The sequence below is a fragment of the Apteryx mantelli genome, chromosome Z, assembly GCF_036417845.1.
Source record: "Apteryx mantelli isolate bAptMan1 chromosome Z, bAptMan1.hap1, whole genome shotgun sequence".
Lineage (NCBI taxonomy): Eukaryota > Metazoa > Chordata > Aves > Apterygiformes > Apterygidae > Apteryx > Apteryx mantelli.
The window spans coordinates 2,807,410-2,878,736 of NC_090020.1; positions in this window are offsets into that span (position 1 = coordinate 2,807,410).

The following is a 71,327-nucleotide window of genomic DNA, read 5'->3' on the forward strand; positions in this document are numbered from 1 at the left end:
AAGTTCAGGCTTGGGATCTATCACCAGGCCATCCCATGTTAGTGCTACATTGGTATAAGACAGCCCGTGCTAACTGTCCCGTTTGTATGAAGATAACAAAAGTGCCTTTCACCAGCACCTATGGTCGCATCAAGCGAGGCGAACAACCCTTTGCGACCTGGCAGGTAGATTATGTAGGCCCATTACCCCCCCTCACAGGGACTAAAGTATATATTGACTGCTGCAGACACTTACACAGGCCTTATGTATGCATATCCTACCTCCCATGCAAATCAATCCTCCACTGTACGGGGCTTAGAGCAGCTCATGTATCCTTATGGTATACCAAAAGAAATACAGAGTGACCAAGGTACCCACTTTGCAGGCCATATAGTACAAGAATGGGCAAAGGACTTGGGGATCACCCGGGTCTTGCATGTACCATACCACTCTCAAGCTAATGGATTAATAGAGAGAATGAATGGCCTGCTAAAAGAACAAATTCGAACACTTACCGCCATGCAAACCTTAAGGGGGTGCATGAGCATGCTCCCACAAGCGCTGTTTATGCTTAACAACAGGCGTGTAGGAATGCTTACTGCCTACGAGCCAAACTGACTCCAGCAACTCCTGCTCGGATATCCGTAGTGGGGGTGGCTGCCCCCCCCCCCGCATACTCGCCTCTGGTGAGGTAGAATTCTATACATCGGAGCAACTCACGATTACTGAACAAAGGGTTATTCACATTTAAGACTTGACTGCCCTTCACAGTGTGTATGGCTGTTTACACCTTTGATACCTGTCCAAATAGCCCCACTCTTATTGACCTCTTCTCAAGATTTATCTTTCCAGGTATCCGTATCCACGCCAGTGAATATTGCACAGGGAGCACCAATACTGTGAGGAATTCTGATCCACAGTGCCGGAGTGCCTCAAGTTCAGCAAACACCCTCAATACACTCTTTAGCCAGTGTGTGGATACTAACTCCTCAAAAGGGAAAGCGGCCTGGCACTCTTCTAGCAGATGGTCCAGGAGCCACTGCTCTAGTTCTTCCTGATGGTGATACTATGCCTTTCTATCTTCCCATCAACATGTTATCACGCCGGCATCTGTAAGCTACTGTTGTGATGTTGCCTGTTGTTGACCATGACAGATGCCTTTAATCTACAAGACCATCCAGCTTCCCATGTAAATACATGGGATTGGCTCACACAAAGCTCAGCTAACCTCTCTGCTTTCTGTATTGCAGGAGGACGATCAGTGGATGATGTCTTAACTACGTGTTACATAGGTGTACCAGCTCTAGTCGTGGTACTACAGAGTTATATATAAAAAAAAGTATTTCTGTCACTTCCATGAATTTATACAATTTGGGTGTTGTTTCCCGAAAGATGACACCTTGGACTTACTCTTTTTTATAGCTAACATATTTAAAGCATATATTTGCTTTTGCTTTGTAAATGCTACCTCTGTTCTGTGGTATGTAACCAATACACAGTTAATTTGTAATGACACTATAAATATTGCTTATGCCTCTGCTCACATTATACTACCCTTAGGTTGGTTCCTTCTGTATGGCACTGCAGCATATACATATGTGCTGGCCAGCGCCACAGGTGGCCCATGCACTGTAGATTGTGTTACTTTAAGCATCCTTCCCTTTATGATGGAGCGGCGAAGGACCCTGTGACATATCCTAGATGCCATTTGTAACCTCCATGTAAGTTTATTTTCTCATGCGGAAGCCCTAGGCCTATTGCTAAGCCTAGTTGGGATCCCGGGGGTGGTGGCGCATGATTATAAACAGTTAGAGCATGTTGTCTGTGCTTTAGCTCAAGGCTTAAATTGGACATCTAGAGCCATTGCCTCTTTTAATAAAGAGTTGGGAGCAGTACGGCAAGAAACACTGCAAAACCATCTAGTGATCGACTATCTCCTACTGTGATACAACCATGGATGTCCTGACTTTGCCGGGATGTGCTGCTTTACCGTCACTGAGGAATCAGCATCTACTGAGACTGATATCAGCCACTTACAGAACATTATCCAACATACCTGGCTGAATGGCGGAGATGCCTGGCTGGCTAATTGGTTTGGCTCCCTAAGGGGATGACCGGGCCACCTCATACAAAGAGAACTCTTGTTTATCTTTCGCATTATATTATGTTATGTTTTGATTTCATTACTTTGTAAATTCCCTTGCCCTCATACCCCATGCCCTTCTGAAGACTGGAATGGCCTGTAACTAGCTTTCCATCGCGGGGGTGGAGTGCATGGGAAAGTGCGGAAGAATGTCGAGGAGATAGGCGATGGAAGCTAGCCAGACTGTTCCGTGGGAAAAGGAGCATCAACAGGACATGTTGACCCATAGCCATGTAGCTGGGCCTGTGCCAGTGTGGTGCTGCACCTGGGCTTTGACTCGAGATTAACAATGAGCTCAATGTGCCCACTGCGCATGTGTATAGTACACAAAAACCACGTATAGTGCCCCCCGGCGTTCCTCGCCATGGACTGACGCTCAGTGGTGTCAGGGACTCTCTCGCTCCTTTATCGATAGGGAAATTGCCGGGGAAGCCCCGCTCAGACGCCAGCTTGGCTGGTGCAGAAGTCGTGACTTTGTGTCTCTAAGGGTGGGGAAGGTGCTGTAGCAAGCTAGCAGTCCCTGCAGTGTGGTGAGAGGAGGCATAGTGTAAGTGTTGTGAGGTCAGAAAGGCAAGTGTGACGTGCTGTGGGGCTGCCCTAGGCAGGTGGAGGCAAGGTCGGCTTGTGCAGAGGTCTTGACGGTGAGTCCGTCATGGTCGGGAAGCCCTTGAAGCAGGCTGGGACTGCGAGCAGTGAGGAGAGAGTAGAGCTGTTGTAGCTTTTGGGTAAGAGGCGGCCTGGAGAAAAGTGTCGGGCAGTAAGAAGGAGAGCAGGGCAGAAGTTGCAGAGGTGCCCTAGGCAGGTGGAGGCCAGCCTGGCTGGTGCAGAAGTCGTGACTTTGTGTCTCTAAGGGTGGGGAAGGTGCTGTAGCAAGCTAGCAGTCCCTGCAGTGTGGTGAGAGGAGGCATAGTGTAAGTGTTGTGAGGTCAGAAAGGCAAGTGTGACGTGCTGTGGGGCTGCCCTAGGCAGGTGGAGGCAAGGTCGGCTTGTGCAGAGGTCTTGACGGTGAGTCCGTCATGGTCGGGAAGCCCTTGAAGCAGGCTGGGACTGCGAGCAGTGAGGTGAGAGTAGGTGTGGTGTAAAGTGTTGTGAGGGCAGGAAGGTGAGCATGAGACATGTTGTGGGGCTGCCGCAGGCAGGTGGATGCCAGCTGTCTGTGTGAGCCTGTGTGAGTAGTCGTCTTTGCTTTGAGAGTGGCTTTGAGGAGGAGGCTTTTCCTCGAAGTGGCGCAGCTAGCAGGTAGCTGTGAGTAGGTGTGGTGGAAGTGTTGCGAGAGGAGGAAAGGCTTTTCACCTCTCCTTTGCCTGCACCTTCACAGGGAAGTGCTCCGTGGAAGAGAGTTTGAGCTCACAAGTACATCCGTGACTGCAGACTCTTCCTGCTGAATGGATGGTGGAAGTGTGTCCAGCATAGCAGTCTTTTGCACTGCAGCCCACCTGCTAACAATCTTCTCCCATCTTAGCAGGAAAAGCTGAATTCTGTCCTCTTCCACATGTCTATCCCACTTTTTTCCTGGGACACACGTTTTGCAATAGCAGTAGAGCTCTGATTGTGTGTCTGAGTTTGCAAAAGCCCTGACCTGTCCTCCCTCTGCTCTGCAGAGTGTCTTTAACCTCTACACACTGAGGAATTCCAGGCTGTACTTGAATAGACTACAAGCCAAGTGGCAGACAAGTTTATCGAGGTCCTTCATTTAAGATTCCCTTTGTCACCTTCAGCCCTAACAGAACCGTAATCTGAATTGTGTAATGTTGTTGGAAGAGATAATGCATGCTTGGACTATCGTTCCACAAGAGTCTCTGGGGGTGTTAGATTTTCCTTTTGGTGTAATGATTGGCGGTAGTCACGGAAATAAACCATCCTCTGCTATCAGATGTCGGAGTGGGGGGACGGACCCGGAGTAACGATGAGTCTCAATATGAGTATGGTCGTTCTCCCTTTATTAGAGCTTACACAGAGTATATATAGACAAGCAATAAGCATGCACCAACAATAGCTGTATGATTGGTTTACAGTCTCTTCACGCGTCTAAAGCGAATACACGATTGGTGCAAAATTGCTGTTCACGTGGAGGGGCTTGTCAGCCCCCTCCTTTACTTGTTTACCACTACTTGTCTTCCCCTTCTGTAATGGTCTAGGAATGCTCAAGGACAGTTCACATAGCCGTGGGATCCTCCCTTCATCATGAAGGCAGGATTGCTCACTTCTAAGAAAGCATGCCCTTTCTCACTTAACCATTCTTCCACAAATGATTTCTCTGGGTGTGGAGTTGGCCAGTATATGAGTTCTATGAGACTTCCAATTGGTCCCTTGTGGTAGCTCAGGAAGGCTATTCCTTGGGGTAACACAGTGTCCCAGAGTTGTTGAGGAGAGCTTGTTTTCCTAAGTGTGTTAAATTCGGCCTTCAGCAATCCATTTTTCTGCTCTGGTAGGCTGTTGGCCTGTGCGTTTTATGGGTGATGGCACACCCATCTTATGTCTTCAGCCTGAGCATCATGATTTTTTCAAGTCTGTAATTTGTTAATACTGAATCAACACTCACACTAGCTGACTTACTATTGATGGTGTATGGGAAAGTGAGGAAGAATGTCGAGGAGATAGGCGATGGAAGCTAGCCAGACGGTTCCGTGGGAAAAGGAGCATCAACAGGACGTGTTGACCCATAGCCATGTAGCTGGGCCTGTGCCAGTGTGGTGCTGCACCTGGGCTTTGACTCAAGATTATCGATGAGCTCAAGGTGCCCACTGTGCATGTGTATAGTACACAAAAACCACGTATAGTGCCCCCCGGCGATCGTTGCCAAGGACCGACGCTCAGTGGTGCCAGGGACTCTCCCGCTCCTTTATTGCCTCGATCGGGAATCGCTGGGGAAGCCCCGCTCAGACGCAGAGGTAATAAACGCTCAGCATTGACCTTAGTGTGCCTTGTGGTTGTGTATCTGTTCCTGCCGGGAGTCCAGGCGTCGCCCCCGCCAGACTCTTACAACTGGCGTAGTCGGCAGGATACACAAATGACAACGCCGTGGCCGAGGAGAGCGAAGGGGGAGGGCAAGAGCCACGGAGGGACTGCTCGCCTGCGGCTGCCATGGTGGCCCCAGACTGAGCAGTGGGGGCCAGTAGCTGCATTGCTTGCTGCTCTGGCAGTCCCCCAGCACTGGCCAGAGCTGGCACAGGGGGAAAATGTTACCCCGAAGGTGGCTGAATCCGCTTTACAGGCTATGCCCTTCCGTGCTGCTTCGGAAGCAGCTCGGAAGCTCGCCGGAGAATTAGGGTGGGCACTGTTGACGGGCATTCGAGCCTTAGATATCATCTTAGGTATCATCTTTGCAGCAACGAGTAAGAGATCTAGAGAAGGAGAATGGAGATTTGCGTGATGCGGCAGCACAGGATTTGATCACGAGCCAAGCTGAAAAGAATCAGGAATTAACCCATAGGGTAGAGCGATTAGCTTTACGAATGGCTAACAAATGCCATGTGAGCTACGGTAAAGCCCCAGCTACAATTGCACAGGTGAGAGCAATAATAACTAGACCCTCCTGGGACCCAGAGGAGTGGGATGGTAATATCTGGAGTACTTCATCTGACTCGGAGATTGAATTTGGGTTAGAAGGAGAATCGGCTACTCCCCAGGTCCGACCTCTTGTGCAACTGAAGGGAGGAGAGGCAAGTAGACAGGAATACAGTGGAGCAATCTAGAACATATACCCCGAAGGAATTGTATGAATTTTTAACTGCTTTCCAGCAGCCCCCGTGGGCAGTCTTTGTTAGCCTGGTTAGTGAGAGCATGGGGTGCAGGTGCCGGATCGCTTAGTCTCAGAAGATAGGAGCTGAATTTAATGAGCCCCTTATCAACAGATGCTCAAGTACAGTATTATCTTATCCAATTAACTGCTCCGTGGGACGGGGCAGGAAATATTATCGTAGCTCCAACATTATATCAGTGGTTACGCGCCACTGTGGTAGGTGCTTACCCATCCACAGGTGAGTTAGCTGCTACAGCGGGAGCGTGACGTACTTTGGAGGAAGGGATCAACGTGTTGCGGCAGCTAGGGGTAGCAATTGGATTAGCAGATGGAGAAGGACCGGATGGTGTGGAAATAACGTGGCAGATGAAAACCCAGTTATTAAGGGGGGCTCCAAGTGCCTTAAAGCCCTTACTATTTGGCATAGTAATGCCTGCAACTGGAACAGTGGGGGCTTTAATACACAATATAAGGGATTTGACACTTGTTGGTGAACCAGATACTAAGCAAGCGAGAGCAGTTCGGAATTCCAAAGGAAGAAAATTGGCAGGGACTACTAAACTGAGTGGAAAGGTAACGAGGCGACAGATGTGGACTGAATTGCTGCAGGCAGGGGTATTACATGATGAGATAAATGGTCTTTCTACTGCTGACTTATGCAAGCGGTGGCGGTGGTTGTCTGCCGATCAGCAATATCGAACACAGCCTACCGCCCCCCCCACTTCAGCCACAGCGTGGAAGCTGCCGGCCAAGAGACAACGAGGGGGAGGCGGGTGCCCTGCAATAGGAGCATCAGTTGCGGCTTACCATTGGGGGGCCAACGCCCTTATGTGCCCTTGCGAATTCGCTGGCGCTCTGGAGGAGAAATTGCTGTGCTTGCTTTAGTAGATACTGGGGCAGAAGCTACTGTACTGCCTAGTGCGGTAGCTCCGGGGAAGGCCACTACCCACATATGTGGGTTGGGAGGATCAGCCACCCCGGCGACACAGGCTGTAGTTACGTTAGCAATTGGCAAAACCCCCCCATTTTCTGCCACTGTTTTATTAGCACCGATTCACAAGTACATCTTGGGGATCGATGTGCTACTGGGCAGAGATATTCAGACCCTGCAAGGATTGTTCTCCTTTGGAAAAAGTTCTGCGTTACCGCAGTTGCGATCCATTACTTTGATTAGAGGGTATCCAAAATGGGACCCAGTGGATCTACCAGTTCCCCCCACTGTAGTGCAAGTGAAGCAATACAGAATTCCTGGTGGGGAACAGGAGATTCAGGAAACTGTAGATGCTTTATTGCATACCCAAATAATATGCCCTGCCCTGTCGGCTTTCAGTAGTCCTATTTGGCCTGTTTGGAAGCCTGATGGCTCATGGCATATGACTGTGGATTATAGGGAGCTAAATAAAGTCGCCCCACCATTAGCAGCTGTAGTACCTGACATGGTAACTCTGCTGGAAGGCATAGGGAAACATCTGCAAGAATGGAAAGCTGTCATTGATTTGGCAAATGCATTCTTCTCTATCGCTATATCCCCGCAATCGCAAGATCAATTTGCATTTACATGGAATAATAAGCAATATGCGTTTCAAGTCCTTCCTCAGGGCTATAAACATAGCCCCACTATTTGCCACCAGATGATCTCAGCTGATCTTCCCCCCCCCCCGCTTACAGAGTGTACCATCCATCACTATATCGATGATATTTTGATAATGGGAACTTCTGAAGAACAAGTCTGTGAGCAGTTATCATTGCTGGTACAGACCCTACAGAAGCGAGGGTGGGCTGTAAACCCTAAGAAGGTACAGGGGCCGGACATCAGTGCGCAATTCTTAGGGATAGTCTGGAGGGGGCAGACGAAAGCTATCCCTGAGAAAGTGCGCAATACCATTCAACAGTAACTTGTTCCCACTACTGCGAGAAAACTACAAGCTTTTGGGGGCCTTTTGGGGTTCTGGAGGACCTTTATACCTCACTTAGCATATTTAATGCGGCCGCTACAGCGTTTGACCAAAAAAAGTAGCCAGTGGCAGTGGACTAAAGAACAGCAGCAAGCCTTCGACCTGTGCAAGGAGGTGGTGGTCCAACATTGCGAACTATTCACTCCGTATGAGTGACGACCTTTTGAGCTGGAGGTAACGGTCATGGGGGATACGGTGTCTTGGGGGTTGTGGCAGCAATGTGCCCAGGCAAGGCGGGAACCTATAGGTTTCTGGTCCCGTTCCCTGCAAGGGGCCACAGCAAATTATACACCTTTGGAAAAACAGCTCTTGGCTGTGGTGTGGGCTTTGCAGGATACCAAAAGAGTTACAGGACGTGACCCAGTGACCGTACACACCCCCATACCCATTCAGGCATGGCTGACAGATGATACCATCAGGGCCCATGTGGGAAGGCCCAAGCTGCAACTCGGTGGAAATGGAAAACATGAGTACCCCGCACGCAACCTTGTTAGGGGAAGTACATTTTGAGCACATGCCTCTATTGTCAGAGCTAGAGGAGCTGCCACCTCTTGCTCCCCCAGTAGAGCCATCGCCTGTCCAAGAGGCACCTCCTTTTGAAACGTTATCTCCTGAGCAACGAGAGTGGGACTGGTTTTCTGATGGCAGTGCAGTGTATACCTGGGCAGGAGAGCGAGTGTGGTGCTCTGTAGCATATAATCCTTCAAAGGATACTATCTGTTTTGCCTCAGAAATGGGATACTCAAGTCAGTGGGCTGAATAAAAGGCTGCAGCTAGCTCTCGATGAGGGAGATGCACGCTACCTCTGTATGGATAGCTGGGTGGTATACAAGGGTCTGCGAACCTGGTTGCCAACATGGGCCGCTACACAGTGGAAGATACATGAAAAGGAACTCTGGGGGAGCCCCTTGTGGGAAAGGAGTGGGACATTGTGCAAACTAAAGCTGTGTCTGTGCGACGTGTTGAAGCCCATCAGAAGCAGGAGACCCACGAAACAGCATAATACAGCAGTCGACCAGATGGCAACTCCCTCAGAGTTAAAGCAAGCTTGGCAAGCGCATGAACGATCAGGACATCTTGGCCCCATCAAAGTTCAGGCTTGGGATCTATCACCAGGCCATCCCATGTTAGTGCTACATTGGTATAAGACAGCCCGTGCTAACTGTCCCGTTTGTATGAAGATAACAAAAGTGCCTTTCACCAGCACCTATGGTCGCATCAAGCGAGGCGAACAACCCTTTACGACCTGGCAGGTAGATTATGTAGGCCCATTACCCCCCCTCACAGGGACTAAAGTATATATTGACTGCTGCAGACACTTACACAGGCCTTATGTATGCATATCCTACCTCCCATGCAAATCAATCCTCCACTGTACGGGGCTTAGAGCAGCTCATGTATCCTTATGGTATACCAAAAGAAATACAGAGTGACCAAGGTACCCACTTTGCAGGCCATATAGTACAAGAATGGGCAAAGGACTTGGGGATCACCCGGGTCTTGCATGTACCATACCACTCTCAAGCTAATGGATTAATAGAGAGAATGAATGGCCTGCTAAAAGAACAAATTCGAACACTTACCGCCATGCAAACCTTAAGGGGGTGCATGAGCATGCTCCCACAAGCGCTGTTTATGCTTAACAACAGGCGTGTAGGAATGCTTACTGCCTACGAGCCAAACTGACTCCAGCAACTCCTGCTCGGATATCCGTAGTGGGGGTGGCTGCCCCCCCCCCGCATACTCGCCTCTGGTGAGGTAGAATTCTATACATCGGAGCAACTCACGATTACTGAACAAAGGGTTATTCACATTTAAGACTTGACTGCCCTTCACAGTGTGTATGGCTGTTTACACCTTTGATACCTGTCCAAATAGCCCCACTCTTATTGACCTCTTCTCAAGATTTATCTTTCCAGGTATCCGTATCCACGCCAGTGAATATTGCACAGGGAGCACCAATACTGTGAGGAATTCTGATCCACAGTGCCGGAGTGCCTCAAGTTCAGCAAACACCCTCAATACACTCTTTAGCCAGTGTGTGGATACTAACTCCTCAAAAGGGAAAGCGGCCTGGCACTCTTCTAGCAGATGGTCCAGGAGCCACTGCTCTAGTTCTTCCTGATGGTGATACTATGCCTTTCTATCTTCCCATCAACATGTTATCACGCCGGCATCTGTAAGCTACTGTTGTGATGTTGCCTGTTGTTGACCATGACAGATGCCTTTAATCTACAAGACCATCCAGCTTCCCATGTAAATACATGGGTTTGGCTCACACAAAGCTCAGCTAACCTCTCTGCTTTCTGTATTGCAGGAGGACGATCAGTGGATGATGTCTTAACTACGTGTTACATAGGTGTACCAGCTCTAGTCGTGGTACTACAGAGTTATATATAAAAAAAAGTATTTCTGTCACTTCCATGAATTTATACAATTTGGGTGTTGTTTCCCGAAAGATGACACCTTGGACTTACTCTTTTTTATAGCTAACATATTTAAAGCATATATTTGCTTTTGCTTTGTAAATGCTACCTCTGTTCTGTGGTATGTAACCAATACACAGTTAATTTGTAATGACACTATAAATATTGCTTATGCCTCTGCTCACATTATACTACCCTTAGGTTGGTTCCTTCTGTATGGCACTGCAGCATATACATATGTGCTGGCCAGCGCCACAGGTGGCCCATGCACTGTAGATTGTGTTACTTTAAGCATCCTTCCCTTTATGATGGAGCGGCGAAGGACCCTGTGACATATCCTAGATGCCATTTGTAACCTCCATGTAAGTTTATTTTCTCATGCGGAAGCCCTAGGCCTATTGCTAAGCCTAGTTGGGATCCCGGGGGTGGTGGCGCATGATTATAAACAGTTAGAGCATGTTGTCTGTGCTTTAGCTCAAGGCTTAAATTGGACATCTAGAGCCATTGCCTCTTTTAATAAAGAGTTGGGAGCAGTACGGCAAGAAACACTGCAAAACCATCTAGTGATCGACTATCTCCTACTGTGATACAACCATGGATGTCCTGACTTTGCCGGGATGTGCTGCTTTACCGTCACTGAGGAATCAGCATCTACTGAGACTGATATCAGCCACTTACAGAACATTATCCAACATACCTGGCTGAATGGCGGAGATGCCTGGCTGGCTAATTGGTTTGGCTCCCTAAGGGGATGACCGGGCCACCTCATACAAAGAGAACTCTTGTTTATCTTTCGCATTATATTATGTTATGTTTTGATTTCATTACTTTGTAAATTCCCTTGCCCTCATACCCCATGCCCTTCTGAAGACTGGAATGGCCTGTAACTAGCTTTCCATCGCGGGGGTGGAGTGCATGGGAAAGTGCGGAAGAATGTCGAGGAGATAGGCGATGGAAGCTAGCCAGACTGTTCCGTGGGAAAAGGAGCATCAACAGGACATGTTGACCCATAGCCATGTAGCTGGGCCTGTGCCAGTGTGGTGCTGCACCTGGGCTTTGACTCGAGATTAACAATGAGCTCAATGTGCCCACTGCGCATGTGTATAGTACACAAAAACCACGTATAGTGCCCCCCGGCGTTCCTCGCCATGGACTGACGCTCAGTGGTGTCAGGGACTCTCTCGCTCCTTTATCGATAGGGAAATTGCCGGGGAAGCCCCGCTCAGACGCCAGCTTGGCTGGTGCAGAAGTCGTGACTTTGTGTCTCTAAGGGTGGGGAAGGTGCTGTAGCAAGCTAGCAGTCCCTGCAGTGTGGTGAGAGGAGGCATAGTGTAAGTGTTGTGAGGTCAGAAAGGCAAGTGTGACGTGCTGTGGGGCTGCCCTAGGCAGGTGGAGGCAAGGTCGGCTTGTGCAGAGGTCTTGACGGTGAGTCCGTCATGGTCGGGAAGCCCTTGAAGCAGGCTGGGACTGCGAGCAGTGAGGAGAGAGTAGAGCTGTTGTAGCTTTTGGGTAAGAGGCGGCCTGGAGAAAAGTGTCGGGCAGTAAGAAGGAGAGCAGGGCAGAAGTTGCAGAGGTGCCCTAGGCAGGTGGAGGCCAGCCTGGCTGGTGCAGAAGTCGTGACTTTGTGTCTCTAAGGGTGGGGAAGGTGCTGTAGCAAGCTAGCAGTCCCTGCAGTGTGGTGAGAGGAGGCATAGTGTAAGTGTTGTGAGGTCAGAAAGGCAAGTGTGACGTGCTGTGGGGCTGCCCTAGGCAGGTGGAGGCAAGGTCGGCTTGTGCAGAGGTCTTGACGGTGAGTCCGTCATGGTCGGGAAGCCCTTGAAGCAGGCTGGGACTGCGAGCAGTGAGGTGAGAGTAGGTGTGGTGTAAAGTGTTGTGAGGGCAGGAAGGTGAGCATGAGACATGTTGTGGGGCTGCCGCAGGCAGGTGGATGCCAGCTGTCTGTGTGAGCCTGTGTGAGTAGTCGTCTTTGCTTTGAGAGTGGCTTTGAGGAGGAGGCTTTTCCTCGAAGTGGCGCAGCTAGCAGGTAGCTGTGAGTAGGTGTGGTGGAAGTGTTGCGAGAGGAGGAAAGGCTTTTCACCTCTCCTTTGCCTGCACCTTCACAGGGAAGTGCTCCGTGGAAGAGAGTTTGAGCTCACAAGTACATCCGTGACTGCAGACTCTTCCTGCTGAATGGATGGTGGAAGTGTGTCCAGCATAGCAGTCTTTTGCACTGCAGCCCACCTGCTAACAATCTTCTCCCATCTTAGCAGGAAAAGCTGAATTCTGTCCTCTTCCACATGTCTATCCCACTTTTTTCCTGGGACACACGTTTTGCAATAGCAGTAGAGCTCTGATTGTGTGTCTGAGTTTGCAAAAGCCCTGACCTGTCCTCCCTCTGCTCTGCAGAGTGTCTTTAACCTCTACACACTGAGGAATTCCAGGCTGTACTTGAATAGACTACAAGCCAAGTGGCAGACAAGTTTATCGAGGTCCTTCATTTAAGATTCCCTTTGTCACCTTCAGCCCTAACAGAACCGTAATCTGAATTGTGTAATGTTGTTGGAAGAGATAATGCATGCTTGGACTATCGTTCCACAAGAGTCTCTGGGGGTGTTAGATTTTCCTTTTGGTGTAATGATTGGCGGTAGTCACGGAAATAAACCATCCTCTGCTATCAGATGTCGGAGTGGGGGGACGGACCCGGAGTAACGATGAGTCTCAATATGAGTATGGTCGTTCTCCCTTTATTAGAGCTTACACAGAGTATATATAGACAAGCAATAAGCATGCACCAACAATAGCTGTATGATTGGTTTACAGTCTCTTCACGCGTCTAAAGCGAATACACGATTGGTGCAAAATTGCTGTTCACGTGGAGGGGCTTGTCAGCCCCCTCCTTTACTTGTTTACCACTACTTGTCTTCCCCTTCTGTAATGGTCTAGGAATGCTCAAGGACAGTTCACATAGCCGTGGGATCCTCCCTTCATCATGAAGGCAGGATTGCTCACTTCTAAGAAAGCATGCCCTTTCTCACTTAACCATTCTTCCACAAATGATTTCTCTGGGTGTGGAGTTGGCCAGTATATGAGTTCTATGAGACTTCCAATTGGTCCCTTGTGGTAGCTCAGGAAGGCTATTCCTTGGGGTAACACAGTGTCCCAGAGTTGTTGAGGAGAGCTTGTTTTCCTAAGTGTGTTAAATTCGGCCTTCAGCAATCCATTTTTCTGCTCTGGTAGGCTGTTGGCCTGTGCGTTTTATGGGTGATGGCACACCCATCTTATGTCTTCAGCCTGAGCATCATGATTTTTTCAAGTCTGTAATTTGTTAATACTGAATCAACACTCACACTAGCTGACTTACTATTGATGGTGTATGGGAAAGTGAGGAAGAATGTCGAGGAGATAGGCGATGGAAGCTAGCCAGACGGTTCCGTGGGAAAAGGAGCATCAACAGGACGTGTTGACCCATAGCCATGTAGCTGGGCCTGTGCCAGTGTGGTGCTGCACCTGGGCTTTGACTCAAGATTATCGATGAGCTCAAGGTGCCCACTGTGCATGTGTATAGTACACAAAAACCACGTATAGTGCCCCCCGGCGATCGTTGCCAAGGACCGACGCTCAGTGGTGCCAGGGACTCTCCCGCTCCTTTATTGCCTCGATCGGGAATCGCTGGGGAAGCCCCGCTCAGACGCAGAGGTAATAAACGCTCAGCATTGACCTTAGTGTGCCTTGTGGTTGTGTATCTGTTCCTGCCGGGAGTCCAGGCGTCGCCCCCGCCAGACTCTTACAACTGGCGTAGTCGGCAGGATACACAAATGACAACGCCGTGGCCGAGGAGAGCGAAGGGGGAGGGCAAGAGCCACGGAGGGACTGCTCGCCTGCGGCTGCCATGGTGGCCCCAGACTGAGCAGTGGGGGCCAGTAGCTGCATTGCTTGCTGCTCTGGCAGTCCCCCAGCACTGGCCAGAGCTGGCACAGGGGGAAAATGTTACCCCGAAGGTGGCTGAATCCGCTTTACAGGCTATGCCCTTCCGTGCTGCTTCGGAAGCAGCTCGGAAGCTCGCCGGAGAATTAGGGTGGGCACTGTTGACGGGCATTCGAGCCTTAGATATCATCTTAGGTATCATCTTTGCAGCAACGAGTAAGAGATCTAGAGAAGGAGAATGGAGATTTGCGTGATGCGGCAGCACAGGATTTGATCACGAGCCAAGCTGAAAAGAATCAGGAATTAACCCATAGGGTAGAGCGATTAGCTTTACGAATGGCTAACAAATGCCATGTGAGCTATGGTAAAGCCCCAGCTACAATTGCACAGGTGAGAGCAATAATAACTAGACCCTCCTGGGACCCAGAGGAGTGGGATGGTAATATCTGGAGTACTTCATCTGACTCGGAGATTGAATTTGGGTTAGAAGGAGAATCGGCTACTCCCCAGGTCCGACCTCTTGTGCAACTGAAGGGAGGAGAGGCAAGTAGACAGGAATACAGTGGAGCAATCTAGAACATATACCCCGAAGGAATTGTATGAATTTTTAACTGCTTTCCAGCAGCCCCCGTGGGCAGTCTTTGTTAGCCTGGTTAGTGAGAGCATGGGGTGCAGGTGCCGGATCGCTTAGTCTCAGAAGATAGGAGCTGAATTTAATGAGCCCCTTATCAACAGATGCTCAAGTACAGTATTATCTTATCCAATTAACTGCTCCGTGGGACGGGGCAGGAAATATTATCGTAGCTCCAACATTATATCAGTGGTTACGCGCCACTGTGGTAGGTGCTTACCCATCCACAGGTGAGTTAGCTGCTACAGCGGGAGCGTGACGTACTTTGGAGGAAGGGATCAACGTGTTGCGGCAGCTAGGGGTAGCAATTGGATTAGCAGATGGAGAAGGACCGGATGGTGTGGAAATAACGTGGCAGATGAAAACCCAGTTATTAAGGGGGGCTCCAAGTGCCTTAAAGCCCTTACTATTTGGCATAGTAATGCCTGCAACTGGAACAGTGGGGGCTTTAATACACAATATAAGGGATTTGACACTTGTTGGTGAACCAGATACTAAGCAAGCGAGAGCAGTTCGGAATTCCAAAGGAAGAAAATTGGCAGGGACTACTAAACTGAGTGGAAAGGTAACGAGGCGACAGATGTGGACTGAATTGCTGCAGGCAGGGGTATTACATGATGAGATAAATGGTCTTTCTACTGCTGACTTATGCAAGCGGTGGCGGTGGTTGTCTGCCGATCAGCAATATCGAACACAGCCTACCGCCCCCCCCACTTCAGCCACAGCGTGGAAGCTGCCGGCCAAGAGACAACGAGGGGGAGGCGGGTGCCCTGCAATAGGAGCATCAGTTGCGGCTTACCATTGGGGGGCCAACGCCCTTATGTGCCCTTGCGAATTCGCTGGCGCTCTGGAGGAGAAATTGCTGTGCTTGCTTTAGTAGATACTGGGGCAGAAGCTACTGTACTGCCTAGTGCGGTAGCTCCGGGGAAGGCCACTACCCACATATGTGGGTTGGGAGGATCAGCCACCCCGGCGACACAGGCTGTAGTTACGTTAGCAATTGGCAAAACCCCCCCATTTTCTGCCACTGTTTTATTAGCACCGATTCACAAGTACATCTTGGGGATCGATGTGCTACTGGGCAGAGATATTCAGACCCTGCAAGGATTGTTCTCCTTTGGAAAAAGTTCTGCGTTACCGCAGTTGCGATCCATTACTTTGATTAGAGGGTATCCAAAATGGGACCCAGTGGATCTACCAGTTCCCCCCACTGTAGTGCAAGTGAAGCAATACAGAATTCCTGGTGGGGAACAGGAGATTCAGGAAACTGTAGATGCTTTATTGCATACCCAAATAATATGCCCTGCCCTGTCGGCTTTCAGTAGTCCTATTTGGCCTGTTTGGAAGCCTGATGGCTCATGGCATATGACTGTGGATTATAGGGAGCTAAATAAAGTCGCCCCACCATTAGCAGCTGTAGTACCTGACATGGTAACTCTGCTGGAAGGCATAGGGAAACATCTGCAAGAATGGAAAGCTGTCATTGATTTGGCAAATGCATTCTTCTCTATCGCTATATCCCCGCAATCGCAAGATCAATTTGCATTTACATGGAATAATAAGCAATATGCGTTTCAAGTCCTTCCTCAGGGCTATAAACATAGCCCCACTATTTGCCACCAGATGATCTCAGCTGATCTTCCCCCCCCCCCGCTTACAGAGTGTACCATCCATCACTATATCGATGATATTTTGATAATGGGAACTTCTGAAGAACAAGTCTGTGAGCAGTTATCATTGCTGGTACAGACCCTACAGAAGCGAGGGTGGGCTGTAAACCCTAAGAAGGTACAGGGGCCGGACATCAGTGCGCAATTCTTAGGGATAGTCTGGAGGGGGCAGACGAAAGCTATCCCTGAGAAAGTGCGCAATACCATTCAACAGTAACTTGTTCCCACTACTGCGAGAAAACTACAAGCTTTTGGGGGCCTTTTGGGGTTCTGGAGGACCTTTATACCTCACTTAGCATATTTAATGCGGCCGCTACAGCGTTTGACCAAAAAAAGTAGCCAGTGGCAGTGGACTAAAGAACAGCAGCAAGCCTTCGACCTGTGCAAGGAGGTGGTGGTCCAACATTGCGAACTATTCACTCCGTATGAGTGACGACCTTTTGAGCTGGAGGTAACGGTCATGGGGGATACGGTGTCTTGGGGGTTGTGGCAGCAATGTGCCCAGGCAAGGCGGGAACCTATAGGTTTCTGGTCCCGTTCCCTGCAAGGGGCCACAGCAAATTATACACCTTTGGAAAAACAGCTCTTGGCTGTGGTGTGGGCTTTGCAGGATACCAAAAGAGTTACAGGACGTGACCCAGTGACCGTACACACCCCCATACCCATTCAGGCATGGCTGACAGATGATACCATCAGGGCCCATGTGGGAAGGCCCAAGCTGCAACTCGGTGGAAATGGAAAACATGAGTACCCCGCACGCAACCTTGTTAGGGGAAGTACATTTTGAGCACATGCCTCTATTGTCAGAGCTAGAGGAGCTGCCACCTCTTGCTCCCCCAGTAGAGCCATCGCCTGTCCAAGAGGCACCTCCTTTTGAAACGTTATCTCCTGAGCAACGAGAGTGGGACTGGTTTTCTGATGGCAGTGCAGTGTATACCTGGGCAGGAGAGCGAGTGTGGTGCTCTGTAGCATATAATCCTTCAAAGGATACTATCTGTTTTGCCTCAGAAATGGGATACTCAAGTCAGTGGGCTGAATAAAAGGCTGCAGCTAGCTCTCGATGAGGGAGATGCACGCTACCTCTGTATGGATAGCTGGGTGGTATACAAGGGTCTGCGAACCTGGTTGCCAACATGGGCCGCTACACAGTGGAAGATACATGAAAAGGAACTCTGGGGGAGCCCCTTGTGGGAAAGGAGTGGGACATTGTGCAAACTAAAGCTGTGTCTGTGCGACGTGTTGAAGCCCATCAGAAGCAGGAGACCCACGAAACAGCATAATACAGCAGTCGACCAGATGGCAACTCCCTCAGAGTTAAAGCAAGCTTGGCAAGCGCATGAACGATCAGGACATCTTGGCCCCATCAAAGTTCAGGCTTGGGATCTATCACCAGGCCATCCCATGTTAGTGCTACATTGGTATAAGACAGCCCGTGCTAACTGTCCCGTTTGTATGAAGATAACAAAAGTGCCTTTCACCAGCACCTATGGTCGCATCAAGCGAGGCGAACAACCCTTTGCGACCTGGCAGGTAGATTATGTAGGCCCATTACCCCCCCTCACAGGGACTAAAGTATATATTGACTGCTGCAGACACTTACACAGGCCTTATGTATGCATATCCTACCTCCCATGCAAATCAATCCTCCACTGTACGGGGCTTAGAGCAGCTCATGTATCCTTATGGTATACCAAAAGAAATACAGAGTGACCAAGGTACCCACTTTGCAGGCCATATAGTACAAGAATGGGCAAAGGACTTGGGGATCACCCGGGTCTTGCATGTACCATACCACTCTCAAGCTAATGGATTAATAGAGAGAATGAATGGCCTGCTAAAAGAACAAATTCGAACACTTACCGCCATGCAAACCTTAAGGGGGTGCATGAGCATGCTCCCACAAGCGCTGTTTATGCTTAACAACAGGCGTGTAGGAATGCTTACTGCCTACGAGCCAAACTGACTCCAGCAACTCCTGCTCGGATATCCGTAGTGGGGGTGGCTGCCCCCCCCCCGCATACTCGCCTCTGGTGAGGTAGAATTCTATACATCGGAGCAACTCACGATTACTGAACAAAGGGTTATTCACATTTAAGACTTGACTGCCCTTCACAGTGTGTATGGCTGTTTACACCTTTGATACCTGTCCAAATAGCCCCACTCTTATTGACCTCTTCTCAAGATTTATCTTTCCAGGTATCCGTATCCACGCCAGTGAATATTGCACAGGGAGCACCAATACTGTGAGGAATTCTGATCCACAGTGCCGGAGTGCCTCAAGTTCAGCAAACACCCTCAATACACTCTTTAGCCAGTGTGTGGATACTAACTCCTCAAAAGGGAAAGCGGCCTGGCACTCTTCTAGCAGATGGTCCAGGAGCCACTGCTCTAGTTCTTCCTGATGGTGATACTATGCCTTTCTATCTTCCCATCAACATGTTATCACGCCGGCATCTGTAAGCTACTGTTGTGATGTTGCCTGTTGTTGACCATGACAGATGCCTTTAATCTACAAGACCATCCAGCTTCCCATGTAAATACATGGGTTTGGCTCACACAAAGCTCAGCTAACCTCTCTGCTTTCTGTATTGCAGGAGGACGATCAGTGGATGATGTCTTAACTACGTGTTACATAGGTGTACCAGCTCTAGTCGTGGTACTACAGAGTTATATATAAAAAAAAGTATTTCTGTCACTTCCATGAATTTATACAATTTGGGTGTTGTTTCCCGAAAGATGACACCTTGGACTTACTCTTTTTTATAGCTAACATATTTAAAGCATATATTTGCTTTTGCTTTGTAAATGCTACCTCTGTTCTGTGGTATGTAACCAATACACAGTTAATTTGTAATGACACTATAAATATTGCTTATGCCTCTGCTCACATTATACTACCCTTAGGTTGGTTCCTTCTGTATGGCACTGCAGCATATACATATGTGCTGGCCAGCGCCACAGGTGGCCCATGCACTGTAGATTGTGTTACTTTAAGCATCCTTCCCTTTATGATGGAGCGGCGAAGGACCCTGTGACATATCCTAGATGCCATTTGTAACCTCCATGTAAGTTTATTTTCTCATGCGGAAGCCCTAGGCCTATTGCTAAGCCTAGTTGGGATCCCGGGGGTGGTGGCGCATGATTATAAACAGTTAGAGCATGTTGTCTGTGCTTTAGCTCAAGGCTTAAATTGGACATCTAGAGCCATTGCCTCTTTTAATAAAGAGTTGGGAGCAGTACGGCAAGAAACACTGCAAAACCATCTAGTGATCGACTATCTCCTACTGTGATACAACCATGGATGTCCTGACTTTGCCGGGATGTGCTGCTTTACCGTCACTGAGGAATCAGCATCTACTGAGACTGATATCAGCCACTTACAGAACATTATCCAACATACCTGGCTGAATGGCGGAGATGCCTGGCTGGCTAATTGGTTTGGCTCCCTAAGGGGATGACCGGGCCACCTCATACAAAGAGAACTCTTGTTTATCTTTCGCATTATATTATGTTATGTTTTGATTTCATTACTTTGTAAATTCCCTTGCCCTCATACCCCATGCCCTTCTGAAGACTGGAATGGCCTGTAACTAGCTTTCCATCGCGGGGGTGGAGTGCATGGGAAAGTGCGGAAGAATGTCGAGGAGATAGGCGATGGAAGCTAGCCAGACTGTTCCGTGGGAAAAGGAGCATCAACAGGACATGTTGACCCATAGCCATGTAGCTGGGCCTGTGCCAGTGTGGTGCTGCACCTGGGCTTTGACTCGAGATTAACAATGAGCTCAATGTGCCCACTGCGCATGTGTATAGTACACAAAAACCACGTATAGTGCCCCCCGGCGTTCCTCGCCATGGACTGACGCTCAGTGGTGTCAGGGACTCTCTCGCTCCTTTATCGATAGGGAAATTGCCGGGGAAGCCCCGCTCAGACGCCAGCTTGGCTGGTGCAGAAGTCGTGACTTTGTGTCTCTAAGGGTGGGGAAGGTGCTGTAGCAAGCTAGCAGTCCCTGCAGTGTGGTGAGAGGAGGCATAGTGTAAGTGTTGTGAGGTCAGAAAGGCAAGTGTGACGTGCTGTGGGGCTGCCCTAGGCAGGTGGAGGCAAGGTCGGCTTGTGCAGAGGTCTTGACGGTGAGTCCGTCATGGTCGGGAAGCCCTTGAAGCAGGCTGGGACTGCGAGCAGTGAGGAGAGAGTAGAGCTGTTGTAGCTTTTGGGTAAGAGGCGGCCTGGAGAAAAGTGTCGGGCAGTAAGAAGGAGAGCAGGGCAGAAGTTGCAGAGGTGCCCTAGGCAGGTGGAGGCCAGCCTGGCTGGTGCAGAAGTCGTGACTTTGTGTCTCTAAGGGTGGGGAAGGTGCTGTAGCAAGCTAGCAGTCCCTGCAGTGTGGTGAGAGGAGGCATAGTGTAAGTGTTGTGAGGTCAGAAAGGCAAGTGTGACGTGCTGTGGGGCTGCCCTAGGCAGGTGGAGGCAAGGTCGGCTTGTGCAGAGGTCTTGACGGTGAGTCCGTCATGGTCGGGAAGCCCTTGAAGCAGGCTGGGACTGCGAGCAGTGAGGTGAGAGTAGGTGTGGTGTAAAGTGTTGTGAGGGCAGGAAGGTGAGCATGAGACATGTTGTGGGGCTGCCGCAGGCAGGTGGATGCCAGCTGTCTGTGTGAGCCTGTGTGAGTAGTCGTCTTTGCTTTGAGAGTGGCTTTGAGGAGGAGGCTTTTCCTCGAAGTGGCGCAGCTAGCAGGTAGCTGTGAGTAGGTGTGGTGGAAGTGTTGCGAGAGGAGGAAAGGCTTTTCACCTCTCCTTTGCCTGCACCTTCACAGGGAAGTGCTCCGTGGAAGAGAGTTTGAGCTCACAAGTACATCCGTGACTGCAGACTCTTCCTGCTGAATGGATGGTGGAAGTGTGTCCAGCATAGCAGTCTTTTGCACTGCAGCCCACCTGCTAACAATCTTCTCCCATCTTAGCAGGAAAAGCTGAATTCTGTCCTCTTCCACATGTCTATCCCACTTTTTTCCTGGGACACACGTTTTGCAATAGCAGTAGAGCTCTGATTGTGTGTCTGAGTTTGCAAAAGCCCTGACCTGTCCTCCCTCTGCTCTGCAGAGTGTCTTTAACCTCTACACACTGAGGAATTCCAGGCTGTACTTGAATAGACTACAAGCCAAGTGGCAGACAAGTTTATCGAGGTCCTTCATTTAAGATTCCCTTTGTCACCTTCAGCCCTAACAGAACCGTAATCTGAATTGTGTAATGTTGTTGGAAGAGATAATGCATGCTTGGACTATCGTTCCACAAGAGTCTCTGGGGGTGTTAGATTTTCCTTTTGGTGTAATGATTGGCGGTAGTCACGGAAATAAACCATCCTCTGCTATCAGATGTCGGAGTGGGGGGACGGACCCGGAGTAACGATGAGTCTCAATATGAGTATGGTCGTTCTCCCTTTATTAGAGCTTACACAGAGTATATATAGACAAGCAATAAGCATGCACCAACAATAGCTGTATGATTGGTTTACAGTCTCTTCACGCGTCTAAAGCGAATACACGATTGGTGCAAAATTGCTGTTCACGTGGAGGGGCTTGTCAGCCCCCTCCTTTACTTGTTTACCACTACTTGTCTTCCCCTTCTGTAATGGTCTAGGAATGCTCAAGGACAGTTCACATAGCCGTGGGATCCTCCCTTCATCATGAAGGCAGGATTGCTCACTTCTAAGAAAGCATGCCCTTTCTCACTTAACCATTCTTCCACAAATGATTTCTCTGGGTGTGGAGTTGGCCAGTATATGAGTTCTATGAGACTTCCAATTGGTCCCTTGTGGTAGCTCAGGAAGGCTATTCCTTGGGGTAACACAGTGTCCCAGAGTTGTTGAGGAGAGCTTGTTTTCCTAAGTGTGTTAAATTCGGCCTTCAGCAATCCATTTTTCTGCTCTGGTAGGCTGTTGGCCTGTGCGTTTTATGGGTGATGGCACACCCATCTTATGTCTTCAGCCTGAGCATCATGATTTTTTCAAGTCTGTAATTTGTTAATACTGAATCAACACTCACACTAGCTGACTTACTATTGATGGTGTATGGGAAAGTGAGGAAGAATGTCGAGGAGATAGGCGATGGAAGCTAGCCAGACGGTTCCGTGGGAAAAGGAGCATCAACAGGACGTGTTGACCCATAGCCATGTAGCTGGGCCTGTGCCAGTGTGGTGCTGCACCTGGGCTTTGACTCAAGATTATCGATGAGCTCAAGGTGCCCACTGTGCATGTGTATAGTACACAAAAACCACGTATAGTGCCCCCCGGCGATCGTTGCCAAGGACCGACGCTCAGTGGTGCCAGGGACTCTCCCGCTCCTTTATTGCCTCGATCGGGAATCGCTGGGGAAGCCCCGCTCAGACGCAGAGGTAATAAACGCTCAGCATTGACCTTAGTGTGCCTTGTGGTTGTGTATCTGTTCCTGCCGGGAGTCCAGGCGTCGCCCCCGCCAGACTCTTACAACTGGCGTAGTCGGCAGGATACACAAATGACAACGCCGTGGCCGAGGAGAGCGAAGGGGGAGGGCAAGAGCCACGGAGGGACTGCTCGCCTGCGGCTGCCATGGTGGCCCCAGACTGAGCAGTGGGGGCCAGTAGCTGCATTGCTTGCTGCTCTGGCAGTCCCCCAGCACTGGCCAGAGCTGGCACAGGGGGAAAATGTTACCCCGAAGGTGGCTGAATCCGCTTTACAGGCTATGCCCTTCCGTGCTGCTTCGGAAGCAGCTCGGAAGCTCGCCGGAGAATTAGGGTGGGCACTGTTGACGGGCATTCGAGCCTTAGATATCATCTTAGGTATCATCTTTGCAGCAACGAGTAAGAGATCTAGAGAAGGAGAATGGAGATTTGCGTGATGCGGCAGCACAGGATTTGATCACGAGCCAAGCTGAAAAGAATCAGGAATTAACCCATAGGGTAGAGCGATTAGCTTTACGAATGGCTAACAAATGCCATGTGAGCTATGGTAAAGCCCCAGCTACAATTGCACAGGTGAGAGCAATAATAACTAGACCCTCCGGGGACCCAGAGGAGTGGGATGGTAATATCTGGAGTACTTCATCTGACTCGGAGATTGAATTTGGGTTAGAAGGAGAATCGGCTACTCCCCAGGTCCGACCTCTTGTGCAACTGAAGGGAGGAGAGGCAAGTAGACAGGAATACAGTGGAGCAATCTAGAACATATACCCCGAAGGAATTGTATGAATTTTTAACTGCTTTCCAGCAGCCCCCGTGGGCAGTCTTTGTTAGCCTGGTTAGTGAGAGCATGGGGTGCAGGTGCCGGATCGCTTAGTCTCAGAAGATAGGAGCTGAATTTAATGAGCCCCTTATCAACAGATGCTCAAGTACAGTATTATCTTATCCAATTAACTGCTCCGTGGGACGGGGCAGGAAATATTATCGTAGCTCCAACATTATATCAGTGGTTACGCGCCACTGTGGTAGGTGCTTACCCATCCACAGGTGAGTTAGCTGCTACAGCGGGAGCGTGACGTACTTTGGAGGAAGGGATCAACGTGTTGCGGCAGCTAGGGGTAGCAATTGGATTAGCAGATGGAGAAGGACCGGATGGTGTGGAAATAACGTGGCAGATGAAAACCCAGTTATTAAGGGGGGCTCCAAGTGCCTTAAAGCCCTTACTATTTGGCATAGTAATGCCTGCAACTGGAACAGTGGGGGCTTTAATACACAATATAAGGGATTTGACACTTGTTGGTGAACCAGATACTAAGCAAGCGAGAGCAGTTCGGAATTCCAAAGGAAGAAAATTGGCAGGGACTACTAAACTGAGTGGAAAGGTAACGAGGCGACAGATGTGGACTGAATTGCTGCAGGCAGGGGTATTACATGATGAGATAAATGGTCTTTCTACTGCTGACTTATGCAAGCGGTGGCGGTGGTTGTCTGCCGATCAGCAATATCGAACACAGCCTACCGCCCCCCCCACTTCAGCCACAGCGTGGAAGCTGCCGGCCAAGAGACAACGAGGGGGAGGCGGGTGCCCTGCAATAGGAGCATCAGTTGCGGCTTACCATTGGGGGGCCAACGCCCTTATGTGCCCTTGCGAATTCGCTGGCGCTCTGGAGGAGAAATTGCTGTGCTTGCTTTAGTAGATACTGGGGCAGAAGCTACTGTACTGCCTAGTGCGGTAGCTCCGGGGAAGGCCACTACCCACATATGTGGGTTGGGAGGATCAGCCACCCCGGCGACACAGGCTGTAGTTACGTTAGCAATTGGCAAAACCCCCCCATTTTCTGCCACTGTTTTATTAGCACCGATTCACAAGTACATCTTGGGGATCGATGTGCTACTGGGCAGAGATATTCAGACCCTGCAAGGATTGTTCTCCTTTGGAAAAAGTTCTGCGTTACCGCAGTTGCGATCCATTACTTTGATTAGAGGGTATCCAAAATGGGACCCAGTGGATCTACCAGTTCCCCCCACTGTAGTGCAAGTGAAGCAATACAGAATTCCTGGTGGGGAACAGGAGATTCAGGAAACTGTAGATGCTTTATTGCATACCCAAATAATATGCCCTGCCCTGTCGGCTTTCAGTAGTCCTATTTGGCCTGTTTGGAAGCCTGATGGCTCATGGCATATGACTGTGGATTATAGGGAGCTAAATAAAGTCGCCCCACCATTAGCAGCTGTAGTACCTGACATGGTAACTCTGCTGGAAGGCATAGGGAAACATCTGCAAGAATGGAAAGCTGTCATTGATTTGGCAAATGCATTCTTCTCTATCGCTATATCCCCGCAATCGCAAGATCAATTTGCATTTACATGGAATAATAAGCAATATGCGTTTCAAGTCCTTCCTCAGGGCTATAAACATAGCCCCACTATTTGCCACCAGATGATCTCAGCTGATCTTCCCCCCCCCCCCGCTTACAGAGTGTACCATCCATCACTATATCGATGATATTTTGATAATGGGAACTTCTGAAGAACAAGTCTGTGAGCAGTTATCATTGCTGGTACAGACCCTACAGAAGCGAGGGTGGGCTGTAAACCCTAAGAAGGTACAGGGGCCGGACATCAGTGCGCAATTCTTAGGGATAGTCTGGAGGGGGCAGACGAAAGCTATCCCTGAGAAAGTGCGCAATACCATTCAACAGTAACTTGTTCCCACTACTGCGAGAAAACTACAAGCTTTTGGGGGCCTTTTGGGGTTCTGGAGGACCTTTATACCTCACTTAGCATATTTAATGCGGCCGCTACAGCGTTTGACCAAAAAAAGTAGCCAGTGGCAGTGGACTAAAGAACAGCAGCAAGCCTTCGACCTGTGCAAGGAGGTGGTGGTCCAACATTGCGAACTATTCACTCCGTATGAGTGACGACCTTTTGAGCTGGAGGTAACGGTCATGGGGGATACGGTGTCTTGGGGGTTGTGGCAGCAATGTGCCCAGGCAAGGCGGGAACCTATAGGTTTCTGGTCCCGTTCCCTGCAAGGGGCCACAGCAAATTATACACCTTTGGAAAAACAGCTCTTGGCTGTGGTGTGGGCTTTGCAGGATACCAAAAGAGTTACAGGACGTGACCCAGTGACCGTACACACCCCCATACCCATTCAGGCATGGCTGACAGATGATACCATCAGGGCCCATGTGGGAAGGCCCAAGCTGCAACTCGGTGGAAATGGAAAACATGAGTACCCCGCACGCAACCTTGTTAGGGGAAGTACATTTTGAGCACATGCCTCTATTGTCAGAGCTAGAGGAGCTGCCACCTCTTGCTCCCCCAGTAGAGCCATCGCCTGTCCAAGAGGCACCTCCTTTTGAAACGTTATCTCCTGAGCAACGAGAGTGGGACTGGTTTTCTGATGGCAGTGCAGTGTATACCTGGGCAGGAGAGCGAGTGTGGTGCTCTGTAGCATATAATCCTTCAAAGGATACTATCTGTTTTGCCTCAGAAATGGGATACTCAAGTCAGTGGGCTGAATAAAAGGCTGCAGCTAGCTCTCGATGAGGGAGATGCACGCTACCTCTGTATGGATAGCTGGGTGGTATACAAGGGTCTGCGAACCTGGTTGCCAACATGGGCCGCTACACAGTGGAAGATACATGAAAAGGAACTCTGGGGGAGCCCCTTGTGGGAAAGGAGTGGGACATTGTGCAAACTAAAGCTGTGTCTGTGCGACGTGTTGAAGCCCATCAGAAGCAGGAGACCCACGAAACAGCATAATACAGCAGTCGACCAGATGGCAACTCCCTCAGAGTTAAAGCAAGCTTGGCAAGCGCATGAACGATCAGGACATCTTGGCCCCATCAAAGTTCAGGCTTGGGATCTATCACCAGGCCATCCCATGTTAGTGCTACATTGGTATAAGACAGCCCGTGCTAACTGTCCCGTTTGTATGAAGATAACAAAAGTGCCTTTCACCAGCACCTATGGTCGCATCAAGCGAGGCGAACAACCCTTTGCGACCTGGCAGGTAGATTATGTAGGCCCATTACCCCCCCTCACAGGGACTAAAGTATATATTGACTGCTGCAGACACTTACACAGGCCTTATGTATGCATATCCTACCTCCCATGCAAATCAATCCTCCACTGTACGGGGCTTAGAGCAGCTCATGTATCCTTATGGTATACCAAAAGAAATACAGAGTGACCAAGGTACCCACTTTGCAGGCCATATAGTACAAGAATGGGCAAAGGACTTGGGGATCACCCGGGTCTTGCATGTACCATACCACTCTCAAGCTAATGGATTAATAGAGAGAATGAATGGCCTGCTAAAAGAACAAATTCGAACACTTACCGCCATGCAAACCTTAAGGGGGTGCATGAGCATGCTCCCACAAGCGCTGTTTATGCTTAACAACAGGCGTGTAGGAATGCTTACTGCCTACGAGCCAAACTGACTCCAGCAACTCCTGCTCGGATATCCGTAGTGGGGGTGGCTGCCCCCCCCCCCCGCATACTCGCCTCTGGTGAGGTAGAATTCTATACATCGGAGCAACTCACGATTACTGAACAAAGGGTTATTCACATTTAAGACTTGACTGCCCTTCACAGTGTGTATGGCTGTTTACACCTTTGATACCTGTCCAAATAGCCCCACTCTTATTGACCTCTTCTCAAGATTTATCTTTCCAGGTATCCGTATCCACGCCAGTGAATATTGCACAGGGAGCACCAATACTGTGAGGAATTCTGATCCACAGTGCCGGAGTGCCTCAAGTTCAGCAAACACCCTCAATACACTCTTTAGCCAGTGTGTGGATACTAACTCCTCAAAAGGGAAAGCGGCCTGGCACTCTTCTAGCAGATGGTCCAGGAGCCACTGCTCTAGTTCTTCCTGATGGTGATACTATGCCTTTCTATCTTCCCATCAACATGTTATCACGCCGGCATCTGTAAGCTACTGTTGTGATGTTGCCTGTTGTTGACCATGACAGATGCCTTTAATCTACAAGACCATCCAGCTTCCCATGTAAATACATGGGTTTGGCTCACACAAAGCTCAGCTAACCTCTCTGCTTTCTGTATTGCAGGAGGACGATCAGTGGATGATGTCTTAACTACGTGTTACATAGGTGTACCAGCTCTAGTCGTGGTACTACAGAGTTATATATAAAAAAAAGTATTTCTGTCACTTCCATGAATTTATACAATTTGGGTGTTGTTTCCCGAAAGATGACACCTTGGACTTACTCTTTTTTATAGCTAACATATTTAAAGCATATATTTGCTTTTGCTTTGTAAATGCTACCTCTGTTCTGTGGTATGTAACCAATACACAGTTAATTTGTAATGACACTATAAATATTGCTTATGCCTCTGCTCACATTATACTACCCTTAGGTTGGTTCCTTCTGTATGGCACTGCAGCATATACATATGTGCTGGCCAGCGCCACAGGTGGCCCATGCACTGTAGATTGTGTTACTTTAAGCATCCTTCCCTTTATGATGGAGCGGCGAAGGACCCTGTGACATATCCTAGATGCCATTTGTAACCTCCATGTAAGTTTATTTTCTCATGCGGAAGCCCTAGGCCTATTGCTAAGCCTAGTTGGGATCCCGGGGGTGGTGGCGCATGATTATAAACAGTTAGAGCATGTTGTCTGTGCTTTAGCTCAAGGCTTAAATTGGACATCTAGAGCCATTGCCTCTTTTAATAAAGAGTTGGGAGCAGTACGGCAAGAAACACTGCAAAACCATCTAGTGATCGACTATCTCCTACTGTGATACAACCATGGATGTCCTGACTTTGCCGGGATGTGCTGCTTTACCGTCACTGAGGAATCAGCATCTACTGAGACTGATATCAGCCACTTACAGAACATTATCCAACATACCTGGCTGAATGGCGGAGATGCCTGGCTGGCTAATTGGTTTGGCTCCCTAAGGGGATGACCGGGCCACCTCATACAAAGAGAACTCTTGTTTATCTTTCGCATTATATTATGTTATGTTTTGATTTCATTACTTTGTAAATTCCCTTGCCCTCATACCCCATGCCCTTCTGAAGACTGGAATGGCCTGTAACTAGCTTTCCATCGCGGGGGTGGAGTGCATGGGAAAGTGCGGAAGAATGTCGAGGAGATAGGCGATGGAAGCTAGCCAGACTGTTCCGTGGGAAAAGGAGCATCAACAGGACATGTTGACCCATAGCCATGTAGCTGGGCCTGTGCCAGTGTGGTGCTGCACCTGGGCTTTGACTCGAGATTAACAATGAACTCAATGTGCCCACTGCGCATGTGTATAGTACACAAAAACCACGTATAGTGCCCCCCGGCGTTCCTCGCCATGGACTGACGCTCAGTGGTGTCAGGGACTCTCTCGCTCCTTTATCGATAGGGAAATTGCCGGGGAAGCCCCGCTCAGACGCCAGCTTGGCTGGTGCAGAAGTCGTGACTTTGTGTCTCTAAGGGTGGGGAAGGTGCTGTAGCAAGCTAGCAGTCCCTGCAGTGTGGTGAGAGGAGGCATAGTGTAAGTGTTGTGAGGTCAGAAAGGCAAGTGTGACGTGCTGTGGGGCTGCCCTAGGCAGGTGGAGGCAAGGTCGGCTTGTGCAGAGGTCTTGACGGTGAGTCCGTCATGGTCGGGAAGCCCTTGAAGCAGGCTGGGACTGCGAGCAGTGAGGTGAGAGTAGGTGTGGTGTAAAGTGTTGTGAGGGCAGGAAGGTGAGCATGAGACATGTTGTGGGGCTGCCGCAGGCAGGTGGATGCCAGCTGTCTGTGTGAGCCTGTGTGAGTAGTCGTCTTTGCTTTGAGAGTGGCTTTGAGGAGGAGGCTTTTCCTCGAAGTGGCGCAGCTAGCAGGTAGCTGTGAGTAGGTGTGGTGGAAGTGTTGGGAGAGGAGGAAGGTGAGCAGCGCAGGTGTTGTGGGTGTGCCCTAGGCAGGTGTCGGCAATGTTTGCAGCACTGAGTCGTGGCCTGGGAGCCCTGGGTGGTGGGGGAGTGGCTTTATGAGGGTGGTCCTGCTAGGAGTAAAGTGTGAGCAGGCGTGGTGCAAGTTTTGGGAGGGGAGGAATGTGAGCCTGGTGGGTGTTGTGGGGCTGCGGCAGGAATGGAGCCGCAAGCTTTGCTTGCGCAGTGCTCCTCTGTGGGAGGCCTGTGTGGTGGGCTGGGCGTTTGATGAGGATGGCACTGGTGAGAGTAGGAGTGGTGTAAAGTGTTGTGAGGGCAGGAAGGTGAGCAGGGCCCATGTTGTGGGGCTGCCCTAGGCAGGTGGAGGCAAGGTCAGCTTGTGCAGAGGTCTTGACGGTGAGTCCGTCCTGGTCGGGAAGCCCTTGAAGCAGGCTGGGACTGCGAGCAGTGAGGAGAGAGTAGAGCTGTTGTAGCTTTTGGGTAAGAGGCGGCCTGGAGAAAAGTGTCGGGCAGTAAGAAGGAGAGCAGGGCAGAAGTTGCAGAGGTGCCCTAGGCAGGTGGAGGCCAGCCTGGCTGGTGCAGAAGTCGTGACTTTGTGTCTCTAAGGGTGGGGAAGGTGCTGTAGCAAGCTAGCAGTCCCTGCAGTGTGGTGAGAGGAGGCATAGTGTAAGTGTTGTGAGGTCAGAAAGGCAAGTGTGACGTGCTGTGGGGCTGCCCTAGGCAGGTGGAGGCAAGGTCGGCTTGTGCAGAGGTCTTGACGGTGAGTCCGTCCTGGTCGGGAAGCCCTTGAAGCAGGCTGGGACTGCGAGCAGTGAGGTGAGAGTAGGTGTGGTGTAAAGTGTTGTGAGGGCAGGAAGGTGAGCATGAGACATGTTGTGGGGCTGCCGCAGGCAGGTGGATGCCAGCTGTCTGTGTGAGCCTGTGTGAGTAGTCGTCTTTGCTTTGAGAGTGGCTTTGAGGAGGAGGCTTTTCCTCGAAGTGGCGCAGCTAGCAGGTAGCTGTGAGTAGGTGTGGTGGAAGTGTTGGGAGAGGAGGAAGGTGAGCAGCGCAGGTGTTGTGGGTGTGCCCTAGGCAGGTGTCGGCAATGTTTGCAGCACTGAGTCGTGGCCTGGGAGCCCTGGGTGGTGGGGGAGTGGCTTTATGAGGGTGGTCCTGCTAGGAGTAAAGTGTGAGCAGGCGTGGTGCAAGTTTTGGGAGGGGAGGAATGTGAGCCTGGTGGGTGTTGTGGGGCTGCGGCAGGAATGGAGCCGCAAGCTTTGCTTGCGCAGTGCTCCTCTGTGGGAGGCCTGTGTGGTGGGCTGGGCGTTTGATGAGGATGGCACTGGTGAGAGTAGGAGTGGTGTAAAGTGTTGTGAGGGCAGGAAGGTGAGCAGGGCCCATGTTGTGGGGCTGCCCTAGGCAGGTGGAGGCAAGGTCAGCTTGTGCAGAGGTCTTGACGGTGAGTCCGTCCTGGTCGGGAAGCCCTTGAAGCAGGCTGGGACTGCGAGCAGTGAGGAGAGAGTAGAGCTGTTGTAGCTTTTGGGTAAGAGGCGGCCTGGAGAAAAGTGTCGGGCAGTAAGAAGGAGAGCAGGGCAGAAGTTGCAGAGGTGCCCTAGGCAGGTGGAGGCCAGCCTGGCTGGTGCAGAAGTCGTGACTTTGTGTCTCTAAGGGTGGGGAAGGTGCTGTAGCAAGCTAGCAGTCCCTGCAGTGTGGTGAGAGGAGGCATAGTGTAAGTGTTGTGAGGTCAGAAAGGCAAGTGTGACGTGCTGTGGGGCTGCCCTAGGCAGGTGGAGGCAAGGTCGGCTTGTGCAGAGGTCTTGACGGTGAGTCCGTCATGGTCGGGAAGCCCTTGAAGCAGGCTGGGACTGCGAGCAGTGAGGTGAGAGTAGGTGTGGTGTAAAGTGTTGTGAGGGCAGGAAGGTGAGCATGAGACATGTTGTGGGGCTGCCGCAGGCAGGTGGATGCCAGCTGTCTGTGTGAGCCTGTGTGAGTAGTCGTCTTTGCTTTGAGAGTGGCTTTGAGGAGGAGGCTTTTCCTCGAAGTGGCGCAGCTAGCAGGTAGCTGTGAGTAGGTGTGGTGGAAGTGTTGGGAGAGGAGGAAGGTGAGCAGCGCAGGTGTTGTGGGTGTGCCCTAGGCAGGTGTCGGCAATGTTTGCAGCACTGAGTCGTGGCCTGGGAGCCCTGGGTGGTGGGGGAGTGGCTTTATGAGGGTGGTCCTGCTAGGAGTAAAGTGTGAGCAGGCGTGGTGCAAGTTTTGGGAGGGGAGGAATGTGAGCCTGGTGGGTGTTGTGGGGCTGCGGCAGGAATGGAGCCGCAAGCTTTGCTTGCGCAGTGCTCCTCTGTGGGAGGCCTGTGTGGTGGGCTGGGCGTTTGATGAGGATGGCACTGGTGAGAGTAGGAGTGGTGTAAAGTGTTGTGAGGGCAGGAAGGTGAGCAGGGCCCATGTTGTGGGGCTGCCCTAGGCAGGTGGAGGCAAGGTCAGCTTGTGCAGAGGTCTTGACGGTGAGTCCGTCCTGGTCGGGAAGCCCTTGAAGCAGGCTGGGACTGCGAGCAGTGAGGAGAGAGTAGAGCTGTTGTAGCTTTTGGGTAAGAGGCGGCCTGGAGAAAAGTGTCGGGCAGTAAGAAGGAGAGCAGGGCAGAAGTTGCAGAGGTGCCCTAGGCAGGTGGAGGCCAGCCTGGCTGGTGCAGAAGTCGTGACTTTGTGTCTCTAAGGGTGGGGAAGGTGCTGTAGCAAGCTAGCAGTCCCTGCAGTGTGGTGAGAGGAGGCATAGTGTAAGTGTTGTGAGGTCAGAAAGGCAAGTGTGACGTGCTGTGGGGCTGCCCTAGGCAGGTGGAGGCAAGGTCGGCTTGTGCAGAGGTCTTGACGGTGAGTCCGTCATGGTCGGGAAGCCCTTGAAGCAGGCTGGGACTGCGAGCAGTGAGGTGAGAGTAGGTGTGGTGTAAAGTGTTGTGAGGGCAGGAAGGTGAGCATGAGACATGTTGTGGGGCTGCCGCAGGCAGGTGGATGCCAGCTGTCTGTGTGAGCCTGTGTGAGTAGTCGTCTTTGCTTTGAGAGTGGCTTTGAGGAGGAGGCTTTTCCTCGAAGTGGCGCAGCTAGCAGGTAGCTGTGAGTAGGTGTGGTGGAAGTGTTGGGAGAGGAGGAAGGTGAGCAGCGCAGGTGTTGTGGGTGTGCCCTAGGCAGGTGTCGGCAATGTTTGCAGCACTGAGTCGTGGCCTGGGAGCCCTGGGTGGTGGGGGAGTGGCTTTATGAGGGTGGTCCTGCTAGGAGTAAAGTGTGAGCAGGCGTGGTGCAAGTTTTGGGAGGGGAGGAATGTGAGCCTGGTGGGTGTTGTGGGGCTGCGGCAGGAATGGAGCCGCAAGCTTTGCTTGCGCAGTGCTCCTCTGTGGGAGGCCTGTGTGGTGGGCTGGGCGTTTGATGAGGATGGCACTGGTGAGAGTAGGAGTGGTGTAAAGTGTTGTGAGGGCAGGAAGGTGAGCAGGGCCCATGTTGTGGGGCTGCCCTAGGCAGGTGGAGGCAAGGTCAGCTTGTGCAGAGGTCTTGACGGTGAGTCCGTCCTGGTCGGGAAGCCCTTGAAGCAGGCTGGGACTGCGAGCAGTGAGGAGAGAGTAGAGCTGTTGTAGCTTTTGGGTAAGAGGCGGCCTGGAGAAAAGTGTCGGGCAGTAAGAAGGAGAGCAGGGCAGAAGTTGCAGAGGTGCCCTAGGCAGGTGGAGGCCAGCCTGGCTGGTGCAGAAGTCGTGACTTTGTGTCTCTAAGGGTGGGGAAGGTGCTGTAGCAAGCTAGCAGTCCCTGCAGTGTGGTGAGAGGAGGCATAGTGTAAGTGTTGTGAGGTCAGAAAGGCAAGTGTGACGTGCTGTGGGGCTGCCCTAGGCAGGTGGAGGCAAGGTCGGCTTGTGCAGAGGTCTTGACGGTGAGTCCGTCATGGTCGGGAAGCCCTTGAAGCAGGCTGGGACTGCGAGCAGTGAGGTGAGAGTAGGTGTGGTGTAAAGTGTTGTGAGGGCAGGAAGGTGAGCATGAGACATGTTGTGGGGCTGCCGCAGGCAGGTGGATGCCAGCTGTCTGTGTGAGCCTGTGTGAGTAGTCGTCTTTGCTTTGAGAGTGGCTTTGAGGAGGAGGCTTTTCCTCGAAGTGGCGCAGCTAGCAGGTAGCTGTGAGTAGGTGTGGTGGAAGTGTTGGGAGAGGAGGAAGGTGAGCAGCGCAGGTGTTGTGGGTGTGCCCTAGGCAGGTGTCGGCAATGTTTGCAGCACTGAGTCGTGGCCTGGGAGCCCTGGGTGGTGGGGGAGTGGCTTTATGAGGGTGGTCCTGCTAGGAGTAAAGTGTGAGCAGGCGTGGTGCAAGTTTTGGGAGGGGAGGAATGTGAGCCTGGTGGGTGTTGTGGGGCTGCGGCAGGAATGGAGCCGCAAGCTTTGCTTGCGCAGTGCTCCTCTGTGGGAGGCCTGTGTGGTGGGCTGGGCGTTTGATGAGGATGGCACTGGTGAGAGTAGGAGTGGTGTAAAGTGTTGTGAGGGCAGGAAGGTGAGCAGGGCCCATGTTGTGGGGCTGCCCTAGGCAGGTGGAGGCAAGGTCAGCTTGTGCAGAGGTCTTGACGGTGAGTCCGTCCTGGTCGGGAAGCCCTTGAAGCAGGCTGGGACTGCGAGCAGTGAGGAGAGAGTAGAGCTGTTGTAGCTTTTGGGTAAGAGGCGGCCTGGAGAAAAGTGTCGGGCAGTAAGAAGGAGAGCAGGGCAGAAGTTGCAGAGGTGCCCTAGGCAGGTGGAGGCCAGCCTGGCTGGTGCAGAAGTCGTGACTTTGTGTCTCTAAGGGTGGGGAAGGTGCTGTAGCAAGCTAGCAGTCCCTGCAGTGTGGTGAGAGGAGGCATAGTGTAAGTGTTGTGAGGTCAGAAAGGCAAGTGTGACGTGCTGTGGGGCTGCCCTAGGCAGGTGGAGGCAAGGTCGGCTTGTGCAGAGGTCTTGACGGTGAGTCCGTCATGGTCGGGAAGCCCTTGAAGCAGGCTGGGACTGCGAGCAGTGAGGTGAGAGTAGGTGTGGTGTAAAGTGTTGTGAGGGCAGGAAGGTGAGCATGAGACATGTTGTGGGGCTGCCGCAGGCAGGTGGATGCCAGCTGTCTGTGTGAGCCTGTGTGAGTAGTCGTCTTTGCTTTGAGAGTGGCTTTGAGGAGGAGGCTTTTCCTCGAAGTGGCGCAGCTAGCAGGTAGCTGTGAGTAGGTGTGGTGGAAGTGTTGGGAGAGGAGGAAGGTGAGCAGCGCAGGTGTTGTGGGTGTGCCCTAGGCAGGTGTCGGCAATGTTTGCAGCACTGAGTCGTGGCCTGGGAGCCCTGGGTGGTGGGGGAGTGGCTTTATGAGGGTGGTCCTGCTAGGAGTAAAGTGTGAGCAGGCGTGGTGCAAGTTTTGGGAGGGGAGGAATGTGAGCCTGGTGGGTGTTGTGGGGCTGCGGCAGGAATGGAGCCGCAAGCTTTGCTTGCGCAGTGCTCCTCTGTGGGAGGCCTGTGTGGTGGGCTGGGCGTTTGATGAGGATGGCACTGGTGAGAGTAGGAGTGGTGTAAAGTGTTGTGAGGGCAGGAAGGTGAGCAGGGCCCATGTTGTGGGGCTGCCCTAGGCAGGTGGAGGCAAGGTCAGCTTGTGCAGAGGTCTTGACGGTGAGTCCGTCCTGGTCGGGAAGCCCTTGAAGCAGGCTGGGACTGCGAGCAGTGAGGAGAGAGTAGAGCTGTTGTAGCTTTTGGGTAAGAGGCGGCCTGGAGAAAAGTGTCGGGCAGTAAGAAGGAGAGCAGGGCAGAAGTTGCAGAGGTGCCCTAGGCAGGTGGAGGCCAGCCTGGCTGGTGCAGAAGTCGTGACTTTGTGTCTCTAAGGGTGGGGAAGGTGCTGTAGCAAGCTAGCAGTCCCTGCAGTGTGGTGAGAGGAGGCATAGTGTAAGTGTTGTGAGGTCAGAAAGGCAAGTGTGACGTGCTGTGGGGCTGCCCTAGGCAGGTGGAGGCAAGGTCGGCTTGTGCAGAGGTCTTGACGGTGAGTCCGTCATGGTCGGGAAGCCCTTGAAGCAGGCTGGGACTGCGAGCAGTGAGGTGAGAGTAGGTGTGGTGTAAAGTGTTGTGAGGGCAGGAAGGTGAGCATGAGACATGTTGTGGGGCTGCCGCAGGCAGGTGGATGCCAGCTGTCTGTGTGAGCCTGTGTGAGTAGTCGTCTTTGCTTTGAGAGTGGCTTTGAGGAGGAGGCTTTTCCTCGAAGTGGCGCAGCTAGCAGGTAGCTGTGAGTAGGTGTGGTGGAAGTGTTGGGAGAGGAGGAAGGTGAGCAGCGCAGGTGTTGTGGGTGTGCCCTAGGCAGGTGTCGGCAATGTTTGCAGCACTGAGTCGTGGCCTGGGAGCCCTGGGTGGTGGGGGAGTGGCTTTATGAGGGTGGTCCTGCTAGGAGTAAAGTGTGAGCAGGCGTGGTGCAAGTTTTGGGAGGGGAGGAATGTGAGCCTGGTGGGTGTTGTGGGGCTGCGGCAGGAATGGAGCCGCAAGCTTTGCTTGCGCAGTGCTCCTCTGTGGGAGGCCTGTGTGGTGGGCTGGGCGTTTGATGAGGATGGCACTGGTGAGAGTAGGAGTGGTGTAAAGTGTTGTGAGGGCAGGAAGGTGAGCAGGGCCCATGTTGTGGGGCTGCCCTAGGCAGGTGGAGGCAAGGTCAGCTTGTGCAGAGGTCTTGACGGTGAGTCCGTCCTGGTCGGGAAGCCCTTGAAGCAGGCTGGGACTGCGAGCAGTGAGGAGAGAGTAGAGCTGTTGTAGCTTTTGGGTAAGAGGCGGCCTGGAGAAAAGTGTCGGGCAGTAAGAAGGAGAGCAGGGCAGAAGTTGCAGAGGTGCCCTAGGCAGGTGGAGGCCAGCCTGGCTGGTGCAGAAGTCGTGACTTTGTGTCTCTAAGGGTGGGGAAGGTGCTGTAGCAAGCTAGCAGTCCCTGCAGTGTGGTGAGAGGAGGCATAGTGTAAGTGTTGTGAGGTCAGAAAGGCAAGTGTGACGTGCTGTGGGGCTGCCCTAGGCAGGTGGAGGCAAGGTCGGCTTGTGCAGAGGTCTTGACGGTGAGTCCGTCATGGTCGGGAAGCCCTTGAAGCAGGCTGGGACTGCGAGCAGTGAGGTGAGAGTAGGTGTGGTGTAAAGTGTTGTGAGGGCAGGAAGGTGAGCATGAGACATGTTGTGGGGCTGCCGCAGGCAGGTGGATGCCAGCTGTCTGTGTGAGCCTGTGTGAGTAGTCGTCTTTGCTTTGAGAGTGGCTTTGAGGAGGAGGCTTTTCCTCGAAGTGGCGCAGCTAGCAGGTAGCTGTGAGTAGGTATGGTGGAAGTGTTGCGAGAGGAGGAAAGGCTTTTCACCTCTCCTTTGCCTGCACCTTCACAGGGAAGTGCTCCGTGGAAGAGAGTTTGAGCTCACAAGTACATCCGTGACTGCAGACTCTTCCTGCTGAATGGATGGTGGAAGTGTGTCCAGCATAGCAGTCTTTTGCACTGCAGCCCACCTGCTAACAATCTTCTCCCATCTTAGCAGGAAAAGCTGAATTCTGTCCTCTTCCACATGTCTATCCCACTTTTTTCCTGGGACACACGTTTTGCAATAGCAGTAGAGCTCTGATTGTGTGTCTGAGTTTGCAAAAGCCCTGACCTGTCCTCCCTCTGCTCTGCAGAGTGTCTTTAACCTCTACACACTGAGGAATTCCAGGCTGTACTTGAATAGACTACAAGCCAAGTGGCAGACAAGTTTATCGAGGTCCTTCATTTAAGATTCCCTTTGTCACCTTCAGCCCTAACAGAACCGTAATCTGAATTGTGTAATGTTGTTGGAAGAGATAATGCATGCTTGGACTATCGTTCCACAAGAGTCTCTGGGGGTGTTAGATTTTCCTTTTGGTGTAATGATTGGCGGTAGTCACGGAAATAAACCATCCTCTGCTATCAGATGTCGGAGTGGGGGGACGGACCCGGAGTAACGATGAGTCTCAATATGAGTATGGTCGTTCTCCCTTTATTAGAGCTTACACAGAGTATATATAGACAAGCAATAAGCATGCACCAACAATAGCTGTATGATTGGTTTACAGTCTCTTCACGCGTCTAAAGCGAATACACGATTGGTGCAAAATTGCTGTTCACGTGGAGGGGCTTGTCAGCCCCCTCCTTTACTTGTTTACCACTACTTGTCTTCCCCTTCTGTAATGGTCTAGGAATGCTCAAGGACAGTTCACATAGCCGTGGGATCCTCCCTTCATCATGAAGGCAGGATTGCTCACTTCTAAGAAAGCATGCCCTTTCTCACTTAACCATTCTTCCACAAATGATTTCTCTGGGTGTGGAGTTGGCCAGTATATGAGTTCTATGAGACTTCCAATTGGTCCCTTGTGGTAGCTCAGGAAGGCTATTCCTTGGGGTAACACAGTGTCCCAGAGTTGTTGAGGAGAGCTTGTTTTCCTAAGTGTGTTAAATTCGGCCTTCAGCAATCCATTTTTCTGCTCTGGTAGGCTGTTGGCCTGTGCGTTTTATGGGTGATGGCACACCCATCTTATGTCTTCAGCCTGAGCATCATGATTTTTTCAAGTCTGTAATTTGTTAATACTGAATCAACACTCACACTAGCTGACTTACTATTGATGGTGTATGGGAAAGTGAGGAAGAATGTCGAGGAGATAGGCGATGGAAGCTAGCCAGACGGTTCCGTGGGAAAAGGAGCATCAACAGGACGTGTTGACCCATAGCCATGTAGCTGGGCCTGTGCCAGTGTGGTGCTGCACCTGGGCTTTGACTCAAGATTATCGATGAGCTCAAGGTGCCCACTGTGCATGTGTATAGTACACAAAAACCACGTATAGTGCCCCCCGGCGATCGTTGCCAAGGACCGACGCTCAGTGGTGCCAGGGACTCTCCCGCTCCTTTATTGCCTCGATCGGGAATCGCTGGGGAAGCCCCGCTCAGACGCAGAGGTAATAAACGCTCAGCATTGACCTTAGTGTGCCTTGTGGTTGTGTATCTGTTCCTGCCGGGAGTCCAGGCGTCGCCCCCGCCAGACTCTTACAACTGGCGTAGTCGGCAGGATACACAAATGACAACGCCGTGGCCGAGGAGAGCGAAGGGGGAGGGCAAGAGCCACGGAGGGACTGCTCGCCTGCGGCTGCCATGGTGGCCCCAGACTGAGCAGTGGGGGCCAGTAGCTGCATTGCTTGCTGCTCTGGCAGTCCCCCAGCACTGGCCAGAGCTGGCACAGGGGGAAAATGTTACCCCGAAGGTGGCTGAATCCGCTTTACAGGCTATGCCCTTCCGTGCTGCTTCGGAAGCAGCTCGGAAGCTCGCCGGAGAATTAGGGTGGGCACTGTTGACGGGCATTCGAGCCTTAGATATCATCTTAGGTATCATCTTTGCAGCAACGAGTAAGAGATCTAGAGAAGGAGAATGGAGATTTGCGTGATGCGGCAGCACAGGATTTGATCACGAGCCAAGCTGAAAAGAATCAGGAATTAACCCATAGGGTAGAGCGATTAGCTTTACGAATGGCTAACAAATGCCATGTGAGCTATGGTAAAGCCCCAGCTACAATTGCACAGGTGAGAGCAATAATAACTAGACCCTCCGGGGACCCAGAGGAGTGGGATGGTAATATCTGGAGTACTTCATCTGACTCGGAGATTGAATTTGGGTTAGAAGGAGAATCGGCTACTCCCCAGGTCCGACCTCTTGTGCAACTGAAGGGAGGAGAGGCAAGTAGACAGGAATACAGTGGAGCAATCTAGAACATATACCCCGAAGGAATTGTATGAATTTTTAACTGCTTTCCAGCAGCCCCCGTGGGCAGTCTTTGTTAGCCTGGTTAGTGAGAGCATGGGGTGCAGGTGCCGGATCGCTTAGTCTCAGAAGATAGGAGCTGAATTTAATGAGCCCCTTATCAACAGATGCTCAAGTACAGTATTATCTTATCCAATTAACTGCTCCGTGGGACGGGGCAGGAAATATTATCGTAGCTCCAACATTATATCAGTGGTTACGCGCCACTGTGGTAGGTGCTTACCCATCCACAGGTGAGTTAGCTGCTACAGCGGGAGCGTGACGTACTTTGGAGGAAGGGATCAACGTGTTGCGGCAGCTAGGGGTAGCAATTGGATTAGCAGATGGAGAAGGACCGGATGGTGTGGAAATAACGTGGCAGATGAAAACCCAGTTATTAAGGGGGGCTCCAAGTGCCTTAAAGCCCTTACTATTTGGCATAGTAATGCCTGCAACTGGAACAGTGGGGGCTTTAATACACAATATAAGGGATTTGACACTTGTTGGTGAACCAGATACTAAGCAAGCGAGAGCAGTTCGGAATTCCAAAGGAAGAAAATTGGCAGGGACTACTAAACTGAGTGGAAAGGTAACGAGGCGACAGATGTGGACTGAATTGCTGCAGGCAGGGGTATTACATGATGAGATAAATGGTCTTTCTACTGCTGACTTATGCAAGCGGTGGCGGTGGTTGTCTGCCGATCAGCAATATCGAACACAGCCTACCGCCCCCCCCACTTCAGCCACAGCGTGGAAGCTGCCGGCCAAGAGACAACGAGGGGGAGGCGGGTGCCCTGCAATAGGAGCATCAGTTGCGGCTTACCATTGGGGGGCCAACGCCCTTATGTGCCCTTGCGAATTCGCTGGCGCTCTGGAGGAGAAATTGCTGTGCTTGCTTTAGTAGATACTGGGGCAGAAGCTACTGTACTGCCTAGTGCGGTAGCTCCGGGGAAGGCCACTACCCACATATGTGGGTTGGGAGGATCAGCCACCCCGGCGACACAGGCTGTAGTTACGTTAGCAATTGGCAAAACCCCCCCATTTTCTGCCACTGTTTTATTAGCACCGATTCACAAGTACATCTTGGGGATCGATGTGCTACTGGGCAGAGATATTCAGACCCTGCAAGGATTGTTCTCCTTTGGAAAAAGTTCTGCGTTACCGCAGTTGCGATCCATTACTTTGATTAGAGGGTATCCAAAATGGGACCCAGTGGATCTACCAGTTCCCCCCACTGTAGTGCAAGTGAAGCAATACAGAATTCCTGGTGGGGAACAGGAGATTCAGGAAACTGTAGATGCTTTATTGCATACCCAAATAATATGCCCTGCCCTGTCGGCTTTCAGTAGTCCTATTTGGCCTGTTTGGAAGCCTGATGGCTCATGGCATATGACTGTGGATTATAGGGAGCTAAATAAAGTCGCCCCACCATTAGCAGCTGTAGTACCTGACATGGTAACTCTGCTGGAAGGCATAGGGAAACATCTGCAAGAATGGAAAGCTGTCATTGATTTGGCAAATGCATTCTTCTCTATCGCTATATCCCCGCAATCGCAAGATCAATTTGCATTTACATGGAATAATAAGCAATATGCGTTTCAAGTCCTTCCTCAGGGCTATAAACATAGCCCCACTATTTGCCACCAGATGATCTCAGCTGATCTTCCCCCCCCCCCCGCTTACAGAGTGTACCATCCATCACTATATCGATGATATTTTGATAATGGGAACTTCTGAAGAACAAGTCTGTGAGCAGTTATCATTGCTGGTACAGACCCTACAGAAGCGAGGGTGGGCTGTAAACCCTAAGAAGGTACAGGGGCCGGACATCAGTGCGCAATTCTTAGGGATAGTCTGGAGGGGGCAGACGAAAGCTATCCCTGAGAAAGTGCGCAATACCATTCAACAGTAACTTGTTCCCACTACTGCGAGAAAACTACAAGCTTTTGGGGGCCTTTTGGGGTTCTGGAGGACCTTTATACCTCACTTAGCATATTTAATGCGGCCGCTACAGCGTTTGACCAAAAAAAGTAGCCAGTGGCAGTGGACTAAAGAACAGCAGCAAGCCTTCGACCTGTGCAAGGAGGTGGTGGTCCAACATTGCGAACTATTCACTCCGTATGAGTGACGACCTTTTGAGCTGGAGGTAACGGTCATGGGGGATACGGTGTCTTGGGGGTTGTGGCAGCAATGTGCCCAGGCAAGGCGGGAACCTATAGGTTTCTGGTCCCGTTCCCTGCAAGGGGCCACAGCAAATTATACACCTTTGGAAAAACAGCTCTTGGCTGTGGTGTGGGCTTTGCAGGATACCAAAAGAGTTACAGGACGTGACCCAGTGACCGTACACACCCCCATACCCATTCAGGCATGGCTGACAGATGATACCATCAGGGCCCATGTGGGAAGGCCCAAGCTGCAACTCGGTGGAAATGGAAAACATGAGTACCCCGCACGCAACCTTGTTAGGGGAAGTACATTTTGAGCACATGCCTCTATTGTCAGAGCTAGAGGAGCTGCCACCTCTTGCTCCCCCAGTAGAGCCATCGCCTGTCCAAGAGGCACCTCCTTTTGAAACGTTATCTCCTGAGCAACGAGAGTGGGACTGGTTTTCTGATGGCAGTGCAGTGTATACCTGGGCAGGAGAGCGAGTGTGGTGCTCTGTAGCATATAATCCTTCAAAGGATACTATCTGTTTTGCCTCAGAAATGGGATACTCAAGTCAGTGGGCTGAATAAAAGGCTGCAGCTAGCTCTCGATGAGGGAGATGCACGCTACCTCTGTATGGATAGCTGGGTGGTATACAAGGGTCTGCGAACCTGGTTGCCAACATGGGCCGCTGCACAGTGGAAGATACATGAAAAGGAACTCTGGGGGAGCCCCTTGTGGGAAAGGAGTGGGACATTGTGCAAACTAAAGCTGTGTCTGTGCGACGTGTTGAAGCCCATCAGAAGCAGGAGACCCACGAAACAGCATAATACAGCAGTCGACCAGATGGCAACTCCCTCAGAGTTAAAGCAAGCTTGGCAAGCGCATGAACGATCAGGACATCTTGGCCCCATCAAAGTTCAGGCTTGGGATCTATCACCAGGCCATCCCATGTTAGTGCTACATTGGTATAAGACAGCCCGTGCTAACTGTCCCGTTTGTATGAAGATAACAAAAGTGCCTTTCACCAGCACCTATGGTCGCATCAAGCGAGGCGAACAACCCTTTGCGACCTGGCAGGTAGATTATGTAGGCCCATTACCCCCCCTCACAGGGACTAAAGTATATATTGACTGCTGCAGACACTTACACAGGCCTTATGTATGCATATCCTACCTCCCATGCAAATCAATCCTCCACTGTACGGGGCTTAGAGCAGCTCATGTATCCTTATGGTATACCAAAAGAAATACAGAGTGACCAAGGTACCCACTTTGCAGGCCATATAGTACAAGAATGGGCAAAGGACTTGGGGATCACCCGGGTCTTGCATGTACCATACCACTCCCAAGCTAATGGATTAATAGAGAGAATGAATGGCCTGCTAAAAGAACAAATTCGAACACTTACCGCCATGCAAACCTTAAGGGGGTGCATGAGCATGCTCCCACAAGCGCTGTTTATGCTTAACAACAGGCGTGTAGGAATGCTTACTGCCTACGAGCCAAACTGACTCCAGCAACTCCTGCTCGGATATCCGTAGTGGGGGTGGCTGCCCCCCCCCCCCCGCATACTCGCCTCTGGTGAGGTAGAATTCTATACATCGGAGCAACTCACGATTACTGAACAAAGGGTTATTCACATTTAAGACTTGACTGCCCTTCACAGTGTGTATGGCTGTTTACACCTTTGATACCTGTCCAAATAGCCCCACTCTTATTGACCTCTTCTCAAGATTTATCTTTCCAGGTATCCGTATCCACGCCAGTGAATATTGCACAGGGAGCACCAATACTGTGAGGAATTCTGATCCACAGTGCCGGAGTGCCTCAAGTTCAGCAAACACCCTCAATACACTCTTTAGCCAGTGTGTGGATACTAACTCCTCAAAAGGGAAAGCGGCCTGGCACTCTTCTAGCAGATGGTCCAGGAGCCACTGCTCTAGTTCTTCCTGATGGTGATACTATGCCTTTCTATCTTCCCATCAACATGTTATCACGCCGGCATCTGTAAGCTACTGTTGTGATGTTGCCTGTTGTTGACCATGACAGATGCCTTTAATCTACAAGACCATCCAGCTTCCCATGTAAATACATGGGATTGGCTCACACAAAGCTCAGCTAACCTCTCTGCTTTCTGTATTGCAGGAGGACGATCAGTGGATGATGTCTTAACTACGTGTTACATAGGTGTACCAGCTCTAGTCGTGGTACTACAGAGTTATATATAAAAAAAAGTATTTCTGTCACTTCCATGAATTTATACAATTTGGGTGTTGTTTCCCGAAAGATGACACCTTGGACTTACTCTTTTTTATAGCTAACATATTTAAAGCATATATTTGCTTTTGCTTTGTAAATGCTACCTCTGTTCTGTGGTATGTAACCAATACACAGTTAATTTGTAATGACACTATAAATATTGCTTATGCCTCTGCTCACATTATACTACCCTTAGGTTGGTTCCTTCTGTATGGCACTGCAGCATATACATATGTGCTGGCCAGCGCCACAGGTGGCCCATGCACTGTAGATTGTGTTACTTTAAGCATCCTTCCCTTTATGATGGAGCGGCGAAGGACCCTGTGACATATCCTAGATGCCATTTGTAACCTCCATGTAAGTTTATTTTCTCATGCGGAAGCCCTAGGCCTATTGCTAAGCCTAGTTGGGATCCCGGGGGTGGTGGCGCATGATTATAAACAGTTAGAGCATGTTGTCTGTGCTTTAGCTCAAGGCTTAAATTGGACATCTAGAGCCATTGCCTCTTTTAATAAAGAGTTGGGAGCAGTACGGCAAGAAACACTGCAAAACCATCTAGTGATCGACTATCTCCTACTGTGATACAACCATGGATGTCCTGACTTTGCCGGGATGTGCTGCTTTACCGTCACTGAGGAATCAGCATCTACTGAGACTGATATCAGCCACTTACAGAACATTATCCAACATACCTGGCTGAATGGCGGAGATGCCTGGCTGGCTAATTGGTTTGGCTCCCTAAGGGGATGACCGGGCCACCTCATACAAAGAGAACTCTTGTTTATCTTTCGCATTATATTATGTTATGTTTTGATTTCATTACTTTGTAAATTCCCTTGCCCTCATACCCCATGCCCTTCTGAAGACTGGAATGGCCTGTAACTAGCTTTCCATCGCGGGGGTGGAGTGCATGGGAAAGTGCGGAAGAATGTCGAGGAGATAGGCGATGGAAGCTAGCCAGACTGTTCCGTGGGAAAAGGAGCATCAACAGGACATGTTGACCCATAGCCATGTAGCTGGGCCTGTGCCAGTGTGGTGCTGCACCTGGGCTTTGACTCGAGATTAACAATGAGCTCAATGTGCCCACTGCGCATGTGTATAGTACACAAAAACCACGTATAGTGCCCCCCGGCGTTCCTCGCCATGGACTGACGCTCAGTGGTGTCAGGGACTCTCTCGCTCCTTTATCGATAGGGAAATTGCCGGGGAAGCCCCGCTCAGACGCCAGCTTGGCTGGTGCAGAAGTCGTGACTTTGTGTCTCTAAGGGTGGGGAAGGTGCTGTAGCAAGCTAGCAGTCCCTGCAGTGTGGTGAGAGGAGGCATAGTGTAAGTGTTGTGAGGTCAGAAAGGCAAGTGTGACGTGCTGTGGGGCTGCCCTAGGCAGGTGGAGGCAAGGTCGGCTTGTGCAGAGGTCTTGACGGTGAGTCCGTCATGGTCGGGAAGCCCTTGAAGCAGGCTGGGACTGCGAGCAGTGAGGTGAGAGTAGGTGTGGTGTAAAGTGTTGTGAGGGCAGGAAGGTGAGCATGAGACATGTTGTGGGGCTGCCGCAGGCAGGTGGATGCCAGCTGTCTGTGTGAGCCTGTGTGAGTAGTCGTCTTTGCTTTGAGAGTGGCTTTGAGGAGGAGGCTTTTCCTCGAAGTGGCGCAGCTAGCAGGTAGCTGTGAGTAGGTGTGGTGGAAGTGTTGGGAGAGGAGGAAGGTGAGCAGCGCAGGTGTTGTGGGTGTGCCCTAGGCAGGTGTCGGCAATGTTTGCAGCACTGAGTCGTGGCCTGGGAGCCCTGGGTGGTGGGGGAGCGGCTTTATGAGGGTGGTCCTGCTAGGAGTAAAGTGTGAGCAGGCGTGGTGCAAGTTTTGGGAGGGGAGGAATGTGAGCCTGGTGGGTGTTGTGGGGCTGCGGCAGGAATGGAGCCGCAAGCTTTGCTTGCGCAGTGCTCCTCTGTGGGAGGCCTGTGTGGTGGGCTGGGCGTTTGATGAGGATGGCACTGGTGAGAGTAGGAGTGGTGTAAAGTGTTGTGAGGGCAGGAAGGTGAGCAGGGCCCATGTTGTGGGGCTGCCCTAGGCAGGTGGAGGCAAGGTCAGCTTGTGCAGAGGTCTTGACGGTGAGTCCGTCCTGGTCGGGAAGCCCTTGAAGCAGGCTGGGACTGCGAGCAGTGAGGAGAGAGTAGAGCTGTTGTAGCTTTTGGGTAAGAGGCGGCCTGGAGAAAAGTGTCGGGCAGTAAGAAGGAGAGCAGGGCAGAAGTTGCAGAGGTGCCCTAGGCAGGTGGAGGCCAGCCTGGCTGGTGCAGAAGTCGTGACTTTGTGTCTCTAAGGGTGGGGAAGGTGCTGTAGCAAGCTAGCAGTCCCTGCAGTGTGGTGAGAGGAGGCATAGTGTAAGTGTTGTGAGGTCAGAAAGGCAAGTGTGACGTGCTGTGGGGCTGCCCTAGGCAGGTGGAGGCAAGGTCGGCTTGTGCAGAGGTCTTGACGGTGAGTCCGTCATGGTCGGGAAGCCCTTGAAGCAGGCTGGGACTGCGAGCAGTGAGGTGAGAGTAGGTGTGGTGTAAAGTGTTGTGAGGGCAGGAAGGTGAGCATGAGACATGTTGTGGGGCTGCCGCAGGCAGGTGGATGCCAGCTGTCTGTGTGAGCCTGTGTGAGTAGTCGTCTTTGCTTTGAGAGTGGCTTTGAGGAGGAGGCTTTTCCTCGAAGTGGCGCAGCTAGCAGGTAGCTGTGAGTAGGTGTGGTGGAAGTGTTGCGAGAGGAGGAAAGGCTTTTCACCTCTCCTTTGCCTGCACCTTCACAGGGAAGTGCTCCGTGGAAGAGAGTTTGAGCTCACAAGTACATCCGTGACTGCAGACTCTTCCTGCTGAATGGATGGTGGAAGTGTGTCCAGCATAGCAGTCTTTTGCACTGCAGCCCACCTGCTAACAATCTTCTCCCATCTTAGCAGGAAAAGCTGAATTCTGTCCTCTTCCACATGTCTATCCCACTTTTTTCCTGGGACACACGTTTTGCAATAGCAGTAGAGCTCTGATTGTGTGTCTGAGTTTGCAAAAGCCCTGACCTGTCCTCCCTCTGCTCTGCAGAGTGTCTTTAACCTCTACACACTGAGGAATTCCAGGCTGTACTTGAATAGACTACAAGCCAAGTGGCAGACAAGTTTATCGAGGTCCTTCATTTAAGATTCCCTTTGTCACCTTCAGCCCTAACAGAACCGTAATCTGAATTGTGTAATGTTGTTGGAAGAGATAATGCATGCTTGGACTATCGTTCCACAAGAGTCTCTGGGGGTGTTAGATTTTCCTTTTGGTGTAATGATTGGCGGTAGTCACGGAAATAAACCATCCTCTGCTATCAGATGTCGGAGTGGGGGGACGGACCCGGAGTAACGATGAGTCTCAATATGAGTATGGTCGTTCTCCCTTTATTAGAGCTTACACAGAGTATATATAGACAAGCAATAAGCATGCACCAACAATAGCTGTATGATTGGTTTACAGTCTCTTCACGCGTCTAAAGCGAATACACGATTGGTGCAAAATTGCTGTTCACGTGGAGGGGCTTGTCAGCCCCCTCCTTTACTTGTTTACCACTACTTGTCTTCCCCTTCTGTAATGGTCTAGGAATGCTCAAGGACAGTTCACATAGCCGTGGGATCCTCCCTTCATCATGAAGGCAGGATTGCTCACTTCTAAGAAAGCATGCCCTTTCTCACTTAACCATTCTTCCACAAATGATTTCTCTGGGTGTGGAGTTGGCCAGTATATGAGTTCTATGAGACTTCCAATTGGTCCCTTGTGGTAGCTCAGGAAGGCTATTCCTTGGGGTAACACAGTGTCCCAGAGTTGTTGAGGAGAGCTTGTTTTCCTAAGTGTGTTAAATTCGGCCTTCAGCAATCCATTTTTCTGCTCTGGTAGGCTGTTGGCCTGTGCGTTTTATGGGTGATGGCACACCCATCTTATGTCTTCAGCCTGAGCATCATGATTTTTTCAAGTCTGTAATTTGTTAATACTGAATCAACACTCACACTAGCTGACTTACTATTGATGGTGTATGGGAAAGTGAGGAAGAATGTCGAGGAGATAGGCGATGGAAGCTAGCCAGACGGTTCCGTGGGAAAAGGAGCATCAACAGGACGTGTTGACCCATAGCCATGTAGCTGGGCCTGTGCCAGTGTGGTGCTGCACCTGGGCTTTGACTCAAGATTATCGATGAGCTCAAGGTGCCCACTGTGCATGTGTATAGTACACAAAAACCACGTATAGTGCCCCCCGGCGATCGTTGCCAAGGACCGACGCTCAGTGGTGCCAGGGACTCTCCCGCTCCTTTATTGCCTCGATCGGGAATCGCTGGGGAAGCCCCGCTCAGACGCAGAGGTAATAAACGCTCAGCATTGACCTTAGTGTGCCTTGTGGTTGTGTATCTGTTCCTGCCGGGAGTCCAGGCGTCGCCCCCGCCAGACTCTTACAACTGGCGTAGTCGGCAGGATACACAAATGACAACGCCGTGGCCGAGGAGAGCGAAGGGGGAGGGCAAGAGCCACGGAGGGACTGCTCGCCTGCGGCTGCCATGGTGGCCCCAGACTGAGCAGTGGGGGCCAGTAGCTGCATTGCTTGCTGCTCTGGCAGTCCCCCAGCACTGGCCAGAGCTGGCACAGGGGGAAAATGTTACCCCGAAGGTGGCTGAATCCGCTTTACAGGCTATGCCCTTCCGTGCTGCTTCGGAAGCAGCTCGGAAGCTCGCCGGAGAATTAGGGTGGGCACTGTTGACGGGCATTCGAGCCTTAGATATCATCTTAGGTATCATCTTTGCAGCAACGAGTAAGAGATCTAGAGAAGGAGAATGGAGATTTGCGTGATGCGGCAGCACAGGATTTGATCACGAGCCAAGCTGAAAAGAATCAGGAATTAACCCATAGGGTAGAGCGATTAGCTTTACGAATGGCTAACAAATGCCATGTGAGCTATGGTAAAGCCCCAGCTACAATTGCACAGGTGAGAGCAATAATAACTAGACCCTCCTGGGACCCAGAGGAGTGGGATGGTAATATCTGGAGTACTTCATCTGACTCGGAGATTGAATTTGGGTTAGAAGGAGAATCGGCTACTCCCCAGGTCCGACCTCTTGTGCAACTGAAGGGAGGAGAGGCAAGTAGACAGGAATACAGTGGAGCAATCTAGAACATATACCCCGAAGGAATTGTATGAATTTTTAACTGCTTTCCAGCAGCCCCCGTGGGCAGTCTTTGTTAGCCTGGTTAGTGAGAGCATGGGGTGCAGGTGCCGGATCGCTTAGTCTCAGAAGATAGGAGCTGAATTTAATGAGCCCCTTATCAACAGATGCTCAAGTACAGTATTATCTTATCCAATTAACTGCTCCGTGGGACGGGGCAGGAAATATTATCGTAGCTCCAACATTATATCAGTGGTTACGCGCCACTGTGGTAGGTGCTTACCCATCCACAGGTGAGTTAGCTGCTACAGCGGGAGCGTGACGTACTTTGGAGGAAGGGATCAACGTGTTGCGGCAGCTAGGGGTAGCAATTGGATTAGCAGATGGAGAAGGACCGGATGGTGTGGAAATAACGTGGCAGATGAAAACCCAGTTATTAAGGGGGGCTCCAAGTGCCTTAAAGCCCTTACTATTTGGCATAGTAATGCCTGCAACTGGAACAGTGGGGGCTTTAATACACAATATAAGGGATTTGACACTTGTTGGTGAACCAGATACTAAGCAAGCGAGAGCAGTTCGGAATTCCAAAGGAAGAAAATTGGCAGGGACTACTAAACTGAGTGGAAAGGTAACGAGGCGACAGATGTGGACTGAATTGCTGCAGGCAGGGGTATTACATGATGAGATAAATGGTCTTTCTACTGCTGACTTATGCAAGCGGTGGCGGTGGTTGTCTGCCGATCAGCAATATCGAACACAGCCTACCGCCCCCCCCACTTCAGCCACAGCGTGGAAGCTGCCGGCCAAGAGACAACGAGGGGGAGGCGGGTGCCCTGCAATAGGAGCATCAGTTGCGGCTTACCATTGGGGGGCCAACGCCCTTATGTGCCCTTGCGAATTCGCTGGCGCTCTGGAGGAGAAATTGCTGTGCTTGCTTTAGTAGATACTGGGGCAGAAGCTACTGTACTGCCTAGTGCGGTAGCTCCGGGGAAGGCCACTACCCACATATGTGGGTTGGGAGGATCAGCCACCCCGGCGACACAGGCTGTAGTTACGTTAGCAATTGGCAAAACCCCCCCATTTTCTGCCACTGTTTTATTAGCACCGATTCACAAGTACATCTTGGGGATCGATGTGCTACTGGGCAGAGATATTCAGACCCTGCAAGGATTGTTCTCCTTTGGAAAAAGTTCTGCGTTACCGCAGTTGCGATCCATTACTTTGATTAGAGGGTATCCAAAATGGGACCCAGTGGATCTACCAGTTCCCCCCACTGTAGTGCAAGTGAAGCAATACAGAATTCCTGGTGGGGAACAGGAGATTCAGGAAACTGTAGATGCTTTATTGCATACCCAAATAATATGCCCTGCCCTGTCGGCTTTCAGTAGTCCTATTTGGCCTGTTTGGAAGCCTGATGGCTCATGGCATATGACTGTGGATTATAGGGAGCTAAATAAAGTCGCCCCACCATTAGCAGCTGTAGTACCTGACATGGTAACTCTGCTGGAAGGCATAGGGAAACATCTGCAAGAATGGAAAGCTGTCATTGATTTGGCAAATGCATTCTTCTCTATCGCTATATCCCCGCAATCGCAAGATCAATTTGCATTTACATGGAATAATAAGCAATATGCGTTTCAAGTCCTTCCTCAGGGCTATAAACATAGCCCCACTATTTGCCACCAGATGATCTCAGCTGATCTTCCCCCCCCCCCGCTTACAGAGTGTACCATCCATCACTATATCGATGATATTTTGATAATGGGAACTTCTGAAGAACAAGTCTGTGAGCAGTTATCATTGCTGGTACAGACCCTACAGAAGCGAGGGTGGGCTGTAAACCCTAAGAAGGTACAGGGGCCGGACATCAGTGCGCAATTCTTAGGGATAGTCTGGAGGGGGCAGACGAAAGCTATCCCTGAGAAAGTGCGCAATACCATTCAACAGTAACTTGTTCCCACTACTGCGAGAAAACTACAAGCTTTTGGGGGCCTTTTGGGGTTCTGGAGGACCTTTATACCTCACTTAGCATATTTAATGCGGCCGCTACAGCGTTTGACCAAAAAAAGTAGCCAGTGGCAGTGGACTAAAGAACAGCAGCAAGCCTTCGACCTGTGCAAGGAGGTGGTGGTCCAACATTGCGAACTATTCACTCCGTATGAGTGACGACCTTTTGAGCTGGAGGTAACGGTCATGGGGGATACGGTGTCTTGGGGGTTGTGGCAGCAATGTGCCCAGGCAAGGCGGGAACCTATAGGTTTCTGGTCCCGTTCCCTGCAAGGGGCCACAGCAAATTATACACCTTTGGAAAAACAGCTCTTGGCTGTGGTGTGGGCTTTGCAGGATACCAAAAGAGTTACAGGACGTGACCCAGTGACCGTACACACCCCCATACCCATTCAGGCATGGCTGACAGATGATACCATCAGGGCCCATGTGGGAAGGCCCAAGCTGCAACTCGGTGGAAATGGAAAACATGAGTACCCCGCACGCAACCTTGTTAGGGGAAGTACATTTTGAGCACATGCCTCTATTGTCAGAGCTAGAGGAGCTGCCACCTCTTGCTCCCCCAGTAGAGCCATCGCCTGTCCAAGAGGCACCTCCTTTTGAAACGTTATCTCCTGAGCAACGAGAGTGGGACTGGTTTTCTGATGGCAGTGCAGTGTATACCTGGGCAGGAGAGCGAGTGTGGTGCTCTGTAGCATATAATCCTTCAAAGGATACTATCTGTTTTGCCTCAGAAATGGGATACTCAAGTCAGTGGGCTGAATAAAAGGCTGCAGCTAGCTCTCGATGAGGGAGATGCACGCTACCTCTGTATGGATAGCTGGGTGGTATACAAGGGTCTGCGAACCTGGTTGCCAACATGGGCCGCTGCACAGTGGAAGATACATGAAAAGGAACTCTGGGGGAGCCCCTTGTGGGAAAGGAGTGGGACACTGTGCAAACTAAAGCTGTGTCTGTGCGACGTGTTGAAGCCCATCAGAAGCAGGAGACCCACGAAACAGCATAATACAGCAGTCGACCAGATGGCAACTCCCTCAGAGTTAAAGCAAGCTTGGCAAGCGCATGAACGATCAGGACATCTTGGCCCCATCAAAGTTCAGGCTTGGGATCTATCACCAGGCCATCCCATGTTAGTGCTACATTGGTATAAGACAGCCCGTGCTAACTGTCCCGTTTGTATGAAGATAACAAAAGTGCCTTTCACCAGCACCTATGGTCGCATCAAGCGAGGCGAACAACCCTTTGCGACCTGGCAGGTAGATTATGTAGGCCCATTACCCCCCCTCACAGGGACTAAAGTATATATTGACTGCTGCAGACACTTACACAGGCCTTATGTATGCATATCCTACCTCCCATGCAAATCAATCCTCCACTGTACGGGGCTTAGAGCAGCTCATGTATCCTTATGGTATACCAAAAGAAATACAGAGTGACCAAGGTACCCACTTTGCAGGCCATATAGTACAAGAATGGGCAAAGGACTTGGGGATCACCCGGGTCTTGCATGTACCATACCACTCTCAAGCTAATGGATTAATAGAGAGAATGAATGGCCTGCTAAAAGAACAAATTCGAACACTTACCGCCATGCAAACCTTAAGGGGGTGCATGAGCATGCTCCCACAAGCGCTGTTTATGCTTAACAACAGGCGTGTAGGAATGCTTACTGCCTACGAGCCAAACTGACTCCAGCAACTCCTGCTCGGATATCCGTAGTGGGGGTGGCTGCCCCCCCCCCCCGCATACTCGCCTCTGGTGAGGTAGAATTCTATACATCGGAGCAACTCACGATTACTGAACAAAGGGTTATTCACATTTAAGACTTGACTGCCCTTCACAGTGTGTATGGCTGTTTACACCTTTGATACCTGTCCAAATAGCCCCACTCTTATTGACCTCTTCTCAAGATTTATCTTTCCAGGTATCCGTATCCACGCCAGTGAATATTGCACAGGGAGCACCAATACTGTGAGGAATTCTGATCCACAGTGCCGGAGTGCCTCAAGTTCAGCAAACACCCTCAATACACTCTTTAGCCAGTGTGTGGATACTAACTCCTCAAAAGGGAAAGCGGCCTGGCACTCTTCTAGCAGATGGTCCAGGAGCCACTGCTCTAGTTCTTCCTGATGGTGATACTATGCCTTTCTATCTTCCCATCAACATGTTATCACGCCGGCATCTGTAAGCTACTGTTGTGATGTTGCCTGTTGTTGACCATGACAGATGCCTTTAATCTACAAGACCATCCAGCTTCCCATGTAAATACATGGGATTGGCTCACACAAAGCTCAGCTAACCTCTCTGCTTTCTGTATTGCAGGAGGACGATCAGTGGATGATGTCTTAACTACGTGTTACATAGGTGTACCAGCTCTAGTCGTGGTACTACAGAGTTATATATAAAAAAAAGTATTTCTGTCACTTCCATGAATTTATACAATTTGGGTGTTGTTTCCCGAAAGATGACACCTTGGACTTACTCTTTTTTATAGCTAACATATTTAAAGCATATATTTGCTTTTGCTTTGTAAATGCTACCTCTGTTCTGTGGTATGTAACCAATACACAGTTAATTTGTAATGACACTATAAATATTGCTTATGCCTCTGCTCACATTATACTACCCTTAGGTTGGTTCCTTCTGTATGGCACTGCAGCATATACATATGTGCTGGCCAGCGCCACAGGTGGCCCATGCACTGTAGATTGTGTTACTTTAAGCATCCTTCCCTTTATGATGGAGCGGCGAAGGACCCTGTGACATATCCTAGATGCCATTTGTAACCTCCATGTAAGTTTATTTTCTCATGCGGAAGCCCTAGGCCTATTGCTAAGCCTAGTTGGGATCCCGGGGGTGGTGGCGCATGATTATAAACAGTTAGAGCATGTTGTCTGTGCTTTAGCTCAAGGCTTAAATTGGACATCTAGAGCCATTGCCTCTTTTAATAAAGAGTTGGGAGCAGTACGGCAAGAAACACTGCAAAACCATCTAGTGATCGACTATCTCCTACTGTGATACAACCATGGATGTCCTGACTTTGCCGGGATGTGCTGCTTTACCGTCACTGAGGAATCAGCATCTACTGAGACTGATATCAGCCACTTACAGAACATTATCCAACATACCTGGCTGAATGGCGGAGATGCCTGGCTGGCTAATTGGTTTGGCTCCCTAAGGGGATGACCGGGCCACCTCATACAAAGAGAACTCTTGTTTATCTTTCGCATTATATTATGTTATGTTTTGATTTCATTACTTTGTAAATTCCCTTGCCCTCATACCCCATGCCCTTCTGAAGACTGGAATGGCCTGTAACTAGCTTTCCATCGCGGGGGTGGAGTGCATGGGAAAGTGCGGAAGAATGTCGAGGAGATAGGCGATGGAAGCTAGCCAGACTGTTCCGTGGGAAAAGGAGCATCAACAGGACATGTTGACCCATAGCCATGTAGCTGGGCCTGTGCCAGCGTGGTGCTGCACCTGGGCTTTGACTCGAGATTAACAATGAGCTCAATGTGCCCACTGCGCATGTGTATAGTACACAAAAACCACGTATAGTGCCCCCCGGCGTTCCTCGCCATGGACTGACGCTCAGTGGTGTCAGGGACTCTCTCGCTCCTTTATCGATAGGGAAATTGCCGGGGAAGCCCCGCTCAGACGCCAGCTTGGCTGGTGCAGAAGTCGTGACTTTGTGTCTCTAAGGGTGGGGAAGGTGCTGTAGCAAGCTAGCAGTCCCTGCAGTGTGGTGAGAGGAGGCATAGTGTAAGTGTTGTGAGGTCAGAAAGGCAAGTGTGACGTGCTGTGGGGCTGCCCTAGGCAGGTGGAGGCAAGGTCGGCTTGTGCAGAGGTCTTGACGGTGAGTCCGTCATGGTCGGGAAGCCCTTGAAGCAGGCTGGGACTGCGAGCAGTGAGGTGAGAGTAGGTGTGGTGTAAAGTGTTGTGAGGGCAGGAAGGTGAGCATGAGACATGTTGTGGGGCTGCCGCAGGCAGGTGGATGCCAGCTGTCTGTGTGAGCCTGTGTGAGTAGTCGTCTTTGCTTTGAGAGTGGCTTTGAGGAGGAGGCTTTTCCTCGAAGTGGCGCAGCTAGCAGGTAGCTGTGAGTAGGTGTGGTGGAAGTGTTGCGAGAGGAGGAAGGTGAGCAGCGCAGGTGTTGTGGGTGTGCCCTAGGCAGGTGTCGGCAATGTTTGCAGCACTGAGTCGTGGCCTGGGAGCCCTGGGTGGTGGGGGAGTGGCTTTATGAGGGTGGTCCTGCTAGGAGTAAAGTGTGAGCAGGCGTGGTGCAAGTTTTGGGAGGGGAGGAATGTGAGCCTGGTGGGTGTTGTGGGGCTGCGGCAGGAATGGAGCCGCAAGCTTTGCTTGCGCAGTGCTCCTCTGTGGGAGGCCTGTGTGGTGGGCTGGGCGTTTGATGAGGATGGCACTGGTGAGAGTAGGAGTGGTGTAAAGTGTTGTGAGGGCAGGAAGGTGAGCAGGGCCCATGTTGTGGGGCTGCCCTAGGCAGGTGGAGGCAAGGTCAGCTTGTGCAGAGGTCTTGACGGTGAGTCCGTCCTGGTCGGGAAGCCCTTGAAGCAGGCTGGGACTGCGAGCAGTGAGGAGAGAGTAGAGCTGTTGTAGCTTTTGGGTAAGAGGCGGCCTGGAGAAAAGTGTCGGGCAGTAAGAAGGAGAGCAGGGCAGAAGTTGCAGAGGTGCCCTAGGCAGGTGGAGGCCAGCCTGGCTGGTGCAGAAGTCGTGACTTTGTGTCTCTAAGGGTGGGGAAGGTGCTGTAGCAAGCTAGCAGTCCCTGCAGTGTGGTGAGAGGAGGCATAGTGTAAGTGTTGTGAGGTCAGAAAGGCAAGTGTGACGTGCTGTGGGGCTGCCCTAGGCAGGTGGAGGCAAGGTCGGCTTGTGCAGAGGTCTTGACGGTGAGTCCGTCATGGTCGGGAAGCCCTTGAAGCAGGCTGGGACTGCGAGCAGTGAGGTGAGAGTAGGTGTGGTGTAAAGTGTTGTGAGGGCAGGAAGGTGAGCATGAGACATGTTGTGGGGCTGCCGCAGGCAGGTGGATGCCAGCTGTCTGTGTGAGCCTGTGTGAGTAGTCGTCTTTGCTTTGAGAGTGGCTTTGAGGAGGAGGCTTTTCCTCGAAGTGGCGCAGCTAGCAGGTAGCTGTGAGTAGGTGTGGTGGAAGTGTTGGGAGAGGAGGAAGGTGAGCAGCGCAGGTGTTGTGGGTGTGCCCTAGGCAGGTGTCGGCAATGTTTGCAGCACTGAGTCGTGGCCTGGGAGCCCTGGGTGGTGGGGGAGTGGCTTTATGAGGGTGGTCCTGCTAGGAGTAAAGTGTGAGCAGGCGTGGTGCAAGTTTTGGGAGGGGAGGAATGTGAGCCTGGTGGGTGTTGTGGGGCTGCGGCAGGAATGGAGCCGCAAGCTTTGCTTGCGCAGTGCTCCTCTGTGGGAGGCCTGTGTGGTGGGCTGGGCGTTTGATGAGGATGGCACTGGTGAGAGTAGGAGTGGTGTAAAGTGTTGTGAGGGCAGGAAGGTGAGCAGGGCCCATGTTGTGGGGCTGCCCTAGGCAGGTGGAGGCAAGGTCAGCTTGTGCAGAGGTCTTGACGGTGAGTCCGTCCTGGTCGGGAAGCCCTTGAAGCAGGCTGGGACTGCGAGCAGTGAGGAGAGAGTAGAGCTGTTGTAGCTTTTGGGTAAGAGGCGGCCTGGAGAAAAGTGTCGGGCAGTAAGAAGGAGAGCAGGGCAGAAGTTGCAGAGGTGCCCTAGGCAGGTGGAGGCCAGCCTGGCTGGTGCAGAAGTCGTGACTTTGTGTCTCTAAGGGTGGGGAAGGTGCTGTAGCAAGCTAGCAGTCCCTGCAGTGTGGTGAGAGGAGGCATAGTGTAAGTGTTGTGAGGTCAGAAAGGCAAGTGTGACGTGCTGTGGGGCTGCCCTAGGCAGGTGGAGGCAAGGTCGGCTTGTGCAGAGGTCTTGACGGTGAGTCCGTCATGGTCGGGAAGCCCTTGAAGCAGGCTGGGACTGCGAGCAGTGAGGTGAGAGTAGGTGTGGTGTAAAGTGTTGTGAGGGCAGGAAGGTGAGCATGAGACATGTTGTGGGGCTGCCGCAGGCAGGTGGATGCCAGCTGTCTGTGTGAGCCTGTGTGAGTAGTCGTCTTTGCTTTGAGAGTGGCTTTGAGGAGGAGGCTTTTCCTCGAAGTGGCGCAGCTAGCAGGTAGCTGTGAGTAGGTGTGGTGGAAGTGTTGGGAGAGGAGGAAGGTGAGCAGCGCAGGTGTTGTGGGTGTGCCCTAGGCAGGTGTCGGCAATGTTTGCAGCACTGAGTCGTGGCCTGGGAGCCCTGGGTGGTGGGGGAGTGGCTTTATGAGGGTGGTCCTGCTAGGAGTAAAGTGTGAGCAGGCGTGGTGCAAGTTTTGGGAGGGGAGGAATGTGAGCCTGGTGGGTGTTGTGGGGCTGCGGCAGGAATGGAGCCGCAAGCTTTGCTTGCGCAGTGCTCGTCTGTGGGAGGCCTGTGTGGTGGGCTGGGCGTTTGATGAGGATGGCACTGGTGAGAGTAGGAGTGGTGTAAAGTGTTGTGAGGGCAGGAAGGTGAGCAGGGCCCATGTTGTGGGGCTGCCCTAGGCAGGTGGAGGCAAGGTCAGCTTGTGCAGAGGTCTTGACGGTGAGTCCGTCCTGGTCGGGAAGCCCTTGAAGCAGGCTGGGACTGCGAGCAGTGAGGAGAGAGTAGAGCTGTTGTAGCTTTTGGGTAAGAGGCGGCCTGGAGAAAAGTGTCGGGCAGTAAGAAGGAGAGCAGGGCAGAAGTTGCAGAGGTGCCCTAGGCAGGTGGAGGCCAGCCTGGCTGGTGCAGAAGTCGTGACTTTGTGTCTCTAAGGGTGGGGAAGGTGCTGTAGCAAGCTAGCAGTCCCTGCAGTGTGGTGAGAGGAGGCATAGTGTAAGTGTTGTGAGGTCAGAAAGGCAAGTGTGACGTGCTGTGGGGCTGCCCTAGGCAGGTGGAGGCAAGGTCGGCTTGTGCAGAGGTCTTGACGGTGAGTCCGTCATGGTCGGGAAGCCCTTGAAGCAGGCTGGGACTGCGAGCAGTGAGGTGAGAGTAGGTGTGGTGTAAAGTGTTGTGAGGGCAGGAAGGTGAGCATGAGACATGTTGTGGGGCTGCCGCAGGCAGGTGGATGCCAGCTGTCTGTGTGAGCCTGTGTGAGTAGTCGTCTTTGCTTTGAGAGTGGCTTTGAGGAGGAGGCTTTTCCTCGAAGTGGCGCAGCTAGCAGGTAGCTGTGAGTAGGTGTGGTGGAAGTGTTGGGAGAGGAGGAAGGTGAGCAGCGCAGGTGTTGTGGGTGTGCCCTAGGCAGGTGTCGGCAATGTTTGCAGCACTGAGTCGTGGCCTGGGAGCCCTGGGTGGTGGGGGAGCGGCTTTATGAGGGTGGTCCTGCTAGGAGTAAAGTGTGAGCAGGCGTGGTGCAAGTTTTGGGAGGGGAGGAATGTGAGCCTGGTGGGTGTTGTGGGGCTGCGGCAGGAATGGAGCCGCAAGCTTTGCTTGCGCAGTGCTCCTCTGTGGGAGGCCTGTGTGGTGGGCTGGGCGTTTGATGAGGATGGCACTGGTGAGAGTAGGAGTGGTGTAAAGTGTTGTGAGGGCAGGAAGGTGAGCAGGGCCCATGTTGTGGGGCTGCCCTAGGCAGGTGGAGGCAAGGTCAGCTTGTGCAGAGGTCTTGACGGTGAGTCCGTCCTGGTCGGGAAGCCCTTGAAGCAGGCTGGGACTGCGAGCAGTGAGGAGAGAGTAGAGCTGTTGTAGCTTTTGGGTAAGAGGCGGCCTGGAGAAAAGTGTCGGGCAGTAAGAAGGAGAGCAGGGCAGAAGTTGCAGAGGTGCCCTAGGCAGGTGGAGGCCAGCCTGGCTGGTGCAGAAGTCGTGACTTTGTGTCTCTAAGGGTGGGGAAGGTGCTGTAGCAAGCTAGCAGTCCCTGCAGTGTGGTGAGAGGAGGCATAGTGTAAGTGTTGTGAGGTCAGAAAGGCAAGTGTGACGTGCTGTGGGGCTGCCCTAGGCAGGTGGAGGCAAGGTCGGCTTGTGCAGAGGTCTTGACGGTGAGTCCGTCATGGTCGGGAAGCCCTTGAAGCAGGCTGGGACTGCGAGCAGTGAGGTGAGAGTAGGTGTGGTGTAAAGTGTTGTGAGGGCAGGAAGGTGAGCATGAGACATGTTGTGGGGCTGCCGCAGGCAGGTGGATGCCAGCTGTCTGTGTGAGCCTGTGTGAGTAGTCGTCTTTGCTTTGAGAGTGGCTTTGAGGAGGAGGCTTTTCCTCGAAGTGGCGCAGCTAGCAGGTAGCTGTGAGTAGGTGTGGTGGAAGTGTTGCGAGAGGAGGAAAGGCTTTTCACCTCTCCTTTGCCTGCACCTTCACAGGGAAGTGCTCCGTGGAAGAGAGTTTGAGCTCACAAGTACATCCGTGACTGCAGACTCTTCCTGCTGAATGGATGGTGGAAGTGTGTCCAGCATAGCAGTCTTTTGCACTGCAGCCCACCTGCTAACAATCTTCTCCCATCTTAGCAGGAAAAGCTGAATTCTGTCCTCTTCCACATGTCTATCCCACTTTTTTCCTGGGACACACGTTTTGCAATAGCAGTAGAGCTCTGATTGTGTGTCTGAGTTTGCAAAAGCCCTGACCTGTCCTCCCTCTGCTCTGCAGAGTGTCTTTAACCTCTACACACTGAGGAATTCCAGGCTGTACTTGAATAGACTACAAGCCAAGTGGCAGACAAGTTTATCGAGGTCCTTCATTTAAGATTCCCTTTGTCACCTTCAGCCCTAACAGAACCGTAATCTGAATTGTGTAATGTTGTTGGAAGAGATAATGCATGCTTGGACTATCGTTCCACAAGAGTCTCTGGGGGTGTTAGATTTTCCTTTTGGTGTAATGATTGGCGGTAGTCACGGAAATAAACCATCCTCTGCTATCAGATGTCGGAGTGGGGGGACGGACCCGGAGTAACGATGAGTCTCAATATGAGTATGGTCGTTCTCCCTTTATTAGAGCTTACACAGAGTATATATAGACAAGCAATAAGCATGCACCAACAATAGCTGTATGATTGGTTTACAGTCTCTTCACGCGTCTAAAGCGAATACACGATTGGTGCAAAATTGCTGTTCACGTGGAGGGGCTTGTCAGCCCCCTCCTTTACTTGTTTACCACTACTTGTCTTCCCCTTCTGTAATGGTCTAGGAATGCTCAAGGACAGTTCACATAGCCGTGGGATCCTCCCTTCATCATGAAGGCAGGATTGCTCACTTCTAAGAAAGCATGCCCTTTCTCACTTAACCATTCTTCCACAAATGATTTCTCTGGGTGTGGAGTTGGCCAGTATATGAGTTCTATGAGACTTCCAATTGGTCCCTTGTGGTAGCTCAGGAAGGCTATTCCTTGGGGTAACACAGTGTCCCAGAGTTGTTGAGGAGAGCTTGTTTTCCTAAGTGTGTTAAATTCGGCCTTCAGCAATCCATTTTTCTGCTCTGGTAGGCTGTTGGCCTGTGCGTTTTATGGGTGATGGCACACCCATCTTATGTCTTCAGCCTGAGCATCATGATTTTTTCAAGTCTGTAATTTGTTAATACTGAATCAACACTCACACTAGCTGACTTACTATTGATGGTGTATGGGAAAGTGAGGAAGAATGTCGAGGAGATAGGCGATGGAAGCTAGCCAGACGGTTCCGTGGGAAAAGGAGCATCAACAGGACGTGTTGACCCATAGCCATGTAGCTGGGCCTGTGCCAGTGTGGTGCTGCACCTGGGCTTTGACTCAAGATTATCGATGAGCTCAAGGTGCCCACTGTGCATGTGTATAGTACACAAAAACCACGTATAGTGCCCCCCGGCGATCGTTGCCAAGGACCGACGCTCAGTGGTGCCAGGGACTCTCCCGCTCCTTTATTGCCTCGATCGGGAATCGCTGGGGAAGCCCCGCTCAGACGCAGAGGTAATAAACGCTCAGCATTGACCTTAGTGTGCCTTGTGGTTGTGTATCTGTTCCTGCCGGGAGTCCAGGCGTCGCCCCCGCCAGACTCTTACAACTGGCGTAGTCGGCAGGATACACAAATGACAACGCCGTGGCCGAGGAGAGCGAAGGGGGAGGGCAAGAGCCACGGAGGGACTGCTCGCCTGCGGCTGCCATGGTGGCCCCAGACTGAGCAGTGGGGGCCAGTAGCTGCATTGCTTGCTGCTCTGGCAGTCCCCCAGCACTGGCCAGAGCTGGCACAGGGGGAAAATGTTACCCCGAAGGTGGCTGAATCCGCTTTACAGGCTATGCCCTTCCGTGCTGCTTCGGAAGCAGCTCGGAAGCTCGCCGGAGAATTAGGGTGGGCACTGTTGACGGGCATTCGAGCCTTAGATATCATCTTAGGTATCATCTTTGCAGCAACGAGTAAGAGATCTAGAGAAGGAGAATGGAGATTTGCGTGATGCGGCAGCACAGGATTTGATCACGAGCCAAGCTGAAAAGAATCAGGAATTAACCCATAGGGTAGAGCGATTAGCTTTACGAATGGCTAACAAATGCCATGTGAGCTATGGTAAAGCCCCAGCTACAATTGCACAGGTGAGAGCAATAATAACTAGACCCTCCTGGGACCCAGAGGAGTGGGATGGTAATATCTGGAGTACTTCATCTGACTCGGAGATTGAATTTGGGTTAGAAGGAGAATCGGCTACTCCCCAGGTCCGACCTCTTGTGCAACTGAAGGGAGGAGAGGCAAGTAGACAGGAATACAGTGGAGCAATCTAGAACATATACCCCGAAGGAATTGTATGAATTTTTAACTGCTTTCCAGCAGCCCCCGTGGGCAGTCTTTGTTAGCCTGGTTAGTGAGAGCATGGGGTGCAGGTGCCGGATCGCTTAGTCTCAGAAGATAGGAGCTGAATTTAATGAGCCCCTTATCAACAGATGCTCAAGTACAGTATTATCTTATCCAATTAACTGCTCCGTGGGACGGGGCAGGAAATATTATCGTAGCTCCAACATTATATCAGTGGTTACGCGCCACTGTGGTAGGTGCTTACCCATCCACAGGTGAGTTAGCTGCTACAGCGGGAGCGTGACGTACTTTGGAGGAAGGGATCAACGTGTTGCGGCAGCTAGGGGTAGCAATTGGATTAGCAGATGGAGAAGGACCGGATGGTGTGGAAATAACGTGGCAGATGAAAACCCAGTTATTAAGGGGGGCTCCAAGTGCCTTAAAGCCCTTACTATTTGGCATAGTAATGCCTGCAACTGGAACAGTGGGGGCTTTAATACACAATATAAGGGATTTGACACTTGTTGGTGAACCAGATACTAAGCAAGCGAGAGCAGTTCGGAATTCCAAAGGAAGAAAATTGGCAGGGACTACTAAACTGAGTGGAAAGGTAACGAGGCGACAGATGTGGACTGAATTGCTGCAGGCAGGGGTATTACATGATGAGATAAATGGTCTTTCTACTGCTGACTTATGCAAGCGGTGGCGGTGGTTGTCTGCCGATCAGCAATATCGAACACAGCCTACCGCCCCCCCCACTTCAGCCACAGCGTGGAAGCTGCCGGCCAAGAGACAACGAGGGGGAGGCGGGTGCCCTGCAATAGGAGCATCAGTTGCGGCTTACCATTGGGGGGCCAACGCCCTTATGTGCCCTTGCGAATTCGCTGGCGCTCTGGAGGAGAAATTGCTGTGCTTGCTTTAGTAGATACTGGGGCAGAAGCTACTGTACTGCCTAGTGCGGTAGCTCCGGGGAAGGCCACTACCCACATATGTGGGTTGGGAGGATCAGCCACCCCGGCGACACAGGCTGTAGTTACGTTAGCAATTGGCAAAACCCCCCCATTTTCTGCCACTGTTTTATTAGCACCGATTCACAAGTACATCTTGGGGATCGATGTGCTACTGGGCAGAGATATTCAGACCCTGCAAGGATTGTTCTCCTTTGGAAAAAGTTCTGCGTTACCGCAGTTGCGATCCATTACTTTGATTAGAGGGTATCCAAAATGGGACCCAGTGGATCTACCAGTTCCCCCCACTGTAGTGCAAGTGAAGCAATACAGAATTCCTGGTGGGGAACAGGAGATTCAGGAAACTGTAGATGCTTTATTGCATACCCAAATAATATGCCCTGCCCTGTCGGCTTTCAGTAGTCCTATTTGGCCTGTTTGGAAGCCTGATGGCTCATGGCATATGACTGTGGATTATAGGGAGCTAAATAAAGTCGCCCCACCATTAGCAGCTGTAGTACCTGACATGGTAACTCTGCTGGAAGGCATAGGGAAACATCTGCAAGAATGGAAAGCTGTCATTGATTTGGCAAATGCATTCTTCTCTATCGCTATATCCCCGCAATCGCAAGATCAATTTGCATTTACATGGAATAATAAGCAATATGCGTTTCAAGTCCTTCCTCAGGGCTATAAACATAGCCCCACTATTTGCCACCAGATGATCTCAGCTGATCTTCCCCCCCCCCCCGCTTACAGAGTGTACCATCCATCACTATATCGATGATATTTTGATAATGGGAACTTCTGAAGAACAAGTCTGTGAGCAGTTATCATTGCTGGTACAGACCCTACAGAAGCGAGGGTGGGCTGTAAACCCTAAGAAGGTACAGGGGCCGGACATCAGTGCGCAATTCTTAGGGATAGTCTGGAGGGGGCAGACGAAAGCTATCCCTGAGAAAGTGCGCAATACCATTCAACAGTAACTTGTTCCCACTACTGCGAGAAAACTACAAGCTTTTGGGGGCCTTTTGGGGTTCTGGAGGACCTTTATACCTCACTTAGCATATTTAATGCGGCCGCTACAGCGTTTGACCAAAAAAAGTAGCCAGTGGCAGTGGACTAAAGAACAGCAGCAAGCCTTCGACCTGTGCAAGGAGGTGGTGGTCCAACATTGCGAACTATTCACTCCGTATGAGTGACGACCTTTTGAGCTGGAGGTAACGGTCATGGGGGATACGGTGTCTTGGGGGTTGTGGCAGCAATGTGCCCAGGCAAGGCGGGAACCTATAGGTTTCTGGTCCCGTTCCCTGCAAGGGGCCACAGCAAATTATACACCTTTGGAAAAACAGCTCTTGGCTGTGGTGTGGGCTTTGCAGGATACCAAAAGAGTTACAGGACGTGACCCAGTGACCGTACACACCCCCATACCCATTCAGGCATGGCTGACAGATGATACCATCAGGGCCCATGTGGGAAGGCCCAAGCTGCAACTCGGTGGAAATGGAAAACATGAGTACCCCGCACGCAACCTTGTTAGGGGAAGTACATTTTGAGCACATGCCTCTATTGTCAGAGCTAGAGGAGCTGCCACCTCTTGCTCCCCCAGTAGAGCCATCGCCTGTCCAAGAGGCACCTCCTTTTGAAACGTTATCTCCTGAGCAACGAGAGTGGGACTGGTTTTCTGATGGCAGTGCAGTGTATACCTGGGCAGGAGAGCGAGTGTGGTGCTCTGTAGCATATAATCCTTCAAAGGATACTATCTGTTTTGCCTCAGAAATGGGATACTCAAGTCAGTGGGCTGAATAAAAGGCTGCAGCTAGCTCTCGATGAGGGAGATGCACGCTACCTCTGTATGGATAGCTGGGTGGTATACAAGGGTCTGCGAACCTGGTTGCCAACATGGGCCGCTGCACAGTGGAAGATACATGAAAAGGAACTCTGGGGGAGCCCCTTGTGGGAAAGGAGTGGGACATTGTGCAAACTAAAGCTGTGTCTGTGCGACGTGTTGAAGCCCATCAGAAGCAGGAGACCCACGAAACAGCATAATACAGCAGTCGACCAGATGGCAACTCCCTCAGAGTTAAAGCAAGCTTGGCAAGCGCATGAACGATCAGGACATCTTGGCCCCATCAAAGTTCAGGCTTGGGATCTATCACCAGGCCATCCCATGTTAGTGCTACATTGGTATAAGACAGCCCGTGCTAACTGTCCCGTTTGTATGAAGATAACAAAAGTGCCTTTCACCAGCACCTATGGTCGCATCAAGCGAGGCGAACAACCCTTTGCGACCTGGCAGGTAGATTATGTAGGCCCATTACCCCCCCTCACAGGGACTAAAGTATATATTGACTGCTGCAGACACTTACACAGGCCTTATGTATGCATATCCTACCTCCCATGCAAATCAATCCTCCACTGTACGGGGCTTAGAGCAGCTCATGTATCCTTATGGTATACCAAAAGAAATACAGAGTGACCAAGGTACCCACTTTGCAGGCCATATAGTACAAGAATGGGCAAAGGACTTGGGGATCACCCGGGTCTTGCATGTACCATACCACTCTCAAGCTAATGGATTAATAGAGAGAATGAATGGCCTGCTAAAAGAACAAATTCGAACACTTACCGCCATGCAAACCTTAAGGGGGTGCATGAGCATGCTCCCACAAGCGCTGTTTATGCTTAACAACAGGCGTGTAGGAATGCTTACTGCCTACGAGCCAAACTGACTCCAGCAACTCCTGCTCGGATATCCGTAGTGGGGGTGGCTGCCCCCCCCCCCCGCATACTCGCCTCTGGTGAGGTAGAATTCTATACATCGGAGCAACTCACGATTACTGAACAAAGGGTTATTCACATTTAAGACTTGACTGCCCTTCACAGTGTGTATGGCTGTTTACACCTTTGATACCTGTCCAAATAGCCCCACTCTTATTGACCTCTTCTCAAGATTTATCTTTCCAGGTATCCGTATCCACGCCAGTGAATATTGCACAGGGAGCACCAATACTGTGAGGAATTCTGATCCACAGTGCCGGAGTGCCTCAAGTTCAGCAAACACCCTCAATACACTCTTTAGCCAGTGTGTGGATACTAACTCCTCAAAAGGGAAAGCGGCCTGGCACTCTTCTAGCAGATGGTCCAGGAGCCACTGCTCTAGTTCTTCCTGATGGTGATACTATGCCTTTCTATCTTCCCATCAACATGTTATCACGCCGGCATCTGTAAGCTACTGTTGTGATGTTGCCTGTTGTTGACCATGACAGATGCCTTTAATCTACAAGACCATCCAGCTTCCCATGTAAATACATGGGATTGGCTCACACAAAGCTCAGCTAACCTCTCTGCTTTCTGTATTGCAGGAGGACGATCAGTGGATGATGTCTTAACTACGTGTTACATAGGTGTACCAGCTCTAGTCGTGGTACTACAGAGTTATATATAAAAAAAAGTATTTCTGTCACTTCCATGAATTTATACAATTTGGGTGTTGTTTCCCGAAAGATGACACCTTGGACTTACTCTTTTTTATAGCTAACATATTTAAAGCATATATTTGCTTTTGCTTTGTAAATGCTACCTCTGTTCTGTGGTATGTAACCAATACACAGTTAATTTGTAATGACACTATAAATATTGCTTATGCCTCTGCTCACATTATACTACCCTTAGGTTGGTTCCTTCTGTATGGCACTGCAGCATATACATATGTGCTGGCCAGCGCCACAGGTGGCCCATGCACTGTAGATTGTGTTACTTTAAGCATCCTTCCCTTTATGATGGAGCGGCGAAGGACCCTGTGACATATCCTAGATGCCATTTGTAACCTCCATGTAAGTTTATTTTCTCATGCGGAAGCCCTAGGCCTATTGCTAAGCCTAGTTGGGATCCCGGGGGTGGTGGCGCATGATTATAAACAGTTAGAGCATGTTGTCTGTGCTTTAGCTCAAGGCTTAAATTGGACATCTAGAGCCATTGCCTCTTTTAATAAAGAGTTGGGAGCAGTACGGCAAGAAACACTGCAAAACCATCTAGTGATCGACTATCTCCTACTGTGATACAACCATGGATGTCCTGACTTTGCCGGGATGTGCTGCTTTACCGTCACTGAGGAATCAGCATCTACTGAGACTGATATCAGCCACTTACAGAACATTATCCAACATACCTGGCTGAATGGCGGAGATGCCTGGCTGGCTAATTGGTTTGGCTCCCTAAGGGGATGACCGGGCCACCTCATACAAAGAGAACTCTTGTTTATCTTTCGCATTATATTATGTTATGTTTTGATTTCATTACTTTGTAAATTCCCTTGCCCTCATACCCCATGCCCTTCTGAAGACTGGAATGGCCTGTAACTAGCTTTCCATCGCGGGGGTGGAGTGCATGGGAAAGTGCGGAAGAATGTCGAGGAGATAGGCGATGGAAGCTAGCCAGACTGTTCCGTGGGAAAAGGAGCATCAACAGGACATGTTGACCCATAGCCATGTAGCTGGGCCTGTGCCAGTGTGGTGCTGCACCTGGGCTTTGACTCGAGATTAACAATGAGCTCAATGTGCCCACTGCGCATGTGTATAGTACACAAAAACCACGTATAGTGCCCCCCGGCGTTCCTCGCCATGGACTGACGCTCAGTGGTGTCAGGGACTCTCTCGCTCCTTTATCGATAGGGAAATTGCCGGGGAAGCCCCGCTCAGACGCCAGCTTGGCTGGTGCAGAAGTCGTGACTTTGTGTCTCTAAGGGTGGGGAAGGTGCTGTAGCAAGCTAGCAGTCCCTGCAGTGTGGTGAGAGGAGGCATAGTGTAAGTGTTGTGAGGTCAGAAAGGCAAGTGTGACGTGCTGTGGGGCTGCCCTAGGCAGGTGGAGGCAAGGTCGGCTTGTGCAGAGGTCTTGACGGTGAGTCCGTCATGGTCGGGAAGCCCTTGAAGCAGGCTGGGACTGCGAGCAGTGAGGTGAGAGTAGGTGTGGTGTAAAGTGTTGTGAGGGCAGGAAGGTGAGCATGAGACATGTTGTGGGGCTGCCGCAGGCAGGTGGATGCCAGCTGTCTGTGTGAGCCTGTGTGAGTAGTCGTCTTTGCTTTGAGAGTGGCTTTGAGGAGGAGGCTTTTCCTCGAAGTGGCGCAGCTAGCAGGTAGCTGTGAGTAGGTGTGGTGGAAGTGTTGGGAGAGGAGGAAGGTGAGCAGCGCAGGTGTTGTGGGTGTGCCCTAGGCAGGTGTCGGCAATGTTTGCAGCACTGAGTCGTGGCCTGGGAGCCCTGGGTGGTGGGGGAGCGGCTTTATGAGGGTGGTCCTGCTAGGAGTAAAGTGTGAGCAGGCGTGGTGCAAGTTTTGGGAGGGGAGGAATGTGAGCCTGGTGGGTGTTGTGGGGCTGCGGCAGGAATGGAGCCGCAAGCTTTGCTTGCGCAGTGCTCCTCTGTGGGAGGCCTGTGTGGTGGGCTGGGCGTTTGATGAGGATGGCACTGGTGAGAGTAGGAGTGGTGTAAAGTGTTGTGAGGGCAGGAAGGTGAGCAGGGCCCATGTTGTGGGGCTGCCCTAGGCAGGTGGAGGCAAGGTCAGCTTGTGCAGAGGTCTTGACGGTGAGTCCGTCCTGGTCGGGAAGCCCTTGAAGCAGGCTGGGACTGCGAGCAGTGAGGAGAGAGTAGAGCTGTTGTAGCTTTTGGGTAAGAGGCGGCCTGGAGAAAAGTGTCGGGCAGTAAGAAGGAGAGCAGGGCAGAAGTTGCAGAGGTGCCCTAGGCAGGTGGAGGCCAGCCTGGCTGGTGCAGAAGTCGTGACTTTGTGTCTCTAAGGGTGGGGAAGGTGCTGTAGCAAGCTAGCAGTCCCTGCAGTGTGGTGAGAGGAGGCATAGTGTAAGTGTTGTGAGGTCAGAAAGGCAAGTGTGACGTGCTGTGGGGCTGCCCTAGGCAGGTGGAGGCAAGGTCGGCTTGTGCAGAGGTCTTGACGGTGAGTCCGTCATGGTCGGGAAGCCCTTGAAGCAGGCTGGGACTGCGAGCAGTGAGGTGAGAGTAGGTGTGGTGTAAAGTGTTGTGAGGGCAGGAAGGTGAGCATGAGACATGTTGTGGGGCTGCCGCAGGCAGGTGGATGCCAGCTGTCTGTGTGAGCCTGTGTGAGTAGTCGTCTTTGCTTTGAGAGTGGCTTTGAGGAGGAGGCTTTTCCTCGAAGTGGCGCAGCTAGCAGGTAGCTGTGAGTAGGTGTGGTGGAAGTGTTGCGAGAGGAGGAAAGGCTTTTCACCTCTCCTTTGCCTGCACCTTCACAGGGAAGTGCTCCGTGGAAGAGAGTTTGAGCTCACAAGTACATCCGTGACTGCAGACTCTTCCTGCTGAATGGATGGTGGAAGTGTGTCCAGCATAGCAGTCTTTTGCACTGCAGCCCACCTGCTAACAATCTTCTCCCATCTTAGCAGGAAAAGCTGAATTCTGTCCTCTTCCACATGTCTATCCCACTTTTTTCCTGGGACACACGTTTTGCAATAGCAGTAGAGCTCTGATTGTGTGTCTGAGTTTGCAAAAGCCCTGACCTGTCCTCCCTCTGCTCTGCAGAGTGTCTTTAACCTCTACACACTGAGGAATTCCAGGCTGTACTTGAATAGACTACAAGCCAAGTGGCAGACAAGTTTATCGAGGTCCTTCATTTAAGATTCCCTTTGTCACCTTCAGCCCTAACAGAACCGTAATCTGAATTGTGTAATGTTGTTGGAAGAGATAATGCATGCTTGGACTATCGTTCCACAAGAGTCTCTGGGGGTGTTAGATTTTCCTTTTGGTGTAATGATTGGCGGTAGTCACGGAAATAAACCATCCTCTGCTATCAGATGTCGGAGTGGGGGGACGGACCCGGAGTAACGATGAGTCTCAATATGAGTATGGTCGTTCTCCCTTTATTAGAGCTTACACAGAGTATATATAGACAAGCAATAAGCATGCACCAACAATAGCTGTATGATTGGTTTACAGTCTCTTCACGCGTCTAAAGCGAATACACGATTGGTGCAAAATTGCTGTTCACGTGGAGGGGCTTGTCAGCCCCCTCCTTTACTTGTTTACCACTACTTGTCTTCCCCTTCTGTAATGGTCTAGGAATGCTCAAGGACAGTTCACATAGCCGTGGGATCCTCCCTTCATCATGAAGGCAGGATTGCTCACTTCTAAGAAAGCATGCCCTTTCTCACTTAACCATTCTTCCACAAATGATTTCTCTGGGTGTGGAGTTGGCCAGTATATGAGTTCTATGAGACTTCCAATTGGTCCCTTGTGGTAGCTCAGGAAGGCTATTCCTTGGGGTAACACAGTGTCCCAGAGTTGTTGAGGAGAGCTTGTTTTCCTAAGTGTGTTAAATTCGGCCTTCAGCAATCCATTTTTCTGCTCTGGTAGGCTGTTGGCCTGTGCGTTTTATGGGTGATGGCACACCCATCTTATGTCTTCAGCCTGAGCATCATGATTTTTTCAAGTCTGTAATTTGTTAATACTGAATCAACACTCACACTAGCTGACTTACTATTGATGGTGTATGGGAAAGTGAGGAAGAATGTCGAGGAGATAGGCGATGGAAGCTAGCCAGACGGTTCCGTGGGAAAAGGAGCATCAACAGGACGTGTTGACCCATAGCCATGTAGCTGGGCCTGTGCCAGTGTGGTGCTGCACCTGGGCTTTGACTCAAGATTATCGATGAGCTCAAGGTGCCCACTGTGCATGTGTATAGTACACAAAAACCACGTATAGTGCCCCCCGGCGATCGTTGCCAAGGACCGACGCTCAGTGGTGCCAGGGACTCTCCCGCTCCTTTATTGCCTCGATCGGGAATCGCTGGGGAAGCCCCGCTCAGACGCAGAGGTAATAAACGCTCAGCATTGACCTTAGTGTGCCTTGTGGTTGTGTATCTGTTCCTGCCGGGAGTCCAGGCGTCGCCCCCGCCAGACTCTTACAACTGGCGTAGTCGGCAGGATACACAAATGACAACGCCGTGGCCGAGGAGAGCGAAGGGGGAGGGCAAGAGCCACGGAGGGACTGCTCGCCTGCGGCTGCCATGGTGGCCCCAGACTGAGCAGTGGGGGCCAGTAGCTGCATTGCTTGCTGCTCTGGCAGTCCCCCAGCACTGGCCAGAGCTGGCACAGGGGGAAAATGTTACCCCGAAGGTGGCTGAATCCGCTTTACAGGCTATGCCCTTCCGTGCTGCTTCGGAAGCAGCTCGGAAGCTCGCCGGAGAATTAGGGTGGGCACTGTTGACGGGCATTCGAGCCTTAGATATCATCTTAGGTATCATCTTTGCAGCAACGAGTAAGAGATCTAGAGAAGGAGAATGGAGATTTGCGTGATGCGGCAGCACAGGATTTGATCACGAGCCAAGCTGAAAAGAATCAGGAATTAACCCATAGGGTAGAGCGATTAGCTTTACGAATGGCTAACAAATGCCATGTGAGCTACGGTAAAGCCCCAGCTACAATTGCACAGGTGAGAGCAATAATAACTAGACCCTCCTGGGACCCAGAGGAGTGGGATGGTAATATCTGGAGTACTTCATCTGACTCGGAGATTGAATTTGGGTTAGAAGGAGAATCGGCTACTCCCCAGGTCCGACCTCTTGTGCAACTGAAGGGAGGAGA